At 42.2% G+C, this 72,089-nt stretch overlaps 1 protein-coding gene across 1 annotated transcript; it reads left to right on the forward strand.

Annotated features, from left to right (window-relative positions):
* The first annotated feature begins 10,254 nt into the window (after positions 1-10,254).
* Positions 10,255-13,553, forward strand: LOC147457471 (uncharacterized). The gene has a single exon (XM_086512352.1). It carries the CDS (start codon positions 10,858-10,860, stop codon positions 12,184-12,186), a length of 1,329 nt encoding a protein of 442 aa, XP_086368478.1. The 5' UTR covers positions 10,255-10,857; the 3' UTR covers positions 12,187-13,553.
* Positions 13,554-72,089: the final 58,536 nt, after the last annotated feature.

A 72,089-nucleotide genomic window follows, 5' to 3' on the forward strand; every position in this document is an offset into this window, starting at 1 on the left:
CCCCTCAGCAATATGCTTGTTTTGAGCTATCACATGCTCTAATCCAAATATCGATCATTAAAAAACATAAAAAAACGAGTGAAAACGGACGCCTAAAAAATAAGCGGTTAACCTTAGAGGGTATTCACCGACGCTTGTAGGGTGCCAAAGGCACATGCATTTGCGCTCTGGTCGTGTGCTAGAGGTCGAGCAACTAGCGAGCATTTTGACTTACGCGAGTTCACATTATCCCTCTACCTAGGCTCTAGGCCCTCACCGGGAACCCAAGGTAGTACCACTCAGGACCCGCATATAGCGTCTAGTGACTCTTCCTCTGACTACGACATCATGGAGGGTTACCCAATGCCTAATTCTGATAGTTCAAGCCAAGACATGCATGCCATGGGTCCATGGTCCGGGCCGAGCATGCTTAGCTGCTTGAAGGAAACCTTTAGTAGAGCCACTCGCTCCGAACATGGAGCTAATGATGTAAATGAGGGAGGTGGGGAAGTAAATTTGCCATTCATGACCAACATAGACCCCATGCCCTCAAAGAATGTGCACGTGAATACTCCATTCACTACACCTCCTGACTCTTTAGAGTTATTCTCCTCCGAGGCTATGTTACCTGATGGTAGAATCCTTGCCTAAGTACAAGAAGTTGAGCGGTATATCATCGCGGCTAGGGAAAAGGAAATTGAGAGCTTACGCAAGGCAGAGCAACGAAGAGAGTTAAAAGCGAAAGCCCCTATCTCAATATCTTTGCTAGGAGAGCAATCGAGTGCTCCTGAATTAGCAACCACTAAGGGTCAACCCATAGAGAGCCACATTGCATCTAATTCAAAGGACACCCCTAGCACCTCAAGCCTAGATGGAGCGTTCTTAAATGAGAACTGGGAGTACGAACTACAAACGAAAACTCTAACCGACCTATACCTAAGTCACACCTATTACGTGGGTTGGTTAGATGTCCTACAATCCACAACGGGTGCTACTAGCGTGGAGGATCAACAACAAAGAGTTTGTGAGGTCATCCATAGAGTCATTGAGCTAGAGAGACAAAACAAGGGGATCCACATGCCTTCAACGAGTCTCATGAGATTCTTGGATACAGGGAAGGCCAAACAACCAACCTTATGGTAGATGGAGACTCCCTCACTAAGTCCGATGGATCCTCCATATGTTGTTTCGCTAGGGGTCTCAGTGCAATCTGAGCCCACAAGTGATAGCTTTAATTTTCCAAGTCTAGCTCATATTTCTCTTGATGACACTACGGCTAACATGCCTACCCCAATGATGGGCATGCCAAGAAACACGCCATGGACCTCATTTGTTAGTAAAGCACCACTACATGGTAGCTTAATGCTTGCAACAGTACCTACAAGTGTGTACCAATCGTATACACCCATGGGTCCTCGTACTCATGTAGTTCCTACCCCTCCCATTGTTTCACCAACCTATGCTCCACAACCACGACATCCAAGTTCTTATTTCCATGGGACCATACCGGCTAGCATTAGCATGTCACATCCGACATCTGCTATGCCTAGGGCCACACATATGAACTTTGGGCCGCCACATGGCACAACACCGTACCAAACAGGGAACCCAAGGGCTTCCCATGCGCCAAGCCCAATGCCAATACCTACTCCACATGTAGTCTCTGGAGTGCCTTCACCCACGGTGCCTGCTCACTTAGGTGACTTGGCAACATTTTCTCAAGCTATCGGTCGATCTATTGCTGAGAATATGCGTAACACACCTGATAGAGAGCCTAGAAGTAAGGCAGTACAAATAGCCAAGCTCACACAAAAATTTAGTGGAGACGGGGATGTGAGAAAGCATATCGAAGTGTTTGAACAAATATGCGATTCTCTAGGAGAACACAATGACCTGCATAAGAGTAATGCTTTAAGCTTAACCTTAAGTGGGAAGGCAGGGGATTGGTATAGAACCCTAAGGGTGGAAGAAAAAACGATTTACCCTACTCTTAGGAGATTGTTCTTGAAAGAATACATACGAGAGGGAGTGCTTTGGGGTGTAGCCTCTCATCTCCAAAAAGCCCAACGAGAGGAAGGAGAGTCGGTGAGAGACTTTATTAGTCACTTGAAACATTTGAATTCTCGTTGTAATGAAAATGAGCGCTTCAATAATAATCAATTGCTTGATAGATTCATTAGGGGATTACAACATGAGGATATCTACAATGGCCTAGTCATTAGAGGTATCACCACTTGGGAAGTAGTCACCACCAATGCAATCCAATTGGAGGATAATTTAATGATTCAAGGAGAAAGAGTGTCTGTTGAGCCTAAATCTATTAGCTCGCAAGCATCGGGGCATTAGCCAATGACCCTAAAGCCTATTGCTAAGGAGCCAAAGATATCTGAGATGAATTTAGCAGATCTCACCAAGGCCATTCAAGAGAGTCTTAGAGACAATTGTGTTGCTCCTCAAAACAATCATATGTATCCAAGAAGGGAGCAACAATGGTGCTCAGTATGCTATGGCCCGCATAGTACCATTGAATGCCCTACTTTTAGAGTGAAATTCAATGGGAATGCAATGCCTATGGGGGGTATGGTCATCAAGCTAAGGATTGCATAGTATTTAAGCACGCAATGGCCAATAGACCAACCTTAGCATGGATAGACACACCTCGAGTGCCTCCATTGATGTCGGCCCCACCTCTTGAACAAACGTCACAACACACGGTCCCTAGGGCCCAAAATGTTGTTCAAACAACACCCTTACCACCTCCAGTGCTAGGACCTCAACCACCACATCCGAGAATCACTTTTGTGAATCAAGTGGGTTGTGAGTCATCCATTGCTTGTTTGGAGGGCTGTGAGGAAGATATAGACCATAATATTGCCTATGGGATGGATGCGCTTGAAGAAAGTCCACAATACTACATGGAGAACTATTGGGGACAAGTCAAACTTGTCTATCAAGTAGCTGCTCTTGCTGGAAGAGGCCAAAATATCAATTACACTACCAAGAGACCACCTCTTCAATGCTATGAGTGTGGAGGTCCACATCGTGTGGCCAACTGTCCTATTAGTCTACAAAATAACGCCACACTAATACAAACCAATCACACAAGCACGTCTACAATGCCAATACTCATGTGTAATCAATGTGGCATAGATCATTTGATTGCCCAATGTCCAAATGATCCAAATGCACCAAAGATCATGCCATTAAACTTGATTGAGGTTATCGAGGAGCCATCACAAAGTACACCTGTGGTACCAGTAAACGTACTCACACAATCGATGCTCCAAAAACAAAATTATATTCTTGAGGAAAGAGACACGGCATCAATTGCCCAATCTCAAAAAAAGAAGAAAACACAAAGGAAGAGATCGCAAAAAGCAGCAAAGTCAGACCCCAGTTCAAAGACCAACATAGGGACTGGTGATGACCTCGTTTATATGAACGACGCTGAAGAGGATTCTGATTTAGGAGAAACCATGGAGACCAAAACGACCACTAAGATAGAAACCAACAAGGAAGATCTTCATGAGCCACAATGGCCAGGATCCAAGAAGAAGATAGGAATCTATCCAAACCCCCAGTGGAGATTGAGCGAGTCAATCAATTAAGGAGTTTGGTAGAAGATACCCAAAGGGATCTAGAATCAGCACCTAGGCAGATCCAGATTACACACACAGTGTTCCCTACCCAACAACCAAGTCACCAAGTCCATGGACCCTTAGCCATACCTAGTGTTATCCAAGAAGAAAGTGACTTAAAGTCATGGGAAAGTTGGCGTACTCACTTCTTCATGGAAAGAATGTTTACAGAGGGACTACTTGATCCTATCGAAGAAATGGAGATCCCATCTTCCCCACGTCAAGGGACTGAAGCCCAAACGATGTCGTTAAACACTGCCAAATTGATGGATTTCATGTCTTCAGAAGCTAGAATCACCATCATGTCCAAACTATATAAAGACCCTGAGCTAGTCTCAGCTCTTCGAGCCTTCCTCAATGGAGAAGTGAAGTTTGGGCTACCACAATTTTCACAGATAAATGGAGCTGGGGAGATGCCAATAGAGGAGGAACACTTAGATCCACAACCCAACCTAGATGAGAACCTTGTGGTAGAAATACCTGTTAACAAGTTGGGACAATACTTTGAGGGTGATTAATCCAATGTGACCATACCAATCACTACTAAGGGATTAACTGTGAAGGGAATCCTTGATGGGGGTGCTGAGGTTAGCATTGTGACTAAAAATTGATGGGAAACTATGGGAAGACCTCACCTTGGAAACACAAACATAGTGGTAAAGATGGCCAATGGGTCTATTGTTAAACCTATTGGGATGCTAGAAGATCTCAAGATCAAGGTCTTTGGACATAAAATAAGAATTACCTTCATTGTTATGGATTTCTCAACCAGACTATGGCATCTGAGATGATCTTAGGATGTCCTTTCATGAGGGAAGCAAAAATGGTGCATGACTGGTCTAAAAACCATGCCTACTTGCAGTTCCAAGATTCTGTCATTCGAGTGGATCTTGTAACTGGTCAAGCACATCCTCTAAGAAACAGGTTTATAATTGATCATAGATCTGACATCACAGTTCGCTTGACCCCATTGCAGTATTGTTACACATGTAAAGCGGACACTGATGTTGGGGAAGATTCTCGTTATATGGATGTACTACCTGGGATGACTGAGTCGGACAATGTGGATTGGCTCCACCTAGCAGCAACCATAGACACTTGGGGAAACAGGGGGACGACCTCGATAACACCTGAGGGGGATGAAACGCCACCACTCATACCCTTAAATATGCTAGAAGCAATGCATATAGCTTCTGACAGGACTCATCCTCATTTAACAAAGAAAACATACAAGTGGGTCCCTAAATCTTCTTTAGCGACCATGGTTGATGCTAAAAAACAGAAGCCTTGTACGAAATGTCCCACTCGCTCCAAGAAATGTAAGGAAACATGGCGTTGGGTTCCTAAACGAGTATTAGAAGCCCAAGGCTATTATCAAGGAAATGATCAAATCTGGGTGCCAAAACGTAGATTGTGTTCTTACGTGTCACCTGACCCATGTGAGTCAAACCTTGCGACGATAAAGCTGATGAAAGATTGTGGAAAAGGAAAAATCACAGAACACTATATACCGGATCCGGAGCTAGTAAGGGTTTCCAAGTGAAAAAGGCTTGTTTTGCTCAACTCAACCATAGAAAAACCAAATAAAGCTTCTAGATCCTCATGTAATGCATCCATAGAGGTAAAAGCTTCTACACAACCTCCACCTACCATAGGCAACCTCCATCAAGTTACAAAAGATTTGACACCTCTTATTGTTCAATTATTACCTGATGCACTACTTCAAGTTCGTTCATGGGAGAGTACCTTACCACCCTTGCAACTCGATGAGGTACCCAAGGTAATAGAGAACTATTGGCAAAAATCCTCACCTATTACCAATTGGAATAACTTGTGCCAAAAGGTGATGACATCCTTTTAAAGTATGATCTACCCAAGGAAGGGGGGAGTCTTCATTCACGTCAGCCTATTGATTTATTTCCCTCTTACCCTTCTTTCGCTGACCCTTGAGCTTTTCGATCTTAGGGAATGTATACATAAAGCCTTATACTCATAAAAAACAAAAAATAGTAAAGAGCAAGAGCAATTAGCAAACGAGTGTGCACAATAAAAGTCAAAACATTGATCCAGACCTACACATTCACATCCGGTACACTAAAACAAAAACCTATGTCATCAAACACCTTTGATCCTCATCACTTGAGTGATGGAGGGTAGGTAGGATTAGTACAATAGGAGTGTTTCTGTTTTAGAGTGTAGTGATTAGCAAAGTTCTTTTTTCCCACTAATGTGCCTCCTAGAGGTATTCTTGTGTTTCATAATGTGTACAGGAACGTGTTGCTGTGTTAGGATTTGGACCTTCATGGAATCTTTCTGGAAACTCATCTCAAAGGCTCTTCCACCTCGACGAATGAGCTTCAACTCAATAGCTTCCAAGGACGGAATCTACATCAAGAAGGGGGCCATGTTAACCCTCACGCACATTCCTGTCACCTACGATAGACGCTGTAATATTTATTTGGTAGAGTCAGGTACCGGGCTTGTCGGTCCAATAGGAAAAGGGTAAGAGTGATCGCCGATGAGAGACACACTCTTACAGGAACATTCAAGGGTTAGTTGGCTAAGTATGGGTGCCCAAGTGTGAATGGGGTGAGATCATATAAAAGTCACCTAAACCTAAAAATCATTCATTCTCTCATTTGTGCAATTGAAGAGTGCTCTTGCTCCATCTCCATCTTCTTCTTCTTCATCTCCTTGGGTGTGTGTGTGTGTGTGTATGCGTGAGAGAGAGAGAGAGAGAGAGAGAGAGAGAGAGAGAGAGAGAGAGAGAGATTGAGCATTACGACGATGGCGCGGCGGCGGTGAGGCGGTTGAGCGCGGCACGGCGGTAGCCCCTTCTTCTTCGCGGCAAGGAATTCTCCACGAAGGCGAGCGTAAACCCTTTCTCTCTTGAGCTTGCTAGATTAGTCTGGTTGTGTGCTTGCAGCCATTTGTGGCTCGCACACAGTGTATGTCCCTTGCATTGACACATGCGATAGACGCGCACATTGGTTCACTTCCAAACCTTGGGTTTAAGGTGTACCCAATAACCTCATGAGAAGTAGAACAAAATAGGAGTTGAACAAAAAACTGATTATTTTGGGAGGTCTTACCACTCATGTGTGGCAGTGTCTATAGCCCGTACAATTTATTTTGACTAAAAGGCATGAAAAGAGTTGAATTAAAAAGCTTCATTGTCAATAGAATATATTGGAGATTCGGTGTCTCCCTCAATCACATGAATTTGACTTTTACCCTTTTGAAAGCATCTATTTGAAGGATGATTTGTTTTACCACAGTGAACACAAGGATTCTTCTTGAGAGAGTATTTTGTCTGATGATTGTTGCGCCCACAAATGGCACAAGATCTCGTACCAATGGAAGGTCAAGATGAAGCTGAGGTAGAAGCACAATTAGTGACTACATAGGCACTAGAAGTATCAAAAGAACTGATGGGGGATACTACATTGGAGACTGTATATGCACTAGGAATAATAGCAGAATTGGTATTGGGATACCCTTTGTTCTTCTTCCTGCAATGAATTGATAATACCATCCAAGGAAGGCAGCAGATCTTTCTCCTTTAAAACAATAACAATCAATGAAATTTGTCAGGCAAATTTTTTAACAAAACAGCTATGAGATCTTCTTCTGGCACTGGGGCTTCGACATAAACAAGTTGAGTTTTAATAATCTTCATTCGGTTAACTAAAGATGTAATGTTTTCATCAACACGCATAGCAAGAGAGTACAACTCCATCTTTAGACTCATCATTGAATACTTAGCTTTAGCACCAAAAACCTTCTCTAGCTGTATCCAGGCAGCATTGACAGATTGCATGTCATCCAGATAATTAATAAAATCATCTTCAAGAGATGTCAGAATAATACCTAATGCTTGGTCGTCCTTGTGTTGTTGCTCGACAGATAACGCTGTGGTAACTGCAGCGGATGTGCCTACTTCGTCGATTGATAGCGGCTTGACGACGCTCCACAAATTCTTGCACATCAGATATCCCTTCACTTTGATTTGCCAGGTGTGGACTCATATGGTTTCCTTTAGTAGATCTCTTGGTGATGGATCTGTTAAAACCGCCCTTTGAGAAGGGTTCAAAACTTTAAGGCTCAATTTTACCAAGCACAATGTCACATTGACAAGTTTGTTTTCGTCTTCAAGTTACATATGCGGATCAAAAAGAGGATGTGGTGATATGCTGAGAAGTTGTTTGCACCATTGCCAATTAACTTCTTTGCAACATTTGAGAAGCTTCTTCTATTTGCTATCACTGCCTTGTAAGTGTTTCAAGATTTGACTGGTGGGGGTGTGAAGACCCTCTAGCCAAGGCTCAAATAACACGGCCAATTGAAAATAGTGTGTAGTATGAAACTCACAATAATAAAAAAGACGAGCTTCTGTAGCAGTCGACACAATGCGTGATGGCGAGATTTGCTTGCAGCGGGCGCGAGAGGCCGAAAGAGAAGATGATCATGTGTTGAAGGCTCATCAGCATCCCAAGGCGCACACGTTGCAGGTGGTTTTGTTGAGATTGTTGCAGGTCGATAAGCGACTCCTCTACGATGCAAGGGGCTGCTTTCGCAACGCTTATCAAGCACAAGCCTTGAGGATCTGCAACCAGTTGATGGTGTTGGCTAGGGTGGCTGTGGGGGGTGATGGCGTGCAACCATGGCGAGGTGCAGGTGCAGACACGAGAGAGAGAGAGAGAGAGAGAGAGAGAGAGAGAGAGAGAGAGAGAGAGAGAGAGAGAGAGAGAGAGAGAGAGAGAGAGAGAGAGAGAGAGAGAGTCGATACTGCAAGAGAAAAGACACGCTATGATTTTGTTGATTATTTCCTTTGTAAACCTTACAATATATAAGAGGCTTTAGGTAGCCATGCAAAAAATACTCCACTTCTAATTGAACCTGCCTGCATGCTTCATAAGGAGAGTTTCCTACTGGCATACCGACAAGGGCTTGAACCTAACATGCCCGTCCATCCATCCGCAATTGAGTGCTGCATGGAAGACCTCTTTGATGTTGGGTATGCTTGATCTATTTTATTCCATGGAAAAATATTCTCTTACTCTCCCAACTTACCATGCCATCTATTTGTTGAATTGTAATATGCTCAAAGTTCTAAATTGCTCTAGTATTTGAGCCCATAATGTCTAATGTTTAAGATGATTCCATTTGAAGACCGTTTAATGACACTTTCAACCATCTGAGACATGGTTTTTTCAACAGCTGCCATGAGATCTCTCAAGCACAAAAATGTATATGATCGAGCCATCATCGAGAACCTTTCAACAAACAAAAAAAGTTAAAGCACAAAGTAGCCTCACTGTCGTAATCAACCTTGCTGAGATTACATTTTGACATAGCTAAAATTACTTTCATGCAAGTAATTTCGTTAAAACTTCCTTACGGCACCTACATTAAAATGAATATACTTACATTGGTTGCTTTGTTTAACACACTTGAAAGATTTACATGCTTAGAGAAAATCTACGTCAGTAACAAACCTATCCAAAAATTGATCCATGCATGTTCAAGTTATGGCTCTCACATGCAAAGCGATCATGGCTCACCAAGACAGTAATGGTCTCGACATGCATAAAGCTAGATGTCAATGATGAAATAAATTATAACTTGGATTAAATAGCAAAAAGTGTCCTTACGAAGAGAAAACGAGTGTGCAATTAATTTGAGAAAACTTACAATGGAAGACTCATCCTCGCAATCTTTAATGTCTTCTTTGTCGACACTCTCTAGACTATGTGATCTCGAGCCCAACGACCGAGCCAATAGTTTTCCATGCTGCCATCCCAACTTTGTTTGTTGTTTGTGAATGCTCAAATGCCCATCGGTTAAGTAGGGTACTTTTTGGGCCGCCCATTGGCATGAAGCGTCAGGATGGGCGGTGCCCGTTTGTGAAGCCGTCCGTGGCTCCTCCGCACTATTTGGCATGGGCGTTTTCAAATGGAATTGACGTGAGGGTCATTTGGGCCGTTAGATGCATTATTGTAAATCGGACGGCCGCGTAAATTTGGGGCAAAAAGTGAATTCGGGCCGGCTAGTAAACTCGGGCGAGTAGGTAAATTCGGGTCCGCACCTTGAGTCTCAAACCCACGACCTTCCTTGGCATATGGCACGGACATATTCAAGTGGGATCAAGGGTGGAGGCGAAAATGGTGAGACGTGTGCATTGTGGACCGTGCGGCCCGAATTTACAAAATGATTTCCCTCAGCACTATATGACACGGACACCTTCAAATCGGATCAAGGGTGGAGGTGAGAATGGTGAGATGCGCGCATTGTAGGCCGTGCGATCGAACGGCCCGAAATTGCAAATTCACTTGATCCGAATTTACAAGATTGCGCTACCCGAATTTACAAAACTGTCTCGAATTTACAAATCGGTCCGCATTTACATATGTGATATTGAAATGCCACATATGTCAATGAACGCATGCGAGCGTGGTGGTTAGAGCACATACTGCACAGAGGAGGTTGTGAGTTCAAAGCTCAAGGTGCAAACCCAAATTTACCTACTGGCCGAATTTACGTGTTTATCTGAATTTACTTTTCGCCACGGATTTACAAAAGCACATCCGATGGGTCGAATGACCCTCATCGTTGATCCCATTTGAAAACCCCCGTGCCAAATAGTGCGGAGGTGGCTGGTGGCTCCTCCGCTGACATGCATAGGGGTCCACGCGGTGCGTTTGGCAGCGGAAATTGACAACCTGCTGAGCGCGCTCTCGCGCGCGCGCACACACAAAGCGTACAGAGATAGATTAATCCTGTTTCAGCTTAACTTATGGCTCAATCGGAGTGACATGCTGGAAGACCCAAAGGCTGCAGCAGGTGCTGATGCCCTTTGCTGCTCAATGCTGCACCCCAAGGCTGCAGCAGGTGCTGATGAAGAATATCCCACATGTTGAAATGATGGTCACTTCACTTGGTCGTTGTTGGGAGTGCTTCTTCTTCTTGCAGTCTGGCTCTTCAAATTCTTCAGTGGCAGAAGAAAGCTTGACTCAAAGGGCAAACACAATCCCCTGCCTCTGATAGCCGACAGGGCCAGCAGCAGCAGTATCAAGATGCAGGAGGGGCATTCCGTCATCCTGAGCGAAGAGGCGCTAAGAGGTTTCCCAGTGCGTCTGCCTCTGGATATCTCGAACAAGTCGATCCGCAAAACTTTTGGTCTGTTTTGCATGCGTGGAACTATGGTTTATCAGAATTTGAGAAGCTCTTGGAGTCTCAGATGCATAGGGCAGCCAGTGAGATAGATCTGCGCATTGAATTGTGCCTGCTCAGGCGAATCGAGCATGCACTGGCCGAAGTGGGCATCGAATCCCATGTCATGCTCCTCGAAATGCCCTCATCTGGTCCAGCCCCTCGTCAGAGAGCAGTGAGCATGACAATGGCCCAAGCTTTGAGAGACCTCAACCAGCATCTCACTGATTGTGCAACTCAGACAGAACAGAAATTGAGCCACATTGAAGGTATAAAGGAAGGTATAAGAGATACCCAGGATGCAGTCATTGTGCTACCCCGCCGCATGGGTGAAATGTGTGATGAGGAATTTGTCCTCTCGATCCGTAGGGCCTTGTTCAAGGCTGTCACTACTCGCTTACTTACCAGCGTCATGGTTGGCTGTGGTGAAGCCATCACTGAAGAAACAGTAAAACTAGTAAGGAGACTTGAAATAGAAGATGCCAAGAAGTATTGGGAATCCTGTGAGCTTACATCGAAGATCTTAAGGGACTATGATGTGGCAGCTCTAAAAGCAGAGGGTGACCGGTTAAGGGCGAAATTCCTGGTGGAAGCAGGGCTAGAGCCCCCACAAGTGTTGCGCATGATCGACTGTAAAGCCACATGTGAAGAGCACCAGGTGGTGTTGAGGGATTGGGCTGACTGTGTGCAGGAATTGGGATACAGTGCAATATCTCACACTTATGGGCAGGACATCTACGGTGCTTTTGATTGTGTGTGCGCTAGCATTTGCAACGGGGAGGTACCTCGCTGCGCTTGCGGACCTTGCCCACATGACCCTGCGGCTGCAACAAACGAAGCAAATGCTACACAGAGCAGAGCTGTCCAGGACATCTTGAACATGTGTGACATCTTGAGAGTGGCAGGAGTGGATTATGCTTGGCACGACGGAGTATGCATAGCACAACATGATGAGGCTGAAGTGACTGAAACCATCGAGCACATTGGCTGGATTTTTTCCATTGCAAGAGAAACTATTGTCTTCTTGCACTATGTAGGAAAACCCATGGCACCTATCAGGCATGGTACCATCCATGATGAGATTACATGCCGCTGGCATACCAGGGTGTGGACACTTCAAGAAGCAGCCTTGTCTAAGCACAGGCGATCCTGTGTACGCCTTGGTAGTAGCCCAATCAGTGCCTGCAAGAGTTTAGAGGAACTTGAAATGATGGTAGCTCTTTGGTACAATGATGAATTTGGTAGGGTTGAGGTTATTGAAGAAGACAGGTTTTACATGATCCTCTATGAGCTCCACTTCATTGTGAACTCTTTGTACATCAAGTTGAAAAGATTATCACAGAGTATGATGGCGTAGACCGTCCAGTGGTATTGAAGGCACTACGATGGAGTCAATGCATCAGCCATCTAATAGAGACCCTGAAGTCTGTATGCTTTTCATTTCCGACCATAGATAAAGCATTACGACTATGTTCGGAGCGTGAGAGCAAACACAAGGGAGATCGTATAAATAGCATCTTGACATTAGCAAAGGTGAAAGGTTTTGTAGCCCCGAAGAAAACCAATGTGGAGGCCTCAACAGTGGAGTTCTTTGGGAGGCAAGGCCAACAAGGGCTGGCGAGGGCTGTGTTCTCCATCAACACTGGCAGGGACAAAGACGAAGCCGAAGTGCGAAGACATACATGGCTGCCTGATTTGGGCACGCCATTTAAGTCTGCTCATAAAGCTGGTTTAGAAAAGACGCTGCGGTTCAAAGTATTGGCGGATGGAAAGATGGAGTTGAGAGGGTGTTTACTGTGCATGGAAGGGAGGTTTCTGGTAAAGCATTCTCTAGGAGAAGTGGATCAGCTAGCACTGCAAGGCAAGCCGTCACTTGTCAAAGACGCGAACAAAGAGCGCTTTAGGTCGCTGGCGTGGTCATCGCCTCATCCACCAGAAAGTGAGCTAAAGCACTTTCTGGATGGTCTACAGGCAAGCCATGATATGGCATTTGTGGCAATGGATTTGGTGCATGAAAGCATGGCTTCTAAAGAAGTGAGGTGTGCACTCTCTGAAGCACCAGCATACTGGGCAGGGACTATGACCATTCCTTGTATGTCCATTCCTGATATGATTGGCAGTTTTGGTCAAATTTGGCCAACTATGGATGGACATACGCCACTGCGAAATGGGGAGACATTTACTGCTCACTTGGTGCTACTTTTCGAGTCTTCAGGCCTTCCTCTTATGCCCTTAGGCCTCCACCCTATGCTTTTAGTGCAGGGCAACCTACATGGAGAAGTCTCAAAGGTCGGTCTCTTCGAGGCCACCCCTTTCCTCTTAAGATATCTTGCCAAAATTACCACATGCCCAGCTGTAACCTTTCTTGGAAGCCTTGTTATAAACTAGGGAATTTGCTCTTCTTTCTGCCATTGTGGCGTTTATCAGAAGCTCCAAAGGCTATGATCATATTATTTGGGATTGAGAAAGCTTGATTCACTTATGCTACTGGACCTGCCCTTGGAGATATGTCTCCCTTTGAGTATGCTACTGGCTTAAACGCATCAAATGTCTACGGCCATTGCAACCAATCGGTCCACTGCTCCTGTGCAACCTCCTGTTAGAGCAGCCGCCTGGTCTGCTGCTCCTGTTGTCACCTTCTTGCTCCTGGAGTTCATTGAAGTTTAAGGGCTCAACCACCCATACAATCACAAGAAGATTTAGAAATTTTCTCATGTAGGAAAACGGAGTCTTTTTCAGTGTTTTTCATACAATGCATAACATCATGAGCTTATGTTCGAGAGGCACCGCATACCTAGCTAGGTATGCGGTGCGGCGGTCCCTTGTCCCCAATCATACCTAGTTAGGTATGCGGTGCCTCCCTCACAGAAGCTCATGATGTTAAGATAACTCACAATGTGGGAATTATTGTGAGAATTTGTCCAAAACTTCTTGTGAATGCTTGGCCACCCATTTGTCTACTCTGACCAAGAAAAATGATCGTCTTGGGCTCACTACATACAGAGGCTTTGAACCGTACCCTTTGACCAAGAAATATGACTGTCGTGGGCTCACTACAGTGCAATATATGTACTATAGGGGCACATTTTGGAGGACGTGTAGCTTTGGCTGGGCAAAGAAGCTCTAGGCTATTTTCACTGGTGCAAACTGCTGCCCGCAATCACCCATGCTTGAATTTTGAAGGGATGTGGGCAGTGGCATTGTGCAACCAAGGTGAAGTGGTGGTTTCTCTTTATGTGAGGTGCTTGGCCCCGCATGTCCTCTCTTGAACTCCATTTCTTGCAGGGTATGTCTAGCATGGGTACTGGATGGGGATGACAAAGAAAGCTCTAAGTTGTTTTTATGAGATCCAAGGTGAGGGTCACTCTCTAAATGTGATTTCCTATGCTTGCACCTTTAAGACATGTGACGATATGCAAGAAGTTGAATTTTTTGAACAAATCCAAAAATGATTCGTGGATGAGTTTCCCCTCTCTCTCTCTCTCTCTCTCTCTCTCTCTCTCTCTCTCTCTGCACGCTCTAGACATAGACTTGCCTGTGTGCAGATGTATGCAAAGCTCTTTTGTCATACATGTGTCAAAATTGACGATGCGGAAGCGCTTGAACCGAGGAGAGAAGCATGAGAGAAAGACTTCTGAACCAACCAACCTTGGCAATGAAAACTGATAATAAGACAATGGGGGCTAGGTGTGCCACCTTGGCAAATTTCCCTACCCAAGATTTGACAAATAAGTAAAATAAATACCTAAAGCCAAAATAAATGTTGGGATCAAATTGGGCTCTTAACTTGAGATGTTGCAAACTTTAACACGCTCTCTGCAACTCATAGTAGACACAAATAGTGAGACCAAGTCAATGCACAAGCTACCATGGATACCCCAACAACAATTGTGATGCTAGATGCACTTTGGATTTGCTATTATCAACGTGTCATCTGAGGAGAATGCCATCTTGAGCACCAGTTGTCTCTTAAAAAGTTAACAGTAGACCACACTACATCCCAGAATCTCCATTTGTGAACTATGTACACATCACGTCCAAAATTTCCTAGATAATGAAATTTGAAACTCATATGTCCATAATCCAACCAACAACAATGAATTGGTGCACTCATCCATAGTGTTTTAATACGTCTAATTGGTTCCTTGCTAGGTGCATGTGCATTGAACTCTGACCCACAAGTTAAAACACCGATAACTTGATTTCCAACACATGGGTCCAAATCATTTGTAGGGAGCATTGTTTGCCCCTCTCTGCCAATCGCAAGCCTCTGCCTGCCTGAAGCTAGTTGCGGCAACGACATCCACTAGAAGGTTGGAGCCCACTGAAGCACCATGCCAGTTTAGTCACGCTAGTAGACTCCTTCAAATCCTTTCCTGAGTCATTATCATTGCTTTCCTCATCATGCTTGCCTGGCTGTTGGACTTCATTTCAGAGTCCAAAGCAGCAAGTGCTTCACCACCTTTGTCAAAAACTCGAATTTTGCCTTGAGTGATAAACACAAAGTCCTCCACAATGAGAAAAGAGCTGAGATCATCGAATTCTAGTTTTTCCTTTGTAATTTGTAGTCAAAGTGTGCACTCCTCAAGCAATTTCGTGAGTACCAAAGCATCCAATTGAGTATTGGTCAGTGCACTTTTCTTAGCTGATAGTTGATCATTAATAACCTTTGCCTTCATAAGAAAAAACTGCATGGAATTTCTAGTTGGAAACTTGATGGAAAATAATTGTCCAAGAAGGGTGACCGTTTGCATTCTGGAATCTTGATTAAACATTTTGATGAGTTTGAACCACACATCATTGACAGTCTTCAAAGTTTGTATGGCTTTGAACCATATATTTTCATGCATCCAACGGCCTACTATACAACCTTTCAATATGTTGGTAATTGTTGTAGGATTATTATGTCCTATAGGGGCACATCTAGGAGGACGTGTAGCTTTGGCTGGGTTGGCAGTGTGCAAGAAATTACCATGGACAAACATTATATAGATTGGCTTCCTTTTTTCCATCAAAACTTTGGGAGTTTAATTAGAAAGAACGAAAAGGTGTACAATGGATACTGATATGACTAGGGAGGTAGCTACAAAGAGGGCATGTGAGAATGGAGGCTGTTAAATCATATGGGGCTTTTACATCAGATGAGGTGGGAGCAGACTAGGATGTAGTGGTAAAGGCGAGGTGATTAAAATGGTAAATTCCTAAGTTGGGATTGAGGGAAGATTGTCCACAGTATCTTGGATGTCTTCCATCAGGTTGTTGGATTTGATGATAAGTTGGTTGGCCTCTCTAATCTTGGCCAAGTTTTTCGTTGTCATGTCGATCAGGGTGAATTTCTTGTGCTCCTCATAAGCGGCTTGCTTTTTAGCTTCATCTAGTGATTCCTACAAAGCTTTGATGTTTCGGATGATGAGATTCCTCACATTGTAGGTGGAGACTTTAGAATGATTTGTGTGGACCACCTTAAAGCCAACAAACAAGTTTTCTAGACTTTGGGTATGGTAAGAACTGTTAAACAACACTTTATTCCTCTCTCTCTCTCTAGCTAATCCAAAAAAAATCAGCCCTAATTCTATTCTAGCAGGAGTATAAGACTCTAATGGAGTCTGCAAGGATGAGTTGTCTCCAAGAGGGGGTAAAGGCTAGGAAAATTGTCAGAGGCTTAGGATGGTCTAGATCTAAGATAGTTTAGAAATAGGTGGGGAATAGTTTCTACATCTTGTGCACAATCCGTTAGAGAGGTGTGTTGCTAGGCTTCTCTCTCTTATCCACTGTGTGGCTTTGTGTAAGATCAACCGTAGCAGGATAGACTTCTTTGGTTGGATGGTTGAGTCCCATGTAAAGGGAAGGGAGGGTAGTGATGGGAGGGGGTTGAAGGTGGGACAGGGTGAACCCACCAACCCATCCAAAGGCCTTGATAGAAAACTGGTTAGTTTATGGAAACATGCCAAGCCTCCCCATGGGGGGAATAAGGAAATTCTCGTTTGGATGATTGTAACTTCCCAGGGTTGCAGGTGATGGGGAGGAGAAGTTCCTCTTCATTCTTCCACCTTTCCTCTTGGGTACTCCACAGGTCCTTCTAGCACTTAGTCCTTTTGTTGTGAATTCTTAGGGAATCTGGCGGGGGGGGGGGGGGGGGGGGGGGATCAAGAGGCCACCAAATGGAGTCATGTTGTCTTACAGCTAGTGCATGGTGGGAGTCCCATTTAATTTTGTGGTTTCTTTTGAACCTATTCCAGGTTTCTCACAGAGATCTAATCAGCTTTGAGCCCTTGGCTTTGAACAATAGGGATTGAGCAAAATGGAAATCCAAGAAACTTTTTTCCACCCTTTGTGTTTCTCTAGGGAAAATCCTTCCACCCTTTGTGTTTCTCCAGGGAGAATCCTTTCAGGTGTCTAAAGAGCAATCTTTTCAAGCTCTGATTATCTGCTTCACTATAATTTTTTAGCCCAAGATGTGACGTTTCTGATGCCTAGTCCCCCTTTTTCTTTGGGGAGACAGGAGGTGTCCTAGCTAACGTTTGATGCTGACTTTTTGAAGGGATCTCAAGTCTAGAAGAAGCTTTTGTAGGTAGATGTTGACCTGGTGGAGATGAGAAGTGGGGGGGCTCCAATAGGAGGAAGAAGATGATATAAGTCAAGAGGAAATGGTTCATGACCATGACTCTTCTAGCAAGAGGAAATGGCTCATGACCATGACTCTTCTAGCAAGCAAGAGTTGAAAACCTTTTCATCTATAAAGTTTGTCTTTAAGACGTTGATGCAACCAAAGTTTGTCCATATTGGGTAATTTGTAATGCAATATTGTGTATGCTGACAGGTGCATGGTAAAGGGCTAAAGCCAATGTGGGAGACCTATACAGACAAGTGGCATCGAGGATATAAGCTTGAAATGGCTTTTTGGGCCAAGGAGACCTCCAAGGTGGACTAATTGGGATGGTTGGTCAAAGTGTCTGAAATATGGGGAATGCATCCAAGAATGGCATGCCCGAGATTCTTTAGAAGCTCGTCTAGACGGTTCATCAAATGCAGCTACGGGGCAAAAGATAGAGAAGTTCAAAGTTAGAATCCTTTGTAGATCCCCGACGGATAGGGCAGATGGAGACGCATAGTCAAAGCTGATGTCAGCAGATAAAATTGAGGAGCTTGAGTTGTGGAGCATGTCAATCTTCTCGGATCATCAAACGGAGCTCCAAGGGGAAAGTTATGGGCTGACAAAGTTTTCAAAGGAGGCAGTTTTATGTTCGATGGGGCACGTTAGTAGGCACATCGATAGGAGTTTTTTTTAGCTCACCAAGGTTCTCGAAAGCTGCATGTGATGTGGGGAGTTGTTCAAAATTTATGGCTTGTCGATCGGACTCAAGGGCACTAAGACACGCCCAGTTCAAGTTGGGAGACAATCATGGCAGAGAAAAATCGTGTTTTTTTTTCCAACTTTTGTGACTCGTCACTCGAGGCCTTGGGGTGGTCAGGATGCAACGGAATTCTTGGAGTTCGGTGATAGAAAAATAAAGCTCCAATGTGGAGTGGTCGAGCAGGTGTCCAACAAGTCTCCACACATGCAAGCACCGACGACATGGGGATCATATGTTCAAGTTCTTAATTTTATGAATGCAAAAGGGAAATGGTGGCTGTACTTTGAAGGGGGAAAAAGCTTTAAAGTTAAGAGGAAAGGAACAAGGTGAAGAGGCACGAAGGCGACGTGTTAAACTAAGGGGGGAATGAGACTTCTGTAAATAAAGTTTAAATGAGTGCCTACAATCACATGAAATTTTTCTTGTGTTTTAATATAAAATTACATCTATATATACTATTTCTTATGGAGCTTAAAAATTTCTTCAGCTCTCAGCATGGCCACACATCCAGCACACAATCCCTCCCCTTCCTCGTGAGCGTGCATGCAACCCTTAATGGGCAAGAGGAATCATGTGCTCGTAGCAAAAGGGTCCATGATAGTGCGATAATGCCGTGTGTGTGTGTGTGTGTGTGTGTGTGTGTGTGTGTGTGAGAGAGAGAGAGAGAGAGAGAGAGAGAGAGAGAGAGAGAGAGAGAGAGAGAGTCCCATGCGATAGGGCCACTGTGTGTGTGTGTGTGGGGGGGCGGGGGGATTGGTGTAATTGAAAGAGAGAGAGAGCCATCCAATTGGCCTTGATTTTGTGTGTGTGTGTGTGTGTGTGTGTGTGTGAGAGAGAGAGAGAGAGAGAGAGAGAGAGAGAGAGAGAGAGAGAGATCTCAACCCGCCAATACCAAGATCGGGATGGGATCTTTGACAAGTCTCTAGGTTTGATAAAAATCAGAGTCTCTAAAGAAGAAAAATCCAAGGAATATACCTTTACCATTAACAATGGCTGAGGTCTATATCCTTAGAAGAAGACCTAGTTCTGTCTCGCAGCGGAAACGAGACAATGTATTAAAAGTCCAAAAAACTATTTTGGCCCTATAACTTCCACAAATTTGGCTAAGGTATCCTTAACCAACGCTTTTTTCCCCCTAACATATGTGAGGGCACAGCCACTCGTGGACTTGTCTTCCAAGTGAAGAAGTTTTCCAAACGTTTTTAGTGCGCGGGGATGGATAGTTACCTGACTAATCAGGTCCACCCGTCCATGATTGACAACCTTAGTCAATCCCCACTTACCACCCCGCACTCACACATGATTCATTTATTTTCTAACTACTATCACATTGTTTTAATATTTAAAATAATGGTTTTTTTAAACTTTCCATCACAGTAATTCCTTCAAGACAGCATTGAAAGCATTCTTTTAGAAAACAGACATCTTTAACTTTAGACAGGGTACTGTCAATCAAAACATTGTCCATAATAACCATGACCAGTACTCTTCTTGTCTCAAGACCACCTAAGGGTGAAAAAAATGGCACCCATTCCTTATTCACAATCCAGAGTGGATAAACCCCCACCCAAGGTTCCGGGTGCCCATACACCAAACCACTTGCCCAAGATAAAAGCGGTATCCTAACTTATGTAGAAACATCAAGACATGACACGGAGTAGAAACTCGTCGTTCATGGGGGTAACCGACCTATCCGTGGTTGGAAAGCCATTATTATCATCAAAATATACCAAGGAGTCGGAGGTGTCCTGTCTTAAGGATGATCAATCATATCTTTCCTAATTCAACCAGGTTTAACCCAAACAAATCTTTCCTACATTATAAACAAATGCACGTTGGAATTTACCTTCTGTTTTTGGTAAATTATTTCTTTCCTGATTCTCTCACTCCTTACGTATGCAATGCTAACTTATAAAAGAACTTAAACTATTTAAAGACTTAATTGAATAATGGAAAACCCACCAGGTATTGATCGGCCATCTGTTGTTGTGCTGGCGCCTGAAGACTCTCCTCCATAGGTCTACTACTAGGCACGGCTTCGTCGTCGTGCGACGCTCTAGTTCGTTTTGGAGCTACGTCCTCATCATCAGATGTAGGATTTGGTTGGGTCCTTTTAGGTGCCATAACTTCTTATCTTTATAAAAACTTCTAATCATTAGCTAAATTATTTGAAATCTAAACTTAACCTTTGTATTCAACCGTAACCCATCCAAGGTTAAATTTGTAGTCTTAATTGGTAAATTCTTGACCTAGTAATTTCTTATTTGTCTATAAAGGCATGATAACTTTTTTCACAGCTTCCCTAAGGGTTCTCTAAGTATGATTTTCTTATAATTTTGTATATCTTTTTTCTAATTTCTCCATCGAATTTTAAGCTTGGAATCTGCTTATTTTGATCTTAATATTTATTCTATTTATTTTCTCCTAAAGATTTCATTTCCTCAACTTTATATCACAGGTTTACACTTACTATAATTTTTCTAGAAACTTTTGATCGCAAAGTCTATTTACTTTAATTAATCTTTTGCTAAAAATAGGACTTTTGATCAATTTATAATTTCCTAAACTCACTAATTAACTATAGTATAATTATCACAATTAAATAAGGGTACTTTTGACCTCTGGTAATTATCTTTTAATTCTTCAACTTAATTATCTAATTTCTATCTTTAATTTTTAACTAAAATTAGTATAATTCGACTTAGATAAATATCTATAGTACTTTTCTAACCTTGACATAATTATCACGACCTCTTTATCATGTAATATAACTCTGATAAATAGCATGTAATCATATAACATGATTTATTAATTTCCCCTCCTTAGTTTTTAGCTAGAAATAGTATAATTTGCCTTGGATAAATATCTGTACTACTTTTCTAACCTTGACATAATTATCACGGCTTTACTATTATATAATCTAGCTTTGATAAATAGCATGTAATCATATCACATGATTTACTAATTTCCCCCTTTAGTTCTCAGCTAGAATTAGTATAATTTGACTGGGATAAATATCTACACTACTTTTCTAACCTTGACATAATTATCATGGCCTTTTTATCCTATAATATAACTCTAATAAATAGCATGTAATCATATCACATGATTTACTAATTTCCCCGTTTAGTTCTCAGCTAGAACTAGTATAATTTGACTTGGATAAATATCTATACTACTTTTCTAACCTTGACATAATTATCACAGCCTCTTTATCGTATAATATAACTCTGATAAATAGCATGTGATCATAGCACATGATTTACTGATTTTCCACTTTAATTTACCCTCAACAATAGTGTTTTTCTACTATAATAATTAGCTAAATTAATTATCTGTGGTTAAGATAATTATCATGGGTTACATAAGATGTTATTTACCTCTAATAATTATCTCAAAACTTTTTGGGTTAATTTTCTATTTTTCTCATTTTATTTTCTCCTAAAAACAATGTAATTTTGCTGAGATAATTAGTTAAACTAATTATCTGAGATTAAAATAATTATCACAGGTCCCATAAGATATGATTTACCTCTAATAAAATTTTCAAAGCATTTTGGATTAGTTTGCTATTTTCCCCTTTGTATTTTCCCCTAAGAACAATGTAATTCTGCTGAGATAAATAGTTAAACTAATTACCTAAGGTTAAAATAATTATCACATGTTTCAAAAGATGTGTTTTGCTCTGATAATTATCTCAAAGCATTTTGGATTAGTTTGCTATTTTTACCCTTGTATTTTTTCCTAAAAACAATGTAATTCTACTAAGATAATTATCACGGATTTCAAAAGATATTTTTTTACTCTGATAATTATCTCAAAGCATTTTGGATTAGTTTTTTGTTTTCTCCCTTTTATTTTTCCTAAAAGACAGTGTAATTTTGCTGAGGTAATTAGTTAAACTAATTATCTTAGGTTAAGATAATTATCACAGGTTTCAATAGATGTGTTTTTTATCTGATAATTATCTCAAAGAATTTTGGATTAGTTTACTATTTTCTCCCTTTTATTTTTCCCTGAAAACACTATAATTCTGTTGAGGTAATAAAGTAAACTAATTATCTGAGGTTAAGATAATCATCACGGGTTCTATAAGATGTGGTTTATCTCTGATAATTATCTCAAAGTATTTTAGATTAATTTGATCATTTCCCCCTTTACTTTTCTCTTAAAAACAGTGTAATTCTGCTTTGATAATTATAAAAATTACTCAAAAAATTACAAGATAATTTCTTAGAATAATGGTAGTGTAACACAGCTCTTATAATTATCTCATCTCAACCTAAATTTAATTAGTATAATTATCATTAATTTATGGTTAAAATGAGTAATTTTAGCCCTAATATGATATAATAATTAATTAGCTTAGTATCCTTAAGCTTAATCACAATAATCAACAGAGAATTTTGAATTAGGAGAGAATTTTAGAGTATACATAGGTTTAATCTTCAATTAATTAAGAAAATTATAAATAGGTTATCTTAGTTTTACTAATTAAAAAAGGTTAGTGCTAATTACCGTTGATTAACCAACTAGAGCTTTGCTCTCTAGTGATTTCTGCGTAGAGGTCTCTCTAGATGAGAGAAAATGTACCAAGGCTCCGAGTCTGTCTGAAATTGTGAAGCAAGGGTCATATTTATAGGTTTCTGGGCACTCACAGGTTGGAAAATGGCAGTAACTTGCATCCCAAGCAGCCCTACAGCTCCAAAAACGCCCCTTGCTGCTAAATCTAGTTTGGAAAAGTTCATCATTATCCCACACAGCCCCCCAGATACACATAATCAATTTTCTACTAGTTTGTTGACTTTTAATGATTAATTTTGAAAAAATCTGCAATTTCTAGAACCTTAGGATAAAAAGTCTTTAGCAGTAATAATTATTGAAACCATTCAATTTTACTTAACTAAATAAATTCATAGTGTAATCTTTCAGAGCCCGTAACTTTTCCAGATTTATCGAAATTCGGTTCTGAAAAATTCTAACTCTAGTAAAGCTCTGGTTACGATTCCAAAAATACCAATATTTACCATAGTTGGATCATTTTACATTGTTTTCTTAACAACCAAGTTAATTTGATCAGGCTTTGTACAATTTCTAAGGTTTCAGAAACTGGAAACCTTACTCTGTGTGTGTGTGTGTATGTGTGTGTGTGTGTGTGTGTGTGTGTGTGTGTGTGTGTGTGTGTGTGAGAGAGAGAGAGAGAGAGAGAGAGAGAGAGAGAGAGAGAGAGAGAGAGAGAGATGGTTCTTACACAAGTTCTTTTGGGCCCTCGACAACTCCACGTAGAGGATCTACGGTGGTGGAGAGCGAGAGTGTGGACAAGTGAGACTATCCGAGAGCTTGGACAAGCGCGTGCAACCAGGAATTGCATCCGAGAGCATGAGCGAGCACAAATTCTTGAGCACAAAGCGTTTCCACGTGTTGTCAAGCTGGGAATTTCTTCAACATGAGAAAAAGAATATGTACGCACTGATTTGAGCGCAATCTATATTTCGCCGACTCCTCCCAATCACCCATTGCTCAAATAGTAGGTAGCAGGTAGCCCGTGAAGCTATCGCCGTTTTGCCAAGCTTTCAAAAACAATTGCTGAGAGTGAGTGAGAGAGAGAGAGAGAGAGAGAGAGAGAGAGAGAGAGAGAGAGAGAGAGAGAGAGAGACGTTTTGCCAAGCTTTTAGAACCAAGAACTGAGAGAGTGTGAGAGAGAGATACAACTTTTAGAACTTGGCAAATGATTGAGAGAGAGAGAGAGAGAGAGAGAGAGAGAGAGAGAGAGAGAGAGAGAGAGAGAGAGAGAGAGAGAGAGATTTTATTATCGTCATCGGAGGTCAAATATGACCTATGGGACCAAAGTTACATGTGATGTAGTATGTGTATGGCTGATAAGTGGCTCTCGATGCTCCAAAATTGTGGTGATGAGAGTCGCAATGGAGAGCCCACACTGTGGCTGGGAGAGAAAAGTGTGTAGGTCTAAGTCATGGCTGAAAACGTGAGAGAAGCAAGTTCGAATGTGACCAAAAGCTGAGTACTCTAGTAGTGTGTGGTACTCAGACTCTCCAACTTGCAGTGAGCATAATGTGCACATTCGATTTGACTCTTCTCCATTGCCCCAACGCCCAGTTCCGCATCGAAGGGGATGGGAGCTAAGCCGAATGGATGCGATAGTGCGTATCACCGACAAGGGGATAGGCTCAAGCATGTAAGTGTGAATATGGTTTCCTCTTTCAGCGAAGAACATGGTTTTGTAGTTGGGGGCAATATGGGTGGTGTAATGTATAAAGCGTGACCCACCAAATTTCTCCCAAGCCGTAATACATTGGTGTTGTAGAAAAGCTTCATTCACTTGGGAGTCAATTGAAGCATCATGTAGCAAGTGTAATGCATCCCATCTTCCAAACCACTTCTTTATGTCTTGCATCCATCTCGTGCTCAAGATCTTGCTCTTATGTGTCTTTTGAACTTTTTTGCTTGCTTCCCATGCAATTGTAGGAAGCCGATGTGAGGGGATTTGACGCATCTTTATCATGTACTCCACAACCCTTTCCATGCCCATAAACTCAATTGGAAGAGATCCCAACTCAAGAAGTAGGAGCATATATGGTGTTTGTGTCTTAACTCATTAGGAAGGGAATGGGGTCTAAGGGGGCCTCTTTATTTGCCATGGGATTAAAAAGGAGATTATGGAAGGGCCAAATGGGTGGATGCCATGTGGACTGAAATGGTGGGTATGGCAGGTCCTAAAAGTAAGTGGTCAAACTTGTGCTCTTTTACAAAATACAAAGAGAAAATCTCTTATAATTTCAAAAAATTGAACTTTTCTCTAAATAGTTGAGTAAAAACCAATACTGCTCACTCTAGTGGCTGTCAGTTTCTCCCCTCCTCTCTCCTACAAAAGGGTCCCTCCAAAAATGTGTTGATCATTCCTTCCCTCTCTCTCTCTAGTGTACCATCTCTCACTTCTCTTTACTTCATTTTCAGTTTTCCCTCCCAAAAGCTCTGCAGTAGAAGTTTGAACCTTCTTTCCCTCCTCAAGCTGAAGTTCTCCATTTCTCCATGAGCCTCACTAAACACCTCTGCCTAAAGCTGAAGATCTGCTGCATATTCTTCTGCTAGATCATCTCTCTTTCTTTCCTCAACAGGTTTCCTGCTCCTTCTCCATTGGGCTCTCTAGAGAGGATCTACTTTCCTCTCAAGCTTTGCAACATTATCTTTCCAATTAAGCCAACAAGCAGGTGGAGCAGAATAGCAGTAAGTGGCATCCTTCGTTTGATGTACCATCAAGAATCTTTCTTGCTCTATACAACTGAGAACATGGATGTGCAATCTCTAATCATAAGTGTTTGTCTGCAGGTTGTGCCACTATTCTCCATGGCATCATCGGGTACTCGACGACCTAGGAGTGTCATTGACTCCATTTCATGCAGCAATGTACAAGACGGCAGTGGATGTTGGGTGACGATGGAGTTCAAACGATTGATGTGGGTGACAATGCATCCCAGCTCAAGAGGTGCACACAAGGTCTCAAGGAGACACATGGCTTCTCGAGCACACCATTGGAAGGGAAGGATCATGGAGTTCAAGAAAACCCGTGATGGCAAGCGTCTTGCAAAGGTGCAACATGTGTGTGTTGCTTCACAACTGAAGCTAGAGACAACAATGGCTCCATCGAGGTTTCCTGCAAACTGTAATTTCACTCCTCTGTCAATTTTTTAGATTGTATATTTTGTATTTGTGTTTGTATATATTGCTTTGATGTCTATAAGGCTTTCATTGCTTGTTCATGTTTCAGATGTATTCCCATCTGATTTTTTAGAGTGGGAGCCATTAGAGTCCTTCACAGGAACTTTTAAGGCCATCCACGTTGACCTTGACAAGCTGCTCTATGCTGGTTGTCCATCCGTGGAGCTTGTCTCATGGGACATTTTTTTTAAAACCATACTTATGTAACGCCTAGGTAAATTGGGTATGGTAATCTTTCTCCAGTTCATCCACCAGCCTTGCAGAGTACGGAATGGCCTAAGCTTGATAGTGCCTTGATCACAGCAACCAAAAGGAGAATTGAGGCGGATGTGTATTCTGCAATGAAGTGGACCTATGGTTCCCATAAAGCTTCCCTAACTTGGTTTATGTCCCTTCATGTGTTCGTGTTTATCTTTCGACTGCAAAGTGTTCATAGGACACCAACAATGTGGACTTGCAAAGGGGAAAGTGCGATCAACAGTTTCCTTGCAGTTGGATGGCAGACTAAGGTGGTCAACCACCAGGGAGATACAATCAAGTGCTCTGTAGTTGCTGAGAATGTGGTGTGCAGATACCATATTGCGAAGCAGAGCTTGTCAATTGTCTTTACCTACAGAAGATGGAAGCTGACGAAGGGAGAATGGGAGGCTATAGACTCTGATGTTGCTCCTAGAGAATCAATTGATCTGCAAATATGCCTCCATAATAATGCAGTGCATGACATCTCGATGAATAACGACTGGAATCTCAGTCACCTTCACGAGTATCTTAATCTTAGATATACCTTGCCCAATCAATATGTTTTTTGTAGAAATTGTTGTTCGTTCCAGAAAAGAGAAGAGCTTTCTGTGTGAAAACATTGGTTTTCCGTGATGTATTAATGTAAAAGCTTGTAACTAAAACGATTTCCCTCCCATTAATACATATGGAGTTTTGAATCTTTGTCTCATTTTTAATTTGTTCAAGATTAAGTTTGAAATATGCAAGTTTTTTAGTTATGAGCGTGAAGACTTTCAATATTGGTGTCTTTCAATGCTTGTCGCGTGATTTTGTTTATATTATAGTTTTAAGTTAATTTGATGTTAATTTTAAGTGCTTTAAAAAAGTGACATTGAGTATAAAAGTCGCTTTGTAGGTTTTAAACTTCATTTCTCACATTCACAAAACACAAGCTTTCAGCTCTCTTCCCATCTTCTTTGCGAACAGACCCATAGCAACATCTTCTGATGCACTTCTCACACAATTACAGAAGATATGACTTGCAGATTGCGCGTTTGAGGGGACAATCGACATGCATGCCACTGCTAACCTTTATGTAGAGGGATTCCAAATCTTTCTTGACTACATGATGGAGCACATGGAAGAATATGCAATAGTCTTCGAGGGATCTAGCATGGCGTGGTTGCCAATGGATTCTCTCAAACACCTCTATGCGGCTTACAAAAACTTTCGCTATCGCTTGTTGAGGTTTATAAAAGGGCTTACTGAGCGGGACTATAGGACAAAGGATGAGGATGATCTCATAGACTTGGGCATGGGGTGCATAGGCACCCAATTCATCTCTTGGGACATGGTTCTGGTATTGCTTGTGCTTGAGGGCATGGAGAAGGGAAAATCAAAGGAAAAGGTCGACAAGAAACCTCCTGTAACCATTGTGGAGGAATCAAATGAATTTGTTGAAGAGGTTGATGAGCAGGCTGAAGCATCTATGGCACTTGTCCTCTTGCAAGATCCGAGCTCCACTAAGGAGGAAGGTGGGATGATAGAGGGAGACGAGGTGCTGGAAGAAGCTCCTGACCTCCAAATTCTCACTTTGCATGCAGTGGTGGTGGGTGGTCGTCACTCTTTGTTCCTTGATGACATTGCAAAGACACTAGGACTCAGAGAAGATGAGTCGCTCTCAGTGCTCGCTATCTATGCGGGCATGAAAGATCCCAGTGGAAGGCAAGAGAAGGTCAACTTTCAAATTGACTTTGAAGACCAAGGTCTCCCACCAAGTCTGTCATTCCTCCCTAGTGAAAACGAAAAAAATTTGGTACAAGCCGTGGATAATACAGTTATGGAAATCAAATCATGTGCCTCATTTTATAAAAGCATCCCGGAAAGCGCTTTTCTTCCACACAAACCGCTGACCATTATGGGTGGAGAAGATCGCTCTAGCATCGACCTTACAAGGAAAACTCTTGAAGAGATGGATGAGGAAACTGAGGTATCCAATTTTTAACTTTATCGATAGTAAATTGTTTCCTATAGCAAGTGTTGAAGTTGTTTATAATGTTTTGTAGACCGCATACCATGTTGATAAGTTTGCAATGCGTACTGGAGGTTCACGCAGCAATCCTATGGGTAGAGATAGCTCCCTCTGGCACTACCTTGGCCATCTGGGGCCATCCGTTCTTCGATTTGCACACACAGAGTTCTCCAAGCATGGTTCTGTGGAGTTGCTCAAGTGCAAGGCATTAAGTGCCATCCTTGCTGAAGATTCCCTTACCCTTAATGCTCACAAGTGTATCTTGGTGGATCGAGAGGCCACATTGTATGCTTTTACAGGAAAGCACCCTGGGTCAGTCCTCTCCCACTGTGCCTTAAGCCTAGGTCAAGGGGTGACAAACCCAGAGGAGATTGTCAAAACTTTTGGTGTCAAGTTGGCCATTCGCCCTATACCAAAAGGTGTAATTTACAAGAACACCAACCAGCCATGATGTAATATCTAGAGCAATATACAATAATTTTGTCTTCTATCTTTTGTTTGTCACTTCATGTACTTTTGTTTTTCTATTGCATATATTGGCCAATAAATCTTTTTCTTCAACGTGTTCACACCTCTTCGACCACCCAAGCACCCGTCTGACGTGGGATGCCCACCGTTGAATAATTTGTGAAACGGAGCCGTTTCGGGTGCGTACGGAGGCCGTGGGACGACCAAAAGCCACGGCTATGGCCGACGACGCTCAATGGGCTGCAAAAAAGCCCTATGCGCCATGGCACGCGTGGGGCAGTTTTGACCTCAAAACTGTCCCATGCTCGTCGTGGCGCACAAGGCTTTTTTGCAGCCCGCTCCGCGTCGTCGGTCAGGTCAAAATTGCGCACCGTGGCACACAGGGATTTTTTGCAGCCCGTTCCGTGTCGTCGGTCATAGCCGTGGCTTTTGGTCATCCCACGGCCTCCGTACGCACCCGAAACGGCTCCGTTTCACAAATTATTCACCGGTGGGCGTCCCACGTCAGACGGGTGCTTGGATGGTCGAGGAATTGAAATCTAACTACTTGATTAATTCAAATACTTCAACAATAGAAAGTACACAATTAACTATTAGAGTTACACCGAATGAGAGAAAATCGAGTCATTTATATTATATCAAAAGATTACAAATCTGATAAACAGAGATTACAAGGGAAAACTAATTCTTATGGAGGCACCCTTCATTCCTCAGATTGAGAGCTAGAGCTAGATCTGTATTTTTTAATGTAACTCGCTTTGCATGCACCATACAAGCTACACCATCTTGGAACAATTACAACAGAATGTCCTTGACGGCATCTTGTAAAGCCAAAAGAGCCGCACGCTGGATACGTGTAACTGAATCTGAATATTCGTCCATTATTTCTCTTACCACCCGAGAAAAAGCTGCCTTTGGTATTATTGGTTGCGTGCTCTTTTGATATTTGTGGATCTCACGTAGAGCAACTGTTCCAAGCTTCCATCGCCTTTTCCTCTGCGTTTGGCCGCTTGTTTGGCCCATTGAGGAGGGTCATTTTTATACTTATTTCTCCTCTCTTCTTGGGCTTGATGCTCTTCAGGTGTGAGCTTGTCCTTTTTCTTTGTCGCATATTGTTTTGCTCTTTGAGGAATTTTTGCTGGTTTGGAGCTCCCAGCCTTTTCTTGTTGGGTGGCCTGAGCCCTGTCCTCTTCCGCTCTCTTCTCGGCCTCTACTCGTGCTTGTAAATTAGCCAAGTGGGCTCTCTCAGCCTCGGCTCTCTGCCATTCTTCCTGCTCTCTCTGCTTTCTTTGTTCTTCATGCATTTTTTGTGCTTTTCTATCTGCTGCCTCTTTCTTTTCTAACTCTCTCATTCTCTTCCTCCTCTTGGTATCTTGTGCTTTTGAAATAGGATCTTCGGGTATTACCTTGATTACCCTTTGTTTGATTCGCGGAGCGAATTTTCGTGGTGTAGTTGCGGTTGCTTGAGCTTCAGGTGTTGCTGTTGCTTGATCTCCAGTTGCTGTCGTTGCTTGATCTTCAGTTGCTGCCATTGCATGAGCTCTAGGTCCTGTTTCCTGTGTTGGTCTGTCATGAGCTGCAAATGCTTCGAAATCCAGTAGAGGTGTGCGACTTTCATGTTGTAGTGGTTGGAGATCACCAAATATCTGTCGCATGGTGTTTTGATTCTCTGTAGTTGAAGGTTGGGGGAGTGGTTGGGTGTTAGGAGCTAGTTCTTGTGGTTGAGGTTGTGGATTTGAAGCGGTGGATTTTGTACAAGGTTGAGGTTGCAGATTTGCAGTGTTGTTAGTGGCAGTGGTGTCATCGTTGTGCGTGGTGGTGTGCTCTTGTGTATTGTCCATGCTGTGCAAGATATGAGTGCGTGTACATTTGGGCTTGAGAGGATCTTCTAAAATGTGCAAACAAGAAATGAACTTTGAGTTATGAGTTTAGACTTACATAGTACTTAAACTTTTAAATTTTTTAAAAAAACTCAATAAAATCACTAAAAATTAAAAAAGACTTCAAAATAGATGAAACTTGAACCATGGGACTAATAATTGTCGCCTTTACAAATCACTTTGCATGACAATGCACGTTTATAGAAATGGTTAGTGTCAAAAGGAAATTAAATTTCCACCCAACGCCTACCATCACGCCCTTGTCTCCAACCAACATCGGAATCGATCTTTTGCACTCGAAGCATGATATGATTGTGATCGCCTCAAACTAACCACTTTTTCTATTCTACATTTTAAACTTCTTTGTTCTCTTGTCATTTTTCTCTCTGTCCCTGCTAAAACTCTATAGAACCAATTGAACATCTCGTGAAGGGCATTGCTCTTTTTTCTTCCACCTCCATGTCGTGTATTTTTAAAATACACTACTTTTGCTTGATAGTGTGAGCGCTCCATCCCTTGGTTGCTCCAAATGCCTAATGAACCATAAGTGTCGAGGAAAAAAGCACTATGTGCAAAAAGAATGTGCTGAAAAAAAAAACTTTACTTTTGCATACAGATGTATTTTGATTGAAAATATCAAATGTGCAACACACCATGTAATGTGTTATGTGTGTCTCCCCCCAAGCATCCACCATTTGTGCTGTAAAATTATTGATTATAAACTTTAGGGTGGATATCTCATCATCGGTTAGCTTTGCCTTTTCGAGAAGACAAAAAATATCATCAGTAGACTGCCACACACGAGCACGCTTAATTCCTAGACTGCTTCATTACCTTTGTAGGTGGTAATGTCACACACCTTTTTCCACAACTGAAACTCATTGGGACTTTGGGAGTCTGAATAGTTTGAAAGCAAATGTCTAGCTTTACTACCACCCATACAAACTTTATTATGGCGATCTTGTGTACTTCCAGACGCCTTCTTGTCTTTTGATAGCTCAACTGCACCCCCATGTAGATCAACGCTCGATAGAATAGATTCTAGTTCTTGTATACACTCTTCTCTTCTTTATGCAGGCTCCATATTCCAAGAGTAATTAATATGGAGCATAAGCAACTTGTCAAGAATTCGTAGACGGGCATGAAGGGTGCACACATGCACATTTATCACTGGTATTGAAAGAATAGGATCCCAATTTGGATCATCCATGTTTCGATTAGGAGGTACTTGCTGGTCACAACTGAGGATACCTTGAAACCATTGTTGTAGTGCTTTACCCACTGCTTGTGTAGTGGGTACACCTTTTGCAGAGTTGACTGTAACTTTGCCTCCCTTACCCTTACCACCTTTCAACTTGCTGGCCTTTGCACCCTTGCCATCAATTCCCATTGAGACTTTACTGTGGCAACAATAAATGCATGGAAAGAGGGTCATTGCACCTTGCTTGTACCCTAACATACACTTGAGTGTTTTCAAGTCTCCTGCCAAATGCCACTCAACATGGAACGTTCCCAGACCTGAAACATGCAATTTTTGTCCTTCTTGTTGTTGTCGAATGACATCAACAATTGCTGTGTGATTGAAATACCATTTGAGAGTCTTATGTGTCTCATGTAGGAGATGAAAAGCTGCCAGCCACCAAATATTTTTCTCTGAGACTGAATACCTAAACGAGTGTTTCCCTTCTCATTGGCATTTAGCTCCACATCAACACCCACCAAGGCCTTGCTCATCAACATAACACTTACCCTTTCGAGCCGTTGACCTTTAACAACTTGGCACTCACCAAGTTTCATAACAAATATTACTTTCCGATCACACTCTTCTTGTGTCAACCCATAAAATCTTATCATTGACTCTTGGAGATTCCACAAGTCAACGTACACATTGTTGAACTCGTTGTAGCAGAATACTTTTTTGTCATCTAATGGCATGCCATCCTTCACATACTGAAATCCACCCAACAAGCTTGCAACATCATTATTGGCGCACTTTTTTGCAACACTGACACTGTAAGGCATTGGCAGAAACCGAAACAAACCTTTTTTCCGATGACCGAGTGTGACACTTTTATACAAAGCTTCATAGGCCTTGAAACTTATTCATGTGCTGTCACACACCTCCATCATCTCTTGAGGCGACACAATGTCCTTTAGCTCACTGAAATACTTCTGGCGCAAAAATTAGCAGTGGCAGCATTGGATGGATCATCTAGTAGCTCAACCAACTCCTTTGGCTTGATGATATGCTGCAACAGAGAACGTCCAGTTGTTTGAGCATCGGGATCAATTCCCATCATCATTCGAGCCAAGGTTCTGCATATTGAATTACCATTACACAAACCTGTAGAACATATAGGAAATCGGAATCTTGCATCAGTATTCTTACCGAGTTTGACGGACACGTTTCTTTCGAGCTCCACCACTTGAGGATAGCAAGGACATCACTTGTTTCTTGCGCTTACGATTGTGGTAGCCGAGGATAATGTGTGTGAGATGATCGATTCGTTGATGCATATTGCATGAAGTGTGTTGTAGGTGAACATAATTGTCTACTCGACGCTCCTGTTCTTTTTTTTGATGTTGTACTTTTTCATTGAGATTCGCCATCTCATCGTTCAATTACTTTATCTTCTTGTTGGCTTCCTCTCTAACTTGTTGTAGATCTTTCGCAGAATTCTCTTGTAGTGATGAATAGGCAGCCAAGAGATGTTTACTTGCTTCCCTTTCATTGATAAAAGCTGAATACAATCTCCAGCAGTAGCCAAACAGTCCGCCTCTTCCATCTCCAATAAAACGCAGAAGCTCAGTGACATTACGAAAGGGTAGTGGTGCATTAGTCGTTGGATCACCTGGATAAATGTGGCCATCAACCCATAAGTTGATTGCCTTGCATCCAATGCTTCGTAGCTAATCTGCAGCATTGGGATTCGATGTGCCAAGTCGCACAGTAGCATACTCCTGCTCCAAATCAGTGTTTAATTGATATCGTTTTGGCATGTTAGTAATGTCTTGCAGTGGAGGGAGATTGAATGACATGTTTGTTAGCTAATCAAGAAAAATAGTAAGAGAATGTGTAATGGTGACTGCTGCAAGCAGGAAAATCTGGCTATGGAGGGAAAATGTGGAAGGTACTCAGAGATAGTAGAGAAGGATTATGTTGTGGAGGGAAGAAAGAGAGGGAGTGTAGCTCAATCTATTTTGAATTCAAAATATTGATCATGAGGGATTTAGAGAGAGAAATGCAGCTGCACACAGAGGTAATGGAGTTCTCCATTGCTCTCACCTAAAGCTAGAATGGGAGGAGAGAGAGCTTGAGAGAGAGAGACAGAGAGAGAGAGCCTCAGAGAGAGAGGGAGGGAGGGAGTGGGAGAGAGAGAGAGAGCGACAGAGAGAAAGACATAAAGGAAGAGTGAGAGAGAGAGAGAGTAGATCTGCAGCCTTGGAGGATCTGCGCTTCTGTTAGATGTAGGTAGCATAGAATGTCCTCTTCATGGTTGGGAGGTGGAAGTGACAAGAGAGAAAAGGGGGGAAAAGAGAAAGAGTTGGCTCACATTTTAGAGAGAGAATAGCAAAATCTGCTTTTTGGACGGGGGGGATGAAAAGTGCTTCTTTTAATGAGAACTAAGTGAGAGAGAGTGTTTTATATGCTAGAGAGAGAGGAGAGAGATGGGGAAAGACATTTTAAAATTCAGTTACCCATCTCTCTTTTGTGTTAAAGTAGCCTATTTTCAAAATACAAAATATACAAAGGGTATTTTTAAAAATCTCAGCATGGGCCTTTTTGCCCTCTCCTTTACGCTTGGTCAAACTTGACTTACGCTTTAAGCATTTCCTTAAACTGCCAAATAAAGAGGCCCTCCTATATTCCATTCCCTTCCTAATGTTGGAGAAAGTTTGTAAGAATACGCTTTTGGAAATTCTCAAACTCTTTCCAAGTAGACTTTAAGATGCTCCCACCCCACACTTCAACTCCATAAAGAAGAACTAGTGTCACCAATGCGTCAAAAAGATACTTCTTGAGAACCCAACACTTGATGTTTCCCGCATTACACATGTTCTCCAATGCATAATATGCTCTCTTTCCCGCTTCCAAATGACACATAGCACATTCATGCCACTTGTGATTGGACGGAACCTCAAGGCCAAGGTACTTAAAGCTCTCAACAACTTCAAGTGTCTCATTGTTGTACACAATGCATGGCTTCTCCTTATAGTTGATGTTGAAAGGTCAACCTTTCAACAAAGCTTCCACAAAGATTCCATAAATATTCCTCAAAGATTCTCTAAAAATTCCAAATAAAGATGCTGATGAAGTGATGAAGACGAAGATGGATGCTGTAATGTGAAGATACAAGCTCATGGACATCATCGAATATCCCGTTATTATTATTTTGAGCCATTACGGCCACTTTTGTAAGGTTTACGGGAACTTCATATTTTAACTCAACAATTTTATTGAGGCCACAGATGCTTGTTGGATGAGCAAAGCCAGCTCACGGTGTTGTAATTAAGCTCTATAGAAGCCTAGGGACAAATAAGGTCATTTTGGTCGGACATTAGGTTTTCTAAGGCTTAGTATATAAACCAAAACCTAAAGCTTTGTAAAGAGACTTCTAATAAATCTGATCTTCTGTGTCGTTGGGAGACTGCAAGAGAGTGAGAGAGTGTGTATGTGTGCTATAGGAGCTACGGTGTTCGGAATCGCAAATGGAGAGCAGCAGTGAGTTGCCCACGAGGAGAGCTACGCGTTGATGCTTACATCACACGCGTTCGTCTGTGTTTTGGCAAATTCACCCGCGAGATACTTTTGGAGTTTCGGTGAGTAACTGTTGTCCGTTTTTTTCCATTTCAGCATATCCACGCGATCAGAGCGAGTAGAGCTACACATTAGGCACTTTAGTTTTCGGAAACGTCGACCTGCAAAAACTGGCCAGACATCCTACGCGTTTCTGCACGGAGGATATTGAGTAGGTTTTTTTGGTCACGGATCTTAGGGAGAGTGGCCTATTGGTGTTGATAGGATATCCCTCAAGTTTCGTAACGTTTCGAGAACGTCTAATGGGCTTTTGGCTTGCGGTAGCATCATAGGAGACTCTCACATTCATAGAACCTATGGCATGTAGAGTTGATATCTCTGTAGGAAGTAGTCATTAGTCGGTCGAGTAGAGGTTGACACCCTTTGCTTGCTTCCACGCACCTGCGGGTCGAGCTTCGTCCTCAGTTGACATTATATGTTAGGTGAGTTCTCGCTATGCTGACGTCCGTCGCGGCGTATCCGTCCAACATTGGCGCCGTTGCCGGGGACGAGAGCCCTAAGTAGGTGACCGAGACTAGTCCTTGAGGATAGAGGTCCCTTGGGCTTGCCAAAGTACTATTTTACATTTAGATAGGATCAGAGGGTGGTGGACTCTCTAGGTCTTAGGAGGAGTCTAGGGAGCGTGTGTCTGGCCTGGATCTTTCGTCTTAGGTAGTATTAGGTAGTAGTAGGTTGTGGTGTAGAGAGTAGGAGTTGGAGTGGTAGATGTGGTGGTAGGTTGACTTGAGAGTCTGTGTGTTAGGAAATAAGACGTAGCTAAATAGATAATTAAGTAGATTACTTAATGGAGAGAGACAGATTTACATACACGAGATTATAGAGTAGAGAGAGAGAGAGAGAGAGAGAGAGAGAGAGAGAGAGAGAGAGAGAGAGAGAGAGAGAGTATACGTGGTTCACCCAATGTGGGCTACGTCCACGGGAAAGCAGCCACTCAATGGCTTTAGTACTTCAAAACAAGAAGTAGTTTACAAAGGGATTATACCCTTAATGGAGCTCCCGCCTTGCTTCACTCTCACCACCTCACACTCACCTTGTTGCATCAACTTCACACTATGAAATGTGTGTAGAAATGGCCTCCTTTTATAGGCCAAAAGGGCTGCCCTCTTTTATGAGAGACAACCATGTGTAGCCGCCCTTGTGTGAATAAGTCCAAATCGGACCCTCCAATCTGCCCATGTGTGGCCGCCCTTGAGAAGACAAGTCCGCTTTTGAATTTGGCCACCGGCCACCGGCCATTGACTTTCGACCACCGGCCATCGGCCATTGACTACCGGCCACCGGCCAACTGACCGGTTGTTTTCCGACCACTTCCCGGCCGCCGTCCGGCCATAATATTCCGGCGAAAAAAAAAGTCTGGGGGGCCTCCGCCCCCGAGGCCTCTAAAGTTGCCCCTGATTCTTGTCCGTGAAAATTTTGGTTTCCGGTGAGTGATTTTCCTTCACGCACGATGGCTTCTCCTCATAATGGGGGCCTTACAAATGTGCGCTTTTACCACAGAAAATTACAAGGGTAAATCAGGCTCCATACTTAACAATCTCCCACTTGGAGACTGATCTCCAAACCAAACCTGTGACTGCTTTCCATTCTGGCTTCTTATCCTTGAATGCCGATTGAAGATGAGCAAAAGCTCAACTTCTCCTTGTTGACCACCTTTGTAAACATGTCTGCAGGATTTTCACTTGTATGCACCTTTCCTAGCTTTAGCTGTTCCTCTTCCAAAAGAGTGTGTATGAAGTGATATCTCACCTCAATGTGCTTTGTCCTTGAATGAAAGGTTGAGTTCTTCGCAAAATGGATAGCGCTTTGGCTATCACTGTACAAGACACAATTGTCTTGTTTGAATCCAAGCTCTTCTAAGAATCTGTGAAGCCACATAATTTCTTTGCTTGCCTCCGTCATTGCTACATACTCTGCTTCCGTGGTAGAAAGTGAAACCTCTTTCTGCAGCTTTGAAGCCCAGCTTACTGCCGTGCCTCCAACCGTGAACACATAGTCAGTAGTGCTCCTTCGAGTATCTTTGTCACCTGCCATATCTACATCAGCATACCCTTCTAGAAAAATATCAGTTCCTTCAAAATACAAAGCATTTGTTGTTGTCCCTTTTAGATACCTAAGTATCCACTTCACAGCTTGCCAATGCTCTTTACCTGGGTTGTCCATGAACCTACTCACAACTCCCACTACATGTGCAATGTCTGGCCTTGTCCAGACCATAGCATACATTAGAGAACCTACCGCTGCAGCATATGGAACTTTAGACATATAGGCTATCTCCTCTTGTGTCTTTGGACACATATCCTTCGTTAGTTTAAAATGACCAGCCAACGGTGTAGAAACTGGTTTTGCATTTTGCATTGCAAACCTTTCTAGTACCTTCTTGATGTAATCTTCTTGAGATAGCTTTATTGTCTTCTTCGTCCTGTCCCTTGATATCTTCATACCAAGTATCCTCTTTGCAACACCTAAATCTTTCATTGAAAAAGATTTGGACAGCTCCTCTTTTAGGTCTTTGATGTCCTGCATGTTAGCACTTGCAATCAACATGTCATCAACATACAACATTAGGATGATGAATTTCCCATCTCCCAAATTCTTCGTGTAGACGCAGTGATCCGAGTTGCATCTTGTGACTCCATGATCCAACATCCATCGATCAAACTTCAAGTACCATTGTCTTGATGCTTGCTTTAAACCATACAAGCTCTTCTTTAATCTGCAAACCATTTTCTCCTTACCTTTTACTTCATACCCCTTTGGTTGAAGCATGTAGATTTCCTCCTCTAAGTCACCGTGAGGGAATGCCGTATTTACATCCATTTGCTCGAGATTTAGATCATGAGCAGCCACAAGGCTTAAGACAAGCCTAATTGAGTTCATTTTTACAACAGGAGAAAATATTTCATTGAAGTCAATACCTTTCTTTTGAGAAAAACCTTTTACTACAAGCCTAGACTTGTACTTTTTCTTCCCACCTTCTTCTTCCTTCAGCTTGTACACCCATTTGTTTTGAAGTGCCAGCTTACCTTTAGGCAACTCAACCAACTCCCATGTTTGGTTGCGATGTAGTGAGTCCATCTCCACTTGCATGCTCTTCGTCCATTCTTCTTTGGATTCATGTTGCATAGCTTCTTCGTATGATTCCGGCTCTCCAGAATCTGAGATCAAGAGATGGTTGAAGGAAGGAACAAACCTTTCTGGAGGTATACTTGCTCTTGTAGATCTTCGTGGAATAGGTTGAGGCTCCTCATTTGGTTGACGTTGTTGCACATTGTCACCGTTTGCAGTCCTTGAGTCTTCACTGTCCTCAAGCTCCATGTACTCATCACCTGTTTCTTTTGTTTGTTTTCTTTCCAAGTAATCTTTGTACATATTTTGTTCGTTAAAAATTACATCCCTACTCCTTAAGATTTTACCATCTTCAGGATTCCATAGGCGATACCCAAAGTCTCCTTCTCCATAGCCAATGAAGAAACACTTTTTGGACTTTTCATCTAGCTTTGATCTTAGGCTTCTATCTATGTGCATGAAAGCCTCACACCCAAACACTTTGAGAAATGCATAATTCATTGGTTTACCTGTCCATGCCTCTTCTGGAACTCCCTCATCCAATGTCGTTGAGGGTGACCGATTGATTAAGTACACAGACGTACTTACAACTTCCGCCCAAAGCTCAAGTGGTAGGCCTGCATGTAGCCGCATGCTTCATGCTCGTTCCATGATTGTCCTGTTCATCCTTTCCGAAATCCCATTTTTTTGAGGTGTCCTTGGGGTTGTCCTTTGCCTCCGAATGCCATTGCTAGCACAAAAGCTTTCAAAAGATTGGCTGCAATATTCGCCTCCATTGTCGGATCTGAGGCATTTAACCTTGGTACCTGTTTCATTCTCCACAAAGGCTTTCCACCTTTGAAATATGGAAAATACATCGGATTTATTCTTCATGACATAAACCCATGTTTTTCTAGTCGCATCGTCTATGAATGTTACATAGTACAATGAGCCACCAAGTGATGGTGTACTTGCAAGACCCCAAACATCAGAATGAACCAACTCAAGTTTTTTATTTTTTCTTTCATATCCTTATTTTTGAAATTTTACCCTCTTTTGTTTACCATAAACACAATCTTCACAGAACTCTAAGTCCACTTCTTTCAAACCTGGTAGAAGCTTCTTTGTTTGAAGGATTTGCATTCCTTTGGCACTCATATGCCCAAGTCGGTAGTGCCACACCGCACTGTCAACTTCTGTAGTTGTTGCACAAGCTGAAGGTTGCATGCTAACAGTACACAAGTAAAGTGTAACGACTTTTTCTCCCTTGGCAACCACCAAAGATCCCTTTGAGATCTTCCACCGTTTGTTTCCGAATGCAATGTTGTGACCTTCATCGTCCAATTGTCCTGTAGAGATCAAATTTTTGCGAAGAGAAGGAACATGTCTAACATCTTTAAGCTTCGATTCATTTCCGTTAGCAGTTTTGACAGAAACTGTACCTTTGCCGACAATCTCACAAGCTTCATCATCTCCCAAGTATACATACCCAAAATTACCTTTGGTGTAGTCTTGGAAATGTTGCTTGTGTGGTGTCACATGGAATGAAGCCCCGGAATCTACTATCTAGGAATTAGACACATTGTCTAATGAGAGAATTAGAGCATCTTGCTCTACTTTACCTGCCACATTGGCCTCCGATGTTGGCTTGTTGTCTTTAGACTCTGTCTCCTTCTTCTTCTTGGACTAGCAATCCTTCTTGACGTGGCCCTTCTTGCCGCAGTTCCAACATTCAAGAACTGACTTTGTGCCTGACTTGCTCCGCCTTGAGCGATCACGACCCTTTTGGTTTTTGAACCTCTCCTTAGGCCTTCCTCTTGTTTCCACTGATAGTGCAGCACTTGATGATTCTCCTGTGCTTCTCCTTCGCATTTCCACGCTTAGGAGAACACCCACAACATCATCAAACTTAAGAGTATTTGTGCCAGAGATAGAATTACTTACAGTCATCACAAGGCTGTCCCAACTATCCGATAGAGATCATAGTATAAGGAGAGCTCGCACTTCATCATCGAAATTGATTTTCACTGATTGAAGTTGACTTATGTTTGTGTTAAATTCATTTAGGTGTTCTGCAACTGAACCATTCTCTGCTATCTTTAGATTGAACAAGCGCTTCATAAGAAATACCTTATTGGATGCCGATGGTTTCTCGTAGAAGTCGTCAAGTGACTTCATCAAGTCCTCCGTGGTCTTCATCTCCGAAACATTGAAGGCCACCGTTGACGCCAAGCTTAACCGGATTTTTCCCAGTGCCTTTCGATCAAGGACAATCCATGCTTCATCTGCCATTGTTGCGGGCTTCTTCGCAAGACCGCCTAGTGGCAAATAGAGGTCCTTCTGGTAGAGATAGTCTTCAATCTGCATCTTCCAATGTTGGTAGTTTTTGCCGTTGAACTTCTCAATCTTGAGATTTCCTTCCTCTGCCATAACTCCCACTCAATTCAAGGAATCCTTTCCTTGAGATAATTTAGCTACGAGCAAACCTTGCTCTGAGTCCGTGTGTTAGGAAATAAGACATAGCTAAATAGATAATTAAGTAGATTACTTAATGGAGAGAGACAGATTTACATACACGAGATTATAGAGTAGAGAGAGAGAGAGAGAGAGAGAGAGAGTATACGTGGTTCACCCAATGTGGGCTACGTCCACGGAAAAGCAGCCACTCAATGGCTTTAGTACTTCAAAACAAGAAGTAGTTTACAAAGGGATTATACCCTTAATGGAGCTCCCGCCTTGCTTCACTCTCACCACCTCACACTCACCTTGTTGCATCAACTTCACACTATGAAATGTGTGTAGAAATGGCCTCCTTTTATAGGCCAAAAGGGTTGCCCTCTCTTATGAGAGACAGCCATGTGTAGCCACCCTTGTGCGAATAAGTCCAAATCGGACCCTCCAATCTGCCCATGTGTGGCCGCCCTTGAGAAGACAAGTCCGCTTTTGAATTCGGCCACCGGCCACCGGCCATTGACTTCCGACCACCGGCCATCGGCCATTGACTACCGGCCACCGGCCAACTGACCGGTTGTTTTCCGACCACTTTCCGGCCGCCGTCCGGCCATAATATTCTGACGAAAAGAAATATTCCGGCGAAAAAAAAAGTATCGGGGGCCTCCGTCCCCGAGGCCTCTAAAGTTGCCCCTGATTCTTGTCCATGAAATTTTTGGTTTCCGGTGAGTGATTTTCCTTCACGCACGATGGCTTCTCCTCATAATGGGGGCCTTACAAATGTGCGCTTTTACCACAGAAAATTACAAGGGTAAATCAGGCTCTATACTTAACACCGTGTGAGGCTAGGAAGCAACCAAGACATCAAAATCACCATCTCACATTGATGAGTAGGAGTAGGGTAAGTAGGATATCTTGATTGTTGATCTAGAGTACTTTATGCATGTCTTATTTGCTGTTAGGCTCATCAGAGAAGTGGAAAACGCTAAGTAGGAAAGACTGTAAGTTGTGTTTGGAAGCTGATTTGAAGTCCAAAAGTTTCTGTGATTATTGCTGAGAGCTCTACAGAGCATAGGGAGTACTCCTGCCAGAAAAAATCTGCATTTTAAGACAGTAGACATCCTACGCGTAGGATGTCTCTAGGGCACTTTTGGCAGGAAATTTGGGAAAACTGAGGTTACCAATGTGTTCAGAAGGGGGTGTTTACCCTAAGTATACATTGAAACTAAAGTTTTGACCAACTCTTGACACCCAAAAGACCAAAGACGGAGTGTCAAAAACGCGAAAACAAGAAACTTAAGATTCTGAGCACAATTTTGCATAAAAACTGGTAGGAATGCTTGAAAAGTAGTGCTCAAGACTTGGGGATGCCTGTGGATGAATTCTGCCACAAATTTCATTAGTAGACATCCTACGCGTAGGATTTCATTAGTAGACATCCTACGCGTAGGATGTCTAGAGAGTGATTCTGGAAGCAAAAATCAAGTTTTGGCATCATACCCATATTCTGCATGTTGTGTTGGACACACACACCAAAGCTCATGTCATTTGGACATATAGACTGAGAGTTAAGGGGATGTTACTCTTTCAGAGAGATATTTTCCCAAAAGTGGTGATTCTGAGCAATGTTGACGTCCAAAATTTGCTGTGATCACATATTCTTGTTATATGCATCAAGAAGCACCTTGGGTAGAAACAGAAGTCCATTCTGAGAAAAAAAGATATCCTACGCGTAGGATGTCTACAGGGTGATCTGGTGGAAATTTTGAAATTCTGAGTTGACCAGTGTGTTCAGAAGGTAGGTTTTACCCTATTTTCACATGGAAGGGGGAACTTGACCATATCTTGATAGGATAAGGCCAGATAGACTGAAATTGCCAGACATCCTACCCAAATTGTGCCAAGGCATTATTCCAAGACCAAAACCATAGGATGGCTGCAGGAGCATGATCTGCATGATATATTGAGTGACTGAGAGAGTTTCCATCTCATTTGGGGGAGAAACGGGGGTCCTAAGCAGACTTTAGCACTTTTGACTGAAAAAGACTAGAACAGCTAAAATTGGGGTCTTTTGAAATCCAAAACAAAATCTGAGCATATCACTGGGTTGCTGACATCAAGGGGAAGCTCCAATGCAAGTTTGAGCTGAAACAGAGCAAAAAGACATCCTACGCGTAGAATGTCTCCAGGGTCATAAAGGGGTCAAAATTCTACTTTGGCCATATAGGGAGGTTCTAAGGGTCTCAAGGATTCCAGAACATTTTTCAAAAGTGAATTTAGACCTTGTTTGACCTATTTACCAAGCAAAGACAAGAATTGTCAAACATCCTACTCTTGGAGTGCACTAGAAGCTCTTGCAGCCAAATCTTGACCTATTGGCATCCAAATTCAAATCTAAGCATACCATTGTGTTGCTGAGCACTAGGAGAATCTTGGGATCAAGTTTGGAAAAAATCTAAGCAGTTAGACATCCTACGCGTAGGATGTCTCCAGCTTGATTTAGGACTCCAAACAAACCTATGAGCACACCACTGTGATGAGCACATCAAGGAGAATCTGGGGCGAAAATTTCAAGTCATTTTGAGCAAAAAGACATCCTACACGTAGGATGTCTCAAGGCCATTTTTAGGTCCAAAGGAAATTCTGAGCATACCATTGTGTTGCTGGACTTAAGGGGAGTCTCTGGACCAAATTTTGTTAAATTCTGAGCATATAGACATCCTACGCGTAGGATGTCTCCAGGCCAGTTTTAGGGTCCAACTGAAATTTTGACCATACAGAAGTGTTCACAGTGTCACAAAGATCCCAAATCTTCTTCCATTCTAAACTGCATTTCACTGTTTTGGCCATAACTTTCACAAACGGTATCGGATTGGAAAAGTTTTTATATCAAAACGTAGCTTGAGAGCGACTCTACAGTCTTAGAGCAGAACGTCGTTTAAGGCCTCAAAATGCATCCAGAAGTCAGGGGTGTCTAAAACCGACAGTTCGAAAGAATTGTGAGGAAACGGTCACGGTTTTGAAGACTGCTAAGTTAACATATTAAAATTATCTTTTGGGAAAACCATTGGTCACCCGTTGGAAGGTGCTCAAGGAACAATTGTGGCCGTTAAAGGTACATCAAGGATTTATGCATTCATTGTGAAAAAGTTTGCCACCTAAATAAAATTTTGTAGATTGTGTGCTAAAGTGAACACAGGTCAGCTCGACTCAAGAATCGCTACAAAGGGAGCAGTCGTTGCAGTATAATGGTAAGTTGCATAACTTATCACAGTGCTTCCACTAGATCGAGGCCTGCTAAAAAGCTCTAGGAAAAGCAAGGAGCCAGACAAGACAGTATCAGCCTTGGCAAGCAAGGGAGCTAAGAAGTTCAAGCAAAGCCCAATTCAAAAAAACTCAGAGATTAAGGCATCCACAAAAGCTGAGGACCTCAAGCGAAAAAGACCGACACAAGGGTGCTAATAGTTTTTATTAGCATTGAGGCAAGCAATTAGAGCTATCACTGAACAGGTACAACAAGGGAGTCAAGACGAAAGCAATGGCGTCTCAAAGGAATCAGACCCATCAGGAAGAACCTTCAAGTACATCCACAGATATTACAAGAGAGAAAATTCAGATCTATCTGATTGGATACTACAAAGGACTGCCATGCTATGAGGATGTCAATTGGAATTTGTACATCAAGACAAAGAAAGATACAGAGGAAACTCGGAAATCTCAATATGTGGAAGTTGAAACAGCGAAGAATGTACTACACCCACATCCAAATTTCATGGAAGACTGTCTGGGATCAATTTACATGAGGCACGGAAAATACATCGACAATGAGATAGAAATGTTGTACAAGGATCAACTTACAGAACTCTACGCATATCCTCCAAGTATTTTTCTGTACAAAGCACAAGATGGAAAACAGAAATTTGGTACCCTCTATGGAGATGAAGACGGTCGATACTACAGGGCTGTCACAAGTCATGAAGTTCCTGTAGAAAACAATCATTACTTTACAGCAGAAGAGTTTGGCTCAAGAGGAGAAGACTACATGTCTAAAGGGGGTAATGTATACCATCTCGTCATGGGTTTACCTCTAACTACGCACCTGGAAGAATTGACACCTACGACTGTCACTACACAAATGAGTGACACACCACATGACACACAACAAGGCACAACACAAGACACAACATGGAAAGACACAACACAAGTCTCGTGCACTACACCAGCACAAGAGGTACCAGCTATGAAGATAGCCCAACTTCAAAAAGAACTAGCTTGGTCTCAAGAGCTACTTAACAAAGCACAAGAAGTCATATCACCAGGCATTCAACAGATGCCAACATCAGATATGGAACACTCTTGGATGGGGGGAGTTCAAACTCAACAAAGAGACCCTATATCTTCAAGAGTGGGATTAAGAAGTCCATCTTTACAAGAAGCAGTGTCCTTTTCAGGAGTCCAAGTGGAATTTGAAGAAGCATTGGAAGATGCCGAGCCGGAGGAGAGACCAATGGAAATTCACAATGCCCAATGTAAAAGGTCAGGTCAAGATGTCATCGTGGTTGACAAATACGATAGGCACTATGAAATAGCCGATGTGAAAAATATGGATGGGTTTAGCAATTGTGGGCAACCTGTAAGTCACATACTTGGACCCCGTCCAAAAGCACCATCACGGGAAACGGAAAACAAAGATTCGGTTCAATCTTCACCCTCGGTGCAAAACTCGCCAAAATCAACTCGAAAACATAGCCCTAAGGCTATGCAGAAGCCCCACGTCAAAGACCATATACTGATGGAAGAATTTGTTGGAATTAGGGTTGCAGAGAAACACACACAGCTTGGAGAAGACGAAGGAAGCTCAAGGCAGACAATAGAGAGTGTATTCCTTAGTGTGCAATGGAAAGATAGATAGCCCTAGAGTGATGGGCGTATATACAATGCACGGGGGAAAAAACCTCCTAAAGAGGGAAAAAATGCCCCGGCGGTCCTAGTGTGTTCACACACATCACTACCACATGTATATGGTAACAAATCCCCCCTGGAGTGATGCGGTGAACGAGAGCTGGCACATGAGTAAAGGGAAGTGCCATGCCCTGAGGACAGGATCAGTCCACAAAGGGGAGTAAGCCCAAAGCTTTGCGGAAAGCTTCAAGCTTCTCACGAGACAATGCCTTTGTGAAAAGATCTGCAAGGTTGTCCTGTGTTGGCACATAAGCCAAGCTGATCTCTCCTGCTGAGAGCCTCTCCCTGACATAGTGGTAATGCACCTCAATGTGCTTTGTGCGAGCATGAAAAACTGGGTTCCTCGCAACTGCCAATGCGCTCTGACTGTCAGTGTAGATAGTGTTGGCAGTGTCCTGTCCAACACCCAAGTCAGCCATAAGGCGTCTGAGCCATACACACTCAACCGTAGCTGTGAAGACTGCCCTGTACTCAGCCTCACAACTCGAAGTGGCCACAGTAGGTTGCTTCTTGCTCAACCATGATATACATGAACTGCCAAGCATGAAACAAAAACCACTTGTGGACACTCGCGTGTCAAAACAACCAGCCCAATCTGAGTCCGAAAAAGCATGTAAGTCTGGCGGCAATGATCCCCCCTTGGGATAAAACAAGCCAAGATGTAAAGTGCCACTAAGGTAGCGGAAAATCCTCTTGACAGCCTGCCAATGCTTAGACCCTGGGCTATGCATAAATCTGCTGACCTGCGAGACTGCAAACTGAATATCTGGCCTCGTGTTGCATACATAAATGAGGCAGCCAACAGCAGTTTGGTAAAGAGTGACATCAGCAGGATCGCCAGCATCATGTAGACTCAACTTCAAACCTGTTTCCATGGGAGTGGCAATAGGTTTGCAATCCTCAAGTCCAAACTTACATAGCAATGTCTCTATGTAACTTTTCTGACACAAGGCAATACCACCATCACACTGCTTAAACTGTATACCCAAGTAATGATGCAACAGCCCCAAATCTTTCATCTTGAAAGTAGCATTCAAATCAGCCTTAAATTCAGCAATATGTCTCTCATTTGGTCCAGTGATCAGCAAATCATCAACATAAAGAACCACAATGAGAAATACATCATCCTCACGCTTTACATACAATGTGCTTTCTGTTGGACTGTTACGAAAGCCTCGTTTAACCAAATGAGTGTCAGCTTTCTCATACCAAGCACGAGGAGATTGCTTCAACCCATACAAAGCCTTCTTACATTTGCACACTTTGTCCTCTTGTCCTTTTATGACAAAACCGCGAGGCTGCGTTACATAAACTTCCTCAAATATGTCACCATTCAAGAAAGCAGTAACAATGTCTGATTGATGTACATCCCAACCAAAATGAGCTGCCAATGCACATAGAAAACGCACAGTAGTCATACGACAAGTGGGAGCAAAAGTCTCTTCATAATCTATGCCTTTTTGTTGTGCATAACCCTTTGCAACAAGTCGAGCCTTATGGCGATCGATCTCACCATCCGTCTTGCGTTTCAACTTGTAAACCCACTTCGTACCAATGGCCTTTTTGCCAGGAGGCAATTCACATAAAGTCCATGTGTCATTCTCTATAAGTGCATCATATTCTGATTTCATGGCAGCAATCCAATTTTCTGAATTCTGTGCTTCATCAAAAGACAGAGGCTCCTCAACATCATGTAAACTAGACACAGCCAAAGCATAACAATCTGATGCATAAGATGCATGGCGAGAGCTTGAACGAGTACGACTAGATAAAGGTGCATCCAATTTACTGTCACGCAAAGTGTGCACCAGCCATTTTGGCATACCTCTAGCCTGCTCATTTTCAGCCCTTTCCTCATCAAGTACATCATGTACATCTGCATCAGTAATAGGCTGTTCTAAAACATTTTCAGAAACCCCCATAGGCTGTACATTTGCCTCATTGGAACTTACATTCGTATTTCCACCACTGAAAAGAGGCAACAAAGTGTCATAAATGTCCTGTGAGCTTACATTACTGTCTCTAGTACATGACAACAAGGGTTGAACAGAATCTTCCACAAACACTACATCCCGTGAAACCAAAATACGTTTTGTTTGCGGGTGATACAACCTGTAACCTTTGCTTTCAGCACTATAACCAACAAAAATACATTTGACAGCCTTATCATCCAATTTTCTGCGCTGCACTTGTAGCACCAAAGCATATGCCAAACAGCCAAAAACACGCATGTGCTCAATAGAAGGTTTTCTATCATGCCATGCTTCATATGGAGTAATAGACTGCAAAGCTTTCGTAGGACACCTGTTAAGTACATAAGTGGCACACATGATGGCCTCAAGCCAAAAAGAATGCGGTAAAGCTTGACTTTTGACCATACATCGTGCCATTTCCGTTAGTGACCTGTTTTTCCTCTCAGCAACACCATTTTGCTGAGGTGTATAAGGCACTGTACATTGGTGTTTTATCCCACGACTAGCCAGAAATGCATTAAATTCATGAGACATATACTCCCCCCCTCGATCGGAACGGAGGGTGCCCATAGTACATTTTGAGACATTTTCAGCCATAGCCAAAAATTTTTGAAGCACATAAAAACTTCGGACTTTGCTTTAAGCGGAAATACCCATGCATGCCTGGAGTAATCATCAATGAAAGTCACGAAGTACAGGTAATTGCCCAAGGACGGAGTTTGCATGGGCCCACAAACATCACTATGCACAAGCTGCAACCTGCATGTGGCCCTAACTGAACCATCCTTTGGAAACTTAGAACGCTGCATTTTACCCAGAATACAGCCTTCACAAACATGTTTGATAGGTGCTTCAAGAGGCGGCAAAGAAGCAACCATATCAGATTTCTGCAAACGCAGCAAACTGGCAAAATTCAGATGACCAAAACGTGCATGCCAAAGTTTTGCATCTGAAATAGCCCTTGAATCTGCAACAGCATTTGCAAAATTTTGTCCACACTTGTCATACAAAGTGAGCTTATACAGCCCACGGCACAAAAGCCCAGATGCAACAATTTCATCACCAAAACTGAGATCATGAACTGTACATCTGTCATCCACAAATTTGACTACAAGTCCAAGTCTAGCAAGTGCGGATACAGACAATAGATTCTTCTTGATCCCAGGTACATAAAGTGCATCAACAAGTGTGAAGGAACTGCCATTAGCAGCAGTGAGCACAATCTTTCCAACTCCCTGAACTGGATAAGAGGCGTTGTTGGCACAAGTGACTGAATTCCCATGAGGGACAGACTCGAGAGAGGTAAACAATTCACGATGTGAGGTAATGTGCTTTGTAGCACCACTGTCGAAATACCACACATGTGAATCTGCAGCAACTGACAAGCATGCATCATGGACATCAGGATTGTAAGTGCACTCTGCGCTAAAAGCCCATTCTGCATCAACATCAGCATCAAAATCTCCTTTCACAGAAGACTCAACAATGGCTGCATTTGTAGTGGAACCAGCATTTGCAGTGGAACCACCCTCTTTCTTCTTAGCCTCTTTGGCCTTCAACTTAGGACACGACTTGATCAAGTGATCATTGGCTTTACAATAATGGCAACGCATCTTCTTTTTGCCCTTATCACCAGAATTTCCAGACGAAGTGCTGCCAGCAGAAGCATTAGGAACAGAATTTTTGCCACTCGCAGCAGAACCATAAGAAGTGGCTGCATTACTGTTACCACCCTTTCTTTGAGAAGCAATAAAAGCCTGTTCAACTGCACGCTGCCTAGTCCTGTTTTTTCTAGAAAGTGACTCTTGCAACAGCAATGTGCATAATGCATCAAACTTGACAACTTCAGGATTTCCTTGGGTCATCAGTCTCCAAGTACTAGCAAAAGTCTGGTAGGAATCTGGTAAGGCATCAAGAACAGTCTGCACAAGGGAACTGTCAGAAATGACTTCACCTGCAGAAATGAGTTGCTCATTGATATCCTTGACACTAGCAAGGAAAGTGTCCATATCATCTTCCTCATGCATAATCTTCGACTCTAGCTCTTTACGCAGCAAAGCAATTTTAGCCTCATTGCGGCTTGCATAAAGACCTGCTAGAATATCCCAAGCCTGTTTTGCAGATTTTGCTGAACGGATGTGAGGAATAATGGTGCGCTTCACAGACAACGCAATCAATGCATCAGCCTGCGCATCCTTAACATCCCAACGAGCTTGTTCTGCTGTAGGCAAAACAACTCTAACAGCTGCAATCCTTGCAGCAAGACCTGCAACATCCTCAATATCGCCTACATCTTCAGAACCAGGACGTACATCAATGCCCTGCACAATGTTCCAGACACCTTTTGACACAAGAACGTGTTGCATCATATAAGCCCACATAGGGTAGTTGTCCCCATCCAACCTGTCCTCAGCAGCAAACATCTTGAACACATCTGTGTTGTTGTTGTCAGCCATGGTAAATGCTGCACCTGATGTGAAAACTGCCCGAAAATAGGAGAAATGGAGCGGGAACAACTTGTGCTATATAGCACAAACCGTAGAAGACTATAAGGCACCTGTTATGCAGAAAACGGCACTGACAGAAAATCTGCACAAAATGACGAAATAGCCTGTGCAGTACTGCCCGTAGTGGAAACGGAGGCCGAAATGAGCCCAAATCAAAATTCTGAGCAGACCAAGCTCTTCGAGCTTTCCCAAAATATTTGTCGACCTGCGAACGCTTGCCAAAGCTCACTGAAATCGGAGAAAGTGAGCAGGCGTGTGCTGGAGCAGCTGGCGACTAAGCCCGGGAGGACGTGACCTGCTCTGATACCAATTGTTGGAATTAGGGTTGCAGAGAAACACACACAGCTTGGAGAAGACGAAGGAAGCTCAAGGCAGACAATAGAGAGTGTATTCCTTAGTGTGCAATGGAAAGATAGATAGCCCTAGAGTGATGGGCGTATATACAATGCACGGGGGAAAAAACCTCCTAAAGAGGGAAAAAATGCCCCGGCGGTCCTAGTGTGTTCACACACATCACTACCACATGTATATGGTAACAGAATTAGCATCACAACTGCTAGAAAGCATGGATAGTGATTTGATCTTGTATGCAAGCAATAATGGAAGCTATTTTCAGCTTCTCAAGGACAAGACGATGAAGGATAAAGAGACAAAGCCAGTGGATACACCTAAGTCATTCGTAATATATAGGTTCATGCATGCAAAGAAGAGGTCATATCTGTATCTAGATACCACAGGAAACCATTATCAGCAGTATTATGGAAAGCTGCCTTGTCCAAAGGGTGCACATGTTGAGATAACAACATATTGCGACCAATGTGCCATTGGTCATTTAGTGAAGGACTGCCCAGCAAAGCTCTACATGGAAAAGAAGAAGCAACAAGCCAAAAGCAAAGTTCAGACAATGACAACAAGGGAACGGAAGAAGGAATCCCCAACAAGATCTCCGAAAAAGAAGCAGATCTTGTCGCAGAGCACAAAAGATAGGCTCAAGACACAGTTGATTGAACTTAAGGGTGTCAACGACATTATCATAGAGAATCAGGCTTTCAAAAAAGATCAATTGAATCAGCTGATTCAAGATCGTTTAAGGAACCTCAGTGAGGATAAGTCAGAGCATCCACAAGGTGATGAAGATGAAGCTCGTAGTTCAAGGTTCGAGAGCAAAAGAAGCCAAGATTCTGACGATAGTGAGCCAACACAAGAAGGGGTGGCATAGGTAACAAAAAATCTTAGTGCCACATCACAAGCGGAAGACATGCAAATAGATTCAATGGATGAAGCTGAAAGTCTACCAAATAAATTTTCTATTGTGGACTCTTCATTGGTGATTGAACAAATCAAAGAGTATGAGAAACTAAAAGAAGATGTAACTAAAGACATACAATGCACATAAGAACAGGAAATGACTGAGTCCAAGATTGACTACCAAGGACAAGCAATACAGGATATGAATGAATATTTTCAAGAAGAGACTCTACAAAAACCCATGGAACAATGGAAACCAAAGGCCACGGCGACCATTGCATCAGAAGAAGAGAGTAAACCTCAACATCCTGCTACACAAGCTTCAAAACATTTCCAAGAAGAAAAGTCACCATTGAATGACCTTCAAGTGCTAGAAGAAGTAAATAGTGACAGAGAGCTTCTGAAATCAAGAATCAAGGCGTCACAGTCAGAAACTAGCAATGAACACCAACAAGCAGCTACAGCAGAAGATAGTAAGCACTTGGGACATCATGCTACAACCAGTCAAATGACAAAGAAGTTCAACATACAAGAGGATGACAAAGCTTCCAAGGCACAAAAGTCCAAGACAAGTACCAAAAGCAAAGAGGACATCAGTTACTTGACAGCCAACAAGAAGATTAAATTCTCGTTGGATGTGTATGAGAAACTGAAATTCAACTTTACAGCAGAGATAGATTGCACTGCCACAATTAATTTCATGTCTTATGGGATATGGTTACTTCTAGGTAAGCCAAAACTGTATGAAATTCAGGTACAAGTTCCTATATCACATGGAATAGTCGTCACAAGTTTAGGGATTGCAGAAGCTTCCCTTAAACTACGGTCAAAGGTAATCAAAGACAAATTCCTAGTGGTGGATTCATCGAAAATGAGTGCACATTTGATTTTGTCCAAGCATTGGAAAAAAACATTGGCAGAAGCACCTGGATTTTCAACAATGGTCATCACGACTAGCTCTCAAGAAATCCAGCCTACTAATGCTCCAAGATTATCGGCTATAGACAAAGGCAAAGCCAAAGTGAACCCACAAATGTCCTACCAACAGAAGCAGCCCCTTAAATCAGCGTCTTCAATCCAGCCCCGAAAAGTTCAAGACAGAGCTTCGACATCAACTGACCACATGCTTCCACATGAAAGACAGACTCCAAAGAAAATCTTTCAACCAAAATACCCTACACTTCGAGATCATCGTCAACAAAAATCTTCAAAGGTCTACATCAAAGCTGAAGAAATCAAGGTCAAGGACCCAATATGGGTAAATGAGCCTAGCCGATTGACGAAAGGTAAACACATGGGATGGATAGCCTCCCACTACAGCTTAGCAGAGAAAGGCTATTATGAGGGTCAAAAGAAACTTTGGTTACCAAAACCACAGATCTCGGCTTATGTGGTGGATAAAGGTTTCAAAAAGGGTCCCCAAAAGCAACAAAGATCATATTTATATCGCCAAAGGAGACCAACCAACAAGGCTCGCCAAAGGGATGCAGGAAATTTCAAATCTAACTGGCCTTCATACCAACATAGGACTTCATCGATAAATAATACCAAAAATGGCACTCTTGTACATCTCAATATGACATCAAAAACATCATGGGAAGTGCCATCTACAATTCTTCAAGCACAAGGTTACTATCAAGGAAGTCGAAGAATCTGGCTACCAAAGATGCCAGGTAAACATTCTTCAAGCATACGTCTTCAGCTTGAAAATAATCGCAATTTCACGAAAGGAAAAATCAAGGACAATGTCACACTCAAGGCAAAGGATATCTGCAAAGACACGCTAATCATACGATGCAGATACAAATGGGTGCCAAAAAAAAAACACATACCGAAGAAGATTGAAGTCATCTCTAGCTCTCAAGAAATGTCAAGACATGATAGACAAAGTGTTACGGGGAATGGAGCGAGCCAATCTTCTCAACCAAGGGACCAACAACAACAAAAAGAAATTTTGACAACCAAGGTCACCCAGGTATGGCAAAAGAAACCAATATTGCCAGTATGGTCCTTTACAAATCCTCTCTTCGAGGATGGGAGTTTTGAATTTCAAAACCTATTCTTGGTCGAAAGCTCCCGAGAGTAAGACAAGTCGCCATAAAAGAAATGGCATAAGAGTCCAGAGTCGGGCAGCTGAGCCACTAAATGAGCAAGCATTAGACCCAAGCTTCATGTCTTAATATTATGTGTGGTCTATGAGTCTAGATATTTAGATTAAAGCTCAAGCTGGAGAGTTGAGCATACATAAAGTCATGTCACTCATGCTGGAAGAGGTGAGCATAAGAGTCAAAGTCTACTATTTTAAATGGTGGAGTGGCGGAGTAGTCCAGAAAACACTCACGCATATGAACACAGTGAGGAGAGTGAAAAAAACCTCGTCGACAAAAACCCTTCTTGCGAGTAACGGCAGCTCTTGAAGTCAAATATCTTTTTGCTTCTCTAGCTACGTTCACTCCAGGAAGCACCCATTCAAACTCCTCTCGCACCGCATATTGTTTCCCATGCATCTATCTGTGCAAGCATATATAATGTCCCATCATTGGACATTTGCATTTGACACGATTTGTGTTCCACCCATGCACTTACACAACAAAATGTTGATGACGAAGTGGTAACAGGTTTCATAAGCATTTGCTCAACAGCAATGACTCTGACTTCAAGCTACTAACACTTATCCACTGTATATCCAGTAATAGTAGCCATACGGCCATAAGTACTTTAACTCAACAAAACTCGGTTACATCAAACATAAGTACATATATAGCCTCACATTTAATGGTGACTAAAGGCATTTTTTTCCCACTGGGTTTTTCCCTTTAGTCCTATCCAGGTATCCAAGACCTTCATTTTGTAATATACGCCACATTTTATTTTTACTATTTTATTTTTCTTATAAAAACACAGAAAAGCAGACCAACGACATCCCCAAACCACTACATGCTCATCAACTATAGGATCCAAGGGGAGCGGCCCAGAAACAATTCAAAAAGGCTTCAAGATTACAGGTACACATGCAGGATGACACCCAAAGAACAAACAATACAGAGCTGCCAAGATAAAGACTTGATGCAACAACAAACCTCACTCAACCTATTCATGCTACAACAACCAATCGGAGGGGGAGAGCTATGGCTTCAACTATACTACATGTACAAGAAAAAGGTACCTCTACAACATACAAAGCATCTGGTAGAAGCAACTGCAACAACAAAAGCTTCAACCAACACCAAAACATGAAGCACTCGTCAAGGCCACTGCAGACATAGGGTCTTGTCGGGGACGACAAGACTTAGGAGGGGGAGAGTGTTGAAAGGTCAACCTTTCAACAACGCTTCCACAAAGATTCCATAAATATTCCTCAAAGATTCTCTAAAGATTCCAAATAAAGATGCTGATGAAGTGATGAAGACGAAGATGGATGCTATAATGTGAAGATACAAGCTCATGGACATCATCGAATATCCCGTTATTATTATTTTGAGCCATTACGGCCACTTTTGTAAGGTTTACGGGAACTTCATATTTTAAGTCAACAATTGTATTGAGGCCACAGATGCTTGTTGGATGAGCAAAGCCAGCTCACGGTGTTGTAATTAAGCTCTATAGAAGCCTAGGGACAAATAAGGTCATTTTGGTCGGACATTAGGTTTTCTAAGGCTTAGTATATAAGCCAAAACCTAAAGCTTTGTAAAGAGACTTCTAATAAATCTGATCTTCTGTGTCGTTGGGAGACTGCGAGAGAGTGAGAGAGTGTGTATGTGTGCTACAGGAGCTACGGTGGTCGGAATCGCAAATGGAGAGCAGCAGTGAGTTGCCCACGAGAAGAGCTACGCGTTGATGCTTACATCACACGCGTTCGTCGGTGTTTTGGCAAATTCACCCGCGAGCTACTTTTGGAGTTTCGGTGAGTAACTGTTGTCTGTTTTTGCATTTCAGCATATCCACACGATCAGAGCGAGTAGAGCTACACATTAGGCACTTTAGTTTTCGGAAACGTCGACCTGCAAAAACTGGCCAGACATCCTACGCGTTTCTGCACGGAGGATATTGAGTAGGTTTTTTTGGTCACGGATCTTAGGGAGAGTGGCCTATTGGTGTTGATAGGATATCCCTCAAGTTTCGTAACGTTTCGAGAACGTCTAATGGGCTTTTGGCTTGCGATAGCATCATAGGAGACTCTCACATTCACAGAACCGATGGCATGTAGAGTTGATATCTCTGTAGGAGTAGTCATTAGTCGGTCGAGTAGAGGTTGACACCCTTTGCTTGCTTCCACGCGCCTGTGGGTCGAGCTTCGTCCTCAGTTGACATTATATGTTAGGTGAGTTCTCGCTATGCTGACGTCCGTCATGGCGTATCCGTCCAACAGTTGATTTTCACAAGCATAACCTTTTTTTTGGATTCATTCACAATCAACCCACTATACAAGCAAAAGTTCTCAAGGAAAACCATAAGCTTTTGTGCATCTTCTAAAGTGTGTGATAGAAGCACTACATCATCCGCATACAACAAAAGCATGATTACAACATTGCAAATAGTCACCTCTTCAATGCCTTCTTCTTGCATAATGTCAGGAACCATTTGTTCCAATTGATCGATGCATAGATCAAAGAGAGTTGGTGACACCTTGTTTAACCCCAATAGTGCTTACAAATTTTTTTGAGATTTCTCTTTCCATGCGCAATTGACAAATCACCTTCTCATAGATTCAAGAAACCGCAAGCATAAACTCACTTGGACTTGGAGTTCTTCCATCCTTCTCCACAAATTATTACATGGAATCATATCAAAGGATTTCTTAAAGTCCACAAAACAACAATACAATCACTTGCCTTTTCAACCACTCTCCTCCATGAGAACACGAAGAGTGACAAGATGATGAATGGTGTTATGGCATTGACAAAAACCTGCTTGTCCTTTTGCACACTTGTCATTCTCTTCAGTCCAATCACTCAATTTCATCTCCATTATGCACCCAGACAAGTTTGCCATAAGAGACCCAATCATTATAGTCTGGTAGTTATTTAAATTTTTACATCCCCTCCTTTATGCAAAGGCTTAACCCAATTAGTACTCCAATCATAAGGCATATCATGTTGAAGTGCAAGGTTGAACATATCACTCATCCACTCATAGGTAAAATCTCCCGTCCATTTGATCATCTTCGGCTTGATACCTTGAATATCTCCCGCTTTGTGAGTGGCCAACTTTTCAAGCCCACCATATACATCCTCAATAGTAAACAAAGAGGGCATACATGGGAGTGAACCATAAAATGGTATTTTTTCAGCATTTGTTTGCTCATATAATTTCCTACAATGTGGGTACATATCCACAAGACTCAAGTTACCAAAGTTCTCAACCCGCTTGCCCCTCAAGTTTCTCCAAAATCTTCCACATACATGTGCCTTTTCTTGGACTTGAAAAAGTTGTTGCTTTACTCTACATCTTCTTCTCTTGTTTTGAATCAATGCCTTGTATGTATGCAAAAGACTTTGACAATTGTCTTTGTCCATAGTTGCATCAAGCTTTATCAAGGACTTTCGAGCATCTTGACATTCTTTATCAAACCACCTTTTGTGTGATCTATCTTTGTTGATACCATGGAGATGCTTTATGGCAAAGCATTCTTTGGCACAAGAACAAATAACTTTCTTGAAAGCTTCCCATTTAGTTTCCAATGGTGCGTCATATTGACTCTTTGTCATCCATAACTTTTTCTCAACCATTTTAATGTACATTGGTGCCTACTTGAAATCCATACATAGTGATAATTTCTCTTCCCTTTGACTAAGATTATCATGCTTAGTTGCTTCTCCACATGAAAGGTCAATACATAAGGTCCAATGGTCGGGGTCCATTGGCCAAACATAAAACTCTTTATGCGATACATGATGGCTTTGGAGAGTAGGATATAGTCAATCACACTGTCCCCATTATGTTTCCTACATGTAAATTCATTGGTTCCACTCCACAAAGATACACCATTAGCAATGACCATACCCGTGCTATTACACATGTGTAAAAGTAACTTTCCATAGTGATCTAGCTCTTTCTCATCCATTGAAGTACAATCATACAAGTGAACTTCCTCCAACTCCCTTGAAATGTATGGCATATCAAATTGTTGAGTATCATGTTGCAATGTTTTTGTGCGAGCATTGATATCCCCAAATACAATAATATCACCTTCGCTTCTTCTAAATCAAAAAATGGATGGTCTCTATCCATGCAAGCATAAAAGGGAGAATCATCATGAGGAATGTAGAAACCGGCTACAAAAATGGGTACTCTTTTTGGTGTCATAATTTTCAGTCATACATAACATTTGTACTTGTCATCTTTCACAATTGATACAAAATCTTCGAATCCTTTCTTAACCATACATGCTTCCCCTCCTTGCACTCTTAGTTGCTTGAGATTCTTTGACCACATCAATGAATGTACATTGTAATCCTCCAAGCCATTAATCCTTTCTGTATCATGCTCCCAAGTTTCAACAAGAAGTACAACATCAGCTTTGCTTGTTAGTTCATCAATGCCAATCCCCGCATTCCATGGGTATCCATTACAATTCCAAAAGAATATTTTCAATTGTAACTCGGTCTCATAGGTCACGCATCCTTATTTTCTCAAGGGACTTGCTTCCTCCTTGGGCACATTTTCTTTAGGAGAGATCTCCTTGTTTTTCTTATTCTTTTTCTCATATGCCTTGCGACACATATTTTGTTGCTTAATAGTGCAATCTTCACATACAAAAAATTTTGTATCCCTCAAATAGATCCAACTATTATCAAGTATAATCTTTCTTTTGGTCTCATCCGGCATGGTACATACAATTGGCCGTTCTCCCGAGTAAGGAACTCCTTGGTTCCCTACTCTATGTGCTCCAAAGACTATAACTCCGGACATGCCAAACTGGGTTTTGAAGAAATCTTCGATAACAATGGCAAGAGAAGGAGGTGTCTCTAACTTCTCTTTGGGAATTCCATGAATAACAATGTTCTTGGAACGTCGCTCCCGTTCATTCAACTCCTCCACATCCACATTCTCAACATTCTTTGTTTGAACCATAGCTTGCATGAGTGAGGAATTAGAAACCATATTGCTACCACATACATTAGCCCAAGACTTGTTTGTGCAAACATTTTTCATGTCGCATACATCCTGGATCATGGTGTTAAATTTATCCTCTTCCGATACATGGTTATGCTCTACTTTGCTCATGCACCCTTCAAAGCATTCAAATCCACAAGAGAGCATTTACTTTCCTTAACTTCCTCTTCAAGTTGCATCACACATGTTGTTTGCATCTCAAGTGTCCTCTTGAGATTCTCATTTTCAACCACAAGTACCCTTAGTGTGTCATTGTCCATTGCAAGTGCTCGTAAGTCTTCGCCTTGTTTGTTTACAATCTCTTGCAACGATACCAAGTATGCCATGATCATGGTTTTTGATGTCCGTTGGTTGGGTGGTTGTGTTTCTATCTCCACACTTAGGAGATTTTGGATCATTTTCCACAATGGTTGTGGACCTTGTTGAATAAGAAGAATCCTTGCGAGTGCCGGAAGATATTGTATGTAAAATAAGAGATGGAGTCAACTTTCTTGAACCTTTTCACTTCAGAATGGTGCTATAGAAATGCCTTTCATAACTCTAAAACTTTTTGTCTTTACATCAATGCATAGAGGGTGTCGTGCTCTTTGATTGAGGCTATAGATCACCCAAATCAGATTTTGGATGAAGAAGTTATGGTTAAAAGAGTGAACTGATGTCGACTAGCTCAAAAAATGGCTACGTTTTTTATTGAAGGAGAAGGAGAGAGAGAGAGAGAGAGAGAGAGAGAGAGAGAGAGAGAGAGAGAGAGAGAGAGAGAGAGAGAGAGATCAACTAATGTGCACAGTGTGTGTCAGTGTGTGTGTGTGTGTGTGTGTGTGTGTGTTTGAGAGTGAGAGAGAGATAGAGAGAGAGAGAGAGACGTTATCTTCATGAGCTACTGCAAGCTACAATGCCCTCTTTGTATGTGTGTGGGTGAGAGAGAGTGTGAGAGAGATATGATGGGGAATTATCTTGCTATCTTAGGAGCCATGAATTCAAGGATCTTGCAACAACATCGGCCTGGCCTCATGCATGTTCATTCTCTCCACCTCTTACAAAGATGCTTCTAGCTAGACTAACTACTCTATACTAACTACGCTACCCTTGACCTCAACAACTGCTTCTCCAACAACATGATAGAGAGAGAGAGAGAGAGAGAGAGAGAGAGAGAGAGAGAGAGAGAGAGAGAGAGAGAGAGAGAGAGAGAGAGAGAGAGGTTCTATTAGTCCATCTAGCTACCAAGATGGTCAACCCAGCATGAGAGAGAGAGAGAGAGAGAGAGAGAGAGAGAGAGATTCTATTAGTCCATCTAGCTACCAAGATGGTCAACCCAGCATGAGAGAGAGAGAGAGGACTTTTGTGTCACCTGTCAAAGATCAGCAAAACTTATCGTATCGGCTCAAGCTCCTCCATATTTGCAAATGGAGTAGTGGAGGAAATGAGAAGTTGTGAACGATCATAAGGTTAATTTTCAACCTCGATATTAAGGATGGAATCATCAAAGCTATTTGCGTATATGACTACACAGAACACGTGTTCTACATTTGTGCCTCACTTTAGTAAGTTGCATAATATAGGGGAAGCTCCTAACTGATCATTGAGGAGGAACATAATGGTACTCCTAAAGTTATCCACAAAGTTCTTATCAATGAGAGTACAAAGGTGAAAGGTGCACATTACAAATTATTATTTGAAAACAAAATAAATGAATAAATACCTAAAAGAAATAAAATAAAAACACATTTAAAAATAAAACAAAAGAATATGTTAATGTTTTCATTTAAAAAAATAGATTTAATAAGGAAGTCGGATGGAGGCGCTCCTTCAAAGGGTTTTTTTTTTGAAAGTTTGAAAAAAGGAAAGAGGAGAAAGGGAGCGACGCCACTGTCGTTGCTCCTTGGAGTATGGTCCCCAAAAGATAAAAGACAAAAGTCGAGTGTGAAAACGGAAAAAAATAGGAAACTTCTAATTTAGTGCACATTTTTGCATTGAAAATTTGTAAGAGTACTTTGGAAGTAGTACTGAAGACTTGGGGGAACCTGTGCTTGAGTTTTGGATCAAATATCCTCAACAGACATCATACGTGTATGGTGTCTCAAGAGTAGATATGGCAACAAAAATGGGCATTTGATTTGACACCCATAGTCTGCATGTTATATAGAGCACATACACCCAGTTTCATCTCATTTGGGCATATGAATTGAGAATTGAGGAAGTTTTACTCTTTTCGAGAAATTTCTTGAGAAAAGTGGTGATAAGGTGCAATTTGGATATGCAAACTTTGTTGTGAGCACTTGTGCAGGCTGTACACATCAAGGGGCACCTAGGAAAGGAAACAGAAATGCATTTTGATAACTTAGACATCATACGCGTATGACATCGAGAGGCCAGATTTTGGGCTAGAAGGCACCTTTGTGTGAATCATTGTTTTTAAGAGTATCTAGGGAGTAAATAGGCCAAGTCCCATTGATTTTGAAGCAATTTAAGGCTAATAGAGACCAAGAGACCGATTTAACAAATTTGATTGTCTGATTTGACCACATCTAGCACAATAGGTGTTGAAATTAAATTCTAGTGAGTTTCTTCTGTGGTGGAGATCCTCTAGAATGAAATTCACACCATTTTGACCAGATAAACATCATACGCGCATGATATCTCAGGGGAATATTTAGTGACTAGAACTGCCAAGCTTACCAAGGTATTAAACATCTCAAGGCAAGCCTAAGGACCAAATTTCACCCAATTTGGATCAATTTTGACCTAGTTAACTTTTTGGATAAGCCGGCAGTGACCAAGGCCTATATAGGGGAGATTGACCTACCTACAAGGGTTAGAACTTCAAAGTGAGCCTAGTTTTGGATCAAAAACATAAAGGAGAGTGCATGGTTCAAGTTTGAGTCAATTATGAGGGAATAGACATCATACGCGTATGATGTCTACAATTTAGTTTTAATGCTCAAACTAAGAATCTACTGCTCCAAACGCCTTTGTTGATATCCTAGCATTCCATTTGTCTTATCAAAATCAAGATTTAAAGCTCATATAAGGATCTTGTCTTTCTATATAGTAATAAGTGAGAATTATTGATTTGACAAAGAATTGCACAATCAAAGTTTTGTATAGATAGTCGGAACCAAGGATTTTGCAAGTTGGTAATCTATTGAAATTGCAAACTACTTGCCAGTTTGAAAATTTACTTGGAAGCAAACGAGGACAAAGGAACAACTGCAAGCGGACTTTTAAGGTATGAGGTTTGGGTTGATAGTTGTTAGTATAAAGAATTTGATGAATTTGAGATCGAAAGGTGTATTCAAAGATATCAGGTTAGCTTAGTGTCGACAAAAGAGAGTGTGAACCAAGCAAGGACTAATCCCTTAGCACCTATCATAGAAGAGGGCAATGATACTGACACGTCATCTGAAGGATCATATCAATGGATGGCCAACCGACAACTTGGAGGTTTATAGCTAGGGACCATGGGGGGTAGCACCACTCAAAAACCCTTAAACATGCCAAAATACACTACAACTTTTCTTAAGGGAACCAATGACCATGGAGCCTTGATGTATGCTGATGTTCAAGGACGTCAATGCATATGTATTCAAGAACGTCCAGTGAGAGGATTAACAGTAATCATGGTAACTGATGATGGTGATAAGCTTCACGATGAGGAGGGAAACCACTATCTCATTGTCAAAGACCTTGAAAATTAAAATTGATATGGAGACAATGTAGAAAAAGGGAAGATGGTTATGGAGACTCAAGAGATACCTTTTAAACTCACTCTTTTTGAAGCCTTCTACATTCATGACAAGAGAGTGGAAAGAATGGCAATGATTCATGAAAACATTGGGATTTACAAGCACGGAAGGAAGAATACTATACCCCAGGCCAGAAAGGGCTTATAGAGGAGGAATATAGGATCCTATGTTTAGGATGGTTGATCACCGGAGGATCGAGTCCAAAAATGGGTTAACACGAAATATTCAAGAAATAGAGATCCAAGGGACCACGTGGTAGCCTTTGTGCGTGTCATCAAGGTTGAGGAAGTACTGGACTTTTCCACACTGTTCGTAGGATTTGGTTTAACCCTAAAGGAGGATGTCGCCACCTGGTTCGACTCTATTGAACGTAGAGATTTTGAATCAATGGAGGAGGTATTTGACGAGTTTATCAAGGAATTCTCTCAAAGAGGGATAGCCCATAATACAATCTCACAAATCCATAAGTTCAAGCAAAAAGAGGGAGAATTCGTTAGAAAGACAGCTTTATGGTTAAAATGCTACGTAAATTATGCCCTGTGCAAGGATTACCACTTAGTCCCGACTTGTGCTAATATTTATCGAAGGATTGAGAAATGGAGATCTTCAGAAGGATTTGAATATGAAGAAGAGCTCAACTCTAAATGAGTTGACTTAGGAGGCTCTATACCTAGTAGACAATTGTGTTGTCTACAAGGAAGGCGACTACAGAGACTTAGATGGTGACTCATCATCACAACAAAGTGGAGCTAAGTCTTTAAAGTCGGCACAAAAGAGCAAGGTAACAATGAATCAAGAGAAATTTGTCGAGGAAGTTCTCAAAAGGATAAGACCGTTTGCTAAGCCACAGGCTAAGCAACCTAAATGGTGTGTCATTGAGAAAAAATGGAAGAATCACGCTACGGATGAGTGTTACTACAACAAGGGGTATGTAAGAGAGTGACAATATGCCCCACCAGCCCAAGTAGCACCTCCCCAGGTACCACAATGCCTAGGTATGTGATAGGAAATCTGCGAGTAGGAGGGGTTGGACGGACACAACCAATTTTGGGGCAACAACCACCTCTGTCAGGAACGTGACCAGTGGGTGTCAGATATACACCCACTATAGAGGAATCAGAGGAACAAGCCTTAGTGCATGGGCATGTGTATTACAAAGATACAAGTGAATATGGGGCTATATCCACCCAAAGAGCCAAAAGTACATGAACCTTGGAGCATGATTGAGAATGTTGGACCACCTACAACAACTCATGTTGTAGGAGAAGGTAGATACAATTTGGATGAGCATACATTGCTGTTCATAGCCAATAGGGGGTTAACAGAACCAAGACCTACCTATCAATAGAGAGCGGCTTCAAGAGCACCTCGCCAACCCTTAGTACCGTGCTATAAGTGTGGTGGCGACCAGCTTATGAAAGATTGTCCTCACATAGAGATCATGAGAGTGAATGTGTATTGTCCAGATTGCGGCTTACCCATTTGATCAGTGACTACCCAAAAAACCCAAGTTTTGGAGGATCAGTACTAGCAAAAAAAGTGAATGAACCTCTAGACTCACTTATGAAAGCCTACGAAGTGCAACTTCATAGACTAAACAAAACTAAGAACAAAAATGGATGACGTGCCCTTATGCAAAATTAGAAAAGCAAAGGTTGGAGATGTATCAGAAAATGATCCAAATTGCCCAAGATTTGCTAGGGCCACTTGCAAGTAAGCTAAAGAGTTGGATCAGAGTTCCAGCTCCAACACCAATAATCTCGCCGAGGCATGAAACTAAAGGGGCTGTCAAAAAATCCACACGTGAAATCAAAAAGCCCCGAGTAGTGACGAATACCATAGATCAGGCATCTGAGGATCTCCATCCTATGATAACAAAAGATCACAGAGAGGATGAGGCCTAGATGATCTTTGGAGACACGTACAAGAAGCAAACGATGCGAAAGAGTTGAGTCAGAGAGTCCACCAGACCAGTAATGGGAGAGATGTTTTTCTTCCACCTATTGAAGAGTTAGAGGCAAGATCTCAAGCTGATCTAGAACTTCGCTCATACTGGTGAGATAAGGGGTTAGTACGCTCTTTAGAGATTCAACCTCAATCTTTGAAAACCTTACCCTCATACATGGGGGAGTATGAAGCCAAATTAGATGTGAAGGCAGTGCCATCACAAATGCTCTTGTCAAAAAAGGCTATGGACTCCAAGGGATTGATAGGCATATTGTATATGCCTATGACTTGTACTATTATGCTAGCAGAGCTCCTCCGGATAAGACCAAACATATGGTCAAGTATTGGAAAATGCTTGGAGAAATTTGGGGTAAAAGAACCAACATCACAAATTCGAGAAGGGATCCGAGAACTGGAAAAACCTCAATTGAACACAAGACCTATACCATTAAACAACGTTGGTGAGTATTGTGAGGGTGAAGATGAGAATACTACGCTTCTAGTAGAATTCCAAGGTGTAACAACCATGGAAATTCCTGATAGTGTTGAAAAAAATGGGGAAAACCTGCCTCGAGGGCTACCAGAATGAGATTGCAACTAGAGCAGATGGGTATATGGAGAAACCCTTGGGACTTCTAGAGAAAATAATTGTTACTTCTTGCGACATTGAGTATGAGCACACCTTTGCCATAGTTGACTTTGACAAGAAGAAAAATTACGACATTATACTTGGATGGCCATTTATGAGACAACTTAAGATGGTTCAAGACTGGGGATATGATCATATATACCTCAAAGAAATGGAAACCACGACATGCATAAACCTGGACCGAACCCCTGTGGAGGAATTTTTTTCAACTATACGATAGCAGGATTGGAGCTTCCAACTTGGTTGGGCAAACCCAAAGTGCTATGGATGTGCGGTGCATCACATTGTGGGACTTTGAAACAAGAAGAGTGTATCTCGAAGCTAAGGAAATTGTTCTTGAAACTTTTCTTAGAAGAAGCTCTTGAGCCATAAGAATGGACTCATATCATAGCAACCCTAGATGTGTGTGCTATTTCACATGGCCCCACAACAAAATTTTGTGACAAAGAAAGTTACAATGTGGTTCCATACTATATGGTCAGTATAGTAAATGCAAGAGATGAGACACTATTCCTAGAAGGACTCGAAGATGATCTATCGGCAAGTGCCAAAGGAGAGGGAGAAGAGTTTTATGAATCCCAGACCATTTTGAATGAGAGGATGATGTGGATAACAAATGCTCCTACAACCCAAGTGAGCAGGAAGAAACGATAGCAGATGTCAGGTTTTATGATTTTTCAAATCAAAAACCTAGATGTCAAGAATGCTACAAGAAAAAGAGAGCTGAAAACAATCCAAGAGAGAACCCTATGCCTAGAATAAGGGGCAAAGCATAATTTTTAATGTTTTTAAAAGCAAAAAATTGTGTTAAGAACAAGACATCCAGAAGGTTCTCTAAAGCTCAAGATCCCAAAACAAAAGAGAGTTTAAAGGATATGCAAAAGAAAACCAAAAAGTCAAAATCCGACACGAAACCCAAACAAACAAAAGAATCAACATTATACGAGTTTGGAGAATCTAAATGGACCGAGGTGGAGAGAAAGAAGAAGTATCGCGAGCTTAAGAAGACTCTTAGGGAGGGGTGGACAATGGAAGTAGGAAGTGGGGAGGGAGAAGACGATAATGAGGACAAAATTAGTGTGCCATCCCACTATAGAAAGTTCACTATCCAAGATCAAAAGGTAGTGTTGACGCAACCTCTACGAGAGCAAAAAGACGAGGAGTCATACAAAGGGCCCGAGTATGCAAAGAAGATAGACTTGGCACGAGTTGAAGAAGAGCCACGACCAGCCTACATAGCAACGCGGATCTAAATTTGAAAGAGGAAGAGAAGCTTATAAGTCTTCTCAAGGAATACAAGGATGTGTTTTCTTGGTCATATAAAGACCTGAAGGGAGTAAATCCTACGATATGTCAGCACATGATCCCATTAAAGCCTGATACAAAACCTAGCCGACAGAGACCTTACACGTACAATGATACATTCACTAAGTGCATCAAGCAGGAGATCGATGAATTAAAGGAGGATGAGCTTATCTACGAGATAGAACACACCAACTAGGTATCTCCCATTGTGGTACTGCCTAAGAAAAATGAAAAACTACGAGTGTGTGTGAATCTAAAGAAGGTTAATGCCACCACGATAAGGGATAATTATCCCTTATTATCTACTAACCTTGTCTTGGAACAAATGGCCGGTAAACGAGCATACTCCTTTTTAGATGGATTCTCAGGATATAACCAACTTGCCATTGCTCCTGAAGATCAATACAAGATATCGCTTTCCACAAAATAGGGTGTATATGCATATAGGGTAATGCCTTTTGGCCTGACCAATGCCCCAACCACCTTCCAGAGCTTTAAGGCTCATGCCTTTAAGGAATGCTAAAGGATAATCTTGGAGATATACATGGATGAGTTATGTGTGCACTCTCTCTTGAGAGGTGAACATATAGAGCAGCTCTAACAAGTATTCAAGAAAGGATCTATCTTAACCCAGAAAAGTGCATATTTATGGTTAGACACTAAATATTAAAGGATGTTGAGAGCGAATGAGACACTCTTACACTGCAGATGACAGAGGTCTCAGGCAAAGTCAAGAGTTTGCATGAAGAGAAGAAAAATATGGAGGATGAGCTGGAGGCAGCTAAAGATGAAGTAGTGGAGCTAAAAGCCAAGTTAGAGCTCCAAGATTTGACAATACAGAGGCTCAGAGCAATCCCAAGGGCTGTAAGAGCAAGTACATCAGCAGATAGCCAGGCTATACAAGCCTTAGAGGCTCAAGTCATTGCACTACAAAAGGAATTATGAATGGAACAAAGACAGAGAATGCATATGGCAGAAGGTACCCTAGCTGCGGAAGAGATATTGTTATCCAACCAACAAGAACTACAAAAAGAGAATGAGCAACTCAAAATTTAGCTAGAAAATCTGCAAGAGCTGTTAGTAGAACAAGGAAGGACAGCCTGGCCGAGCAACAGTTGTTGAGGCTCCAACAAAAAGTAGAAGAGACAAAATCACATGAGATGGATCCAGAACCTAGTGACCTGGGCATCAACGTAGAACATGAGTCCATGGAGATCCCTAAAGGTGCAGGAGATCTACAGCACCTAAGGTAGCACTTACATGTGCAAGGAGAGGAAGAACAACCATTGATGGCACAAGAGGAGGCACGCCTCCAAACTCTGATTGAACATGCCACAACAGAAGACCATAAGGCGGCCTTGGAATGGGAAAAGAGGATGATCCACTCAGTTGGAGTCCAAGGGCTGGCCACAAATATGCGTAGGGAAGAGTGATTGCAACCATCACTCACCTACCCTCTTTTGAAGTATAAAGTCCTTACCATAAAGAAGAGAGTTAAGGCAGAAGGCACATAGCCAGTATATGAAGGGGATTCACACATGACACTCTGTATTGTCCAACACCTCGCATTCACACATGATCTAATCACTCCAGAATTCTGAAGAAGCATCCCACATGGCTGAACTACCCGTCAATGTTACCACCCAGGGAAGGAGAGAGAATAAGTGTATCTTATATGGTGAAAACCCTAAAGGGAACCATTAAGGTGTTCACTGGCTCTCTTGAATTGACATGTGAAATGATTAAAAAAATAGGCAAAATCGAAATCCACACTACTATCAATGGGGGACACTATCACCAAAATGATTTATGATTTGTCAAAAAAACCATCCGCAAAGGTGTTACATCTATTTTATCAAAGGATGATGTTCTTGCCAGGTTATCATATGCAAGCTTTGAGGAAGCCTTCTACACCGGCTTTTTCACGTACGAAAACAAGGTTTTCATCCCTACAGTCACCTTCGGCAACATCAGATACGAATCATACTTAAAGTTGCTAAAGCCACAAGGTTTCCATTGATGCAAATGGCTAAAGATTGCTACATTTGGACACAAGGACCAAAAGATCCAAAAGCCAGCACCTAGGCAAATCCAGATTACAAACACAGTGTTCCCTACACAACAACAACCTCAAAAAGTCCATAGACCCCTAGCCATACCTAGTGTCATCCAAGAAGAAAGTGACTTAAAGTCATGGGAAAGTGGGTGTACTCACTTCTTGTTGGAAAGAATGTTTACAGAGGGACTATCTAACCCTATCGAAGAAATGGAGATCCCTTCTTCCCCACGTCAAGGGATTGAAGCCCAAAAAGTGCCGTTAAATATTGCCAAATTGATGGATTTCATGGCTTCAAAGGTTAGAACCACCATTATGTCCAAACTATATGGAGACCCTGAGCTATTCTTAGCTCTTTGAGCTTTCCTCAATGGAGAATTGAAGGTCGCTCGGGCTACCACAATTTTCACAGATGGATGGAGTTAGGGAGATGCCAATAGAGGAGGAACACTTAGATCCACAGAACCCAACCTAGATGAGAACCCTATTGTAGAAATACATGTTAACAAGTTGGGACAATACTTTGAGCGAGATGAATCCAATGCAACCATACCAATCATTACCAAGGGATTAACTGCAAAGGAAATCCTTGATGGTGGTGCCGGGGTTAGCATTGTGACTAAAAATTGCTGGGAAACTATGGGAAGACCTCACCTTGGAACCACAACCATAGTAGTAAAGATGGCCAATGGGTCTATTGTTAAACCTATTGGGATGCTAGAAGATCTCAAGATCAAGTTCCTTGGACATAAAATAAGAATTACCTTCATTGTTATGAATTTCTCCAAGCACACTATGGCATCTGAGATGATCTTAGGACGTCCTTTCTTGAGGGAAGCAAAAATGGTGCATGACTGGTCTAAAAACCATGTTTACTTGCAGTTCCAAGATTCTGTCATTCAAGTGGATCTTGTAACTCGTCGAGCACATCCTCTAGGAACAAGTTTATAATTGATCATAGACCTAACACCACAGTTCACTCGGCCCCATTATAGTATTGTTACACGTGTAAAACAGACACTGATGTTGGGGAAGATTCTCCTTATATGGATGTACTACCTGGGATGATTGAGTCGGACAATGTGGATTGGGTCCACCTAGAAGCAACCATAGACACTTGGGGAAACAGGGGGACGACCTGGGTAACACCTGAGGAGGATGAAATGACACCACTCGTACCCTTAAATATTCTAGAAGCAATGCATATAGCTTCTGATGACCTACAAGATGAAGGTATGAATGGCGTTGGAACCAGTAGCGTCTCACAAGACTATAGCCAACACGATTTGGGGTCAAAATCATCAATTGAAATTGACTCTAAGGACAAAGAATCTGAGTTAAATCTTAGTGAAAATGTGGGGACAAACCATTCAGGGCCCAATTGTACCCTAGATGACAATCTATCCAAGGGAGTAGAAGACACAAGTAGCGATTCATCTAGTGACTCTTCACTAGAGATCGATCGTAATCGAAAATTAGACAAGAAGAGTAAGAGATATAAGAGGCGACGATATTGAGCAAGTGTGCATGCTAGAATAAACGCAAAATGGGTTAATTATATAGGGGCATGTGATGCTCATTGGAAGTTGGTAGATAACTGGGGTGAATACCTTCAAAGCGTTATGTGGTGTAGTCCACAACCCATTGACATCACATAAGTAGAGGCTACAAAGAAGACAAAGTTGAGCTGTACTTGTTGGGGTATAAAGCCCAATGTGGTCGCCCAGGTAAGTGGGCGGGCCGCCAGGTATGTACACATATTCTTTTGTAAAAACCTAATAAGAACTCACTATGCTCTACACATTACAGTAGAGCGAGTTCACCATATCGTCGTGCTATTCTTCTCGCACTCTCTCTCGCGTCGCACTTCCGCTCGTACTCCTTCAACTGGTATCAGAGCTCAGATCGAGGCTCGGGGCAGCACTGCAGGAGGCTAGAGTCACCAGCTCAGATTGGAGTGAAATTCGACAGGCGAAGACACGGCCCAAAATCCTGTGGGATAGCCCGAAGGGCTTGGTGTTCTCAGAATTTCATTCTGAGGTCAACTCGGCCACCGTTCGGCTTTGACAAAGGTCTGCGTAGGCCATTTTCGACTACGTGGTCTCGACGGGTGCAGATCCAACTCTGCAAATTTGGGGTTTTTGGCCTACGACTGCAGGTGTTGAGGATATCGACACTCCCAGAGTGTTGATTTGTGGCTGTCTACACATCGAAGGACGGCTCACAGTTCTTGGAGGCGTGTCACATACGACACGGGCGCATCTACACACAGACTGTAGGCGACATTCACTAGTTCATCAGGTAGCTTGTGTTTGCTGCTTGATATTTCAGATTTCATCCTGACATTGCAGGTAATTCCACATGGGATGTATTGTCAGAGATGATGTATGTCTGTTGAGGGTTTGCTGGCTGTGAGTCACGCAGCAAACAACCGCCGAAGCGGTTACAGCATACAGTGGGAAATTTGTGGATGTATGACTTTGTGGGAAGTCTATGTACTGTCAGATTTACTGCAGCCTTTGTTGAGGGTCGAGTGAGGTTTTATTGAGCTGGGGGATTCTCGAATGTTGAGATCCTTTCGGTGATACAGGTCTTGGAGCGATCCCTCGAGCACCCTTAGATAGGCAGCTAGGATGTATTGACTGTGAGTTAGACAGTTGGGATTGCATCTTTGCTTTACTGCCGTTGAGGCATTGTCGCAGTCTATGCTTACAGGCCAGTTAGAGACAGTACAGGTGCAGGACAGGTTTACCCACAGCTTACAGTGTCAGAGAGACAGTGTTGTTGAGCTGTTTTTTGGTCTGTTTTTTGAGTACACCAGAGCCATTTTACAAAGGAGACTCTGCCAAAATTTATGCAGAATTTGAAGCTTTCTTGGTTCATTTGACAGGTTGATATTGGTTCAGAGGTCAATTTACAGGGGAAACTCTGCCGAATTTTTCTCAGGAAAGTAAACCACTATGAAGCGTAGCTATGGCTGGATCACAGGACACTGCTCTTTACAATATCAAGAAGCTGGATGGAACCAATTTCCCATTGTGGAAGAAGCAGATTTGGCACGTGTTGGTACAAAAGAAGCAGATAAAACCTATAAAGCTCAAGGGGATAAAACCAGAAGATATGGACGAAGATGAATGGAGCGAAATGGATGAAGTGGCACTTTCTACCATTATGCTGACTTTGGCACAAAGCGTTTACTTCAATGTAGCAGACGAGATGTCGGCTTATCAAGCATGGTTAAAGCTGAGTGATCTTTATGAGAAGTAGAGTGCAGCTTCACAGGTATACTGGCTTAAGAAGCTTGTTGACTTGAAGATGAAAGAAGGGACACCTATGTCCAATCATCTGAATGAATTCAACACAATCTACAGTCAGTTGTCAGCTCAAGGTGTCAAGTTTGATGAACCTATTAGAGCTATGTTCCTATTGATCACATTGCCGGAAAGTTGGGACACTTTTAGCACAGCTTTGAGTAATTCTGCACCTCCAGATGGTTTGAACATAGCAGGTGTAGAAGGAAGTCTGCTTACTGAAGAAACCAATAGAAAGACAATGGACAAAGGCAAAGGAACAGCCTTAGTTGTCAGGGGAAGGACCAAAGAAAAGTACAAAGGTGGAAAGAGGAATCAGTCTCGTAGCAAGTCCCGCAGTTCTAAAGGCAAGAGTGACATAGAATGCTACCATTGTGGCAAGAAGGGTCACATGAAAAGAGATTGCAGAGAATGGAAAGCAGAAAAAGGAAAAGAGA

Source organism: Adiantum capillus-veneris, chromosome 5 (assembly GCF_014529385.1).
Source record: "Adiantum capillus-veneris isolate H3 chromosome 5, ASM1452938v2, whole genome shotgun sequence".
Taxonomy (NCBI): Eukaryota; Viridiplantae; Streptophyta; class Polypodiopsida; order Polypodiales; family Pteridaceae; genus Adiantum; species Adiantum capillus-veneris.

Excerpts from the sequence above, each read along its gene's own strand:
- LOC147457471 (XM_086512352.1), top strand. The coding sequence starts at position 10,858 with ATGCATAGGGCAGCCAGTGAGATAGATCTGCGCATTGAATTGTGCCTG.